This window comes from Haliotis asinina, chromosome 15 (assembly GCF_037392515.1).
Source record: "Haliotis asinina isolate JCU_RB_2024 chromosome 15, JCU_Hal_asi_v2, whole genome shotgun sequence".
NCBI classification, from domain to species: domain Eukaryota; kingdom Metazoa; phylum Mollusca; class Gastropoda; order Lepetellida; family Haliotidae; genus Haliotis; species Haliotis asinina.
The window spans coordinates 48,214,269-48,286,357 of record NC_090294.1 but is presented as its reverse complement, the minus strand read 5'-3'; the positions used below and the strand labels follow the sequence as shown (position 1 = coordinate 48,286,357).

General features: G+C 40.3%; 6 protein-coding genes across 6 annotated transcripts; 3 read left to right on the top strand and 3 right to left on the bottom strand.

Moving 5' to 3' along the window:
* The first annotated feature begins 7,489 nt into the window (after nt 1-7,489).
* Nucleotides 7,490-8,843, top strand: LOC137265066 (keratin-associated protein 19-9b-like). Its single transcript, XM_067800385.1, has 2 exons — nt 7,490-7,769; nt 8,836-8,843. The coding sequence occupies exons 1-2, from the start codon at nt 7,490-7,492 to the stop codon at nt 8,841-8,843; spliced, it is 288 nt and encodes a 95-aa protein (XP_067656486.1).
* Nucleotides 8,844-14,453: 5,610 nt separating this feature from the next.
* On the top strand, nt 14,454-15,813 carry LOC137265065 (keratin-associated protein 19-9b-like). Its single transcript, XM_067800384.1, has 2 exons — nt 14,454-14,733; nt 15,806-15,813. Exons 1-2 carry the CDS (start codon nt 14,454-14,456, stop codon nt 15,811-15,813), a joined length of 288 nt encoding a protein of 95 aa, XP_067656485.1.
* Nucleotides 15,814-18,151: 2,338 nt separating this feature from the next.
* On the bottom strand, nt 18,152-27,483 carry LOC137265367 (uncharacterized). Its single transcript, XM_067800756.1, has 8 exons — nt 27,351-27,483; nt 24,516-24,743; nt 23,236-23,403; nt 22,010-22,186; nt 20,891-21,336; nt 20,022-20,133; nt 18,600-18,682; nt 18,152-18,187 (listed from the first exon to the last, which is right to left on the bottom strand). The coding sequence occupies exons 1-8, from the start codon at nt 27,481-27,483 to the stop codon at nt 18,152-18,154; spliced, it is 1,383 nt and encodes a 460-aa protein (XP_067656857.1).
* Nucleotides 27,484-31,086: 3,603 nt separating this feature from the next.
* LOC137265394 (uncharacterized) lies at nt 31,087-39,631 on the bottom strand. The gene is made up of 8 exons (XM_067800794.1): nt 39,505-39,631; nt 37,292-37,525; nt 36,134-36,304; nt 34,433-34,612; nt 33,698-34,155; nt 33,263-33,371; nt 31,918-32,000; nt 31,087-31,122 (listed from the first exon to the last, which is right to left on the bottom strand). The coding sequence occupies exons 1-8, from the start codon at nt 39,629-39,631 to the stop codon at nt 31,087-31,089; spliced, it is 1,398 nt and encodes a 465-aa protein (XP_067656895.1).
* Nucleotides 39,632-41,665: 2,034 nt separating this feature from the next.
* Nucleotides 41,666-49,951, bottom strand: LOC137265238 (uncharacterized). Its single transcript, XM_067800592.1, has 8 exons — nt 49,780-49,951; nt 47,233-47,427; nt 45,931-46,101; nt 44,568-44,747; nt 43,657-44,084; nt 42,866-42,977; nt 42,050-42,132; nt 41,666-41,701 (listed from the first exon to the last, which is right to left on the bottom strand). The coding sequence occupies exons 1-8, from the start codon at nt 49,949-49,951 to the stop codon at nt 41,666-41,668; spliced, it is 1,377 nt and encodes a 458-aa protein (XP_067656693.1).
* Nucleotides 49,952-60,965: 11,014 nt separating this feature from the next.
* On the top strand, nt 60,966-70,386 carry LOC137265405 (protein PIF-like). Its single transcript, XM_067800804.1, has 8 exons — nt 60,966-61,053; nt 64,863-65,057; nt 65,923-66,126; nt 67,679-67,825; nt 68,360-68,754; nt 69,397-69,490; nt 69,835-69,923; nt 70,342-70,386. The coding sequence occupies exons 1-8, from the start codon at nt 60,966-60,968 to the stop codon at nt 70,384-70,386; spliced, it is 1,257 nt and encodes a 418-aa protein (XP_067656905.1).
* The last annotated feature ends 1,703 nt before the right edge of the window (nt 70,387-72,089 follow it).

The following is a 72,089-nucleotide window of genomic DNA, read 5'->3' as shown; positions in this document are numbered from 1 at the left end:
AAATGGGAAGGTAAAAGTAAGAAGGGGTGACTGATACGGGTTAAACAGTGTGTGAGGGCATTCCTGTGATATCTGTGATATCAGGGTGTTTCGACGTAGTGTGTCGGAAATCCCGAAGTAAATTAGGTCATCGACGTAAGTAAATCTATTAAACCTTCGATACAAATCATGACAAATCAGGAAACATTATCCGGACCACCCTGATTCGAACACATGGGTTCCTGCACAGCGATTTGAGGCTCCTGAAGCTTCTGAGCTCTCCATGGTACGGAAATGTGAGACACACCACGCAGCAGTGATGACGTCCTAGTCATTGTTCATGATAATATGAAACAACATGGAGATTCTTTTAACATCTGATTGACGTGATTGGCGTTTGTATTTGTATATTACAAAATGAATTAGTAAGTACTACTGTTCCTAGATGTGTACAGCTTGGTAACAGACTTTACAATTTTTTCAACGATGTTTTTCACAGTTGTTACTGAAATAACGTGTTGTATAACAATATCGTAAACTATTGAATGCCCCTTTCTTCTGAATGTACTGATTTTCATTGAAACCTCCGAAATACTGATAATCCATCAATGTGTCTGTGATTGATTGTTTGCTTTGTTTTCCGCTGCCGTGAACAGGTGTTCATGGACTTGGTGCTGACACAGCATGAAACATAGCCAGAGAATTGAGGATGTAAGAAATTTTGACGTTCTGGGCACTGGACTATCCATGAACGCTCTTGGCGATGGGTGGACACAATCACGGTCTTGATGTTGGACGGACACCACCACGCGTACGGTCTTGACGATGGGCGGAAAAGCTCACGGTGTTGATGATGGGTGGACACCATCACGGTCTTGATGATGGGCTGATACCATCATGGTCTCAAACGCGACAAGAAGATTCTCAGTGAATATATGACAATATATTACAGATTCATTTAAGATTAGAACGTCAGTCTGGATGGACTGAAATTTAGACTATTTCCATGTTATGGTCAATCTCTGCAGCTTGCTTAACGAGTACTTGAGATCGATCATCCTTCACTTCACCCATCCCATCAACACTTCTTCAGATTTGGTCCAAGAACATTATAACAATGTACTTTGTCGGCATTTGCCGTTTCGCAGACACATCCATTCCCCTACTCTGACACACAGCTGCACAAAGACAGTTAAACCCTTCAAAATATACACCTGGAAATTAATCAAGCAACACCCCAATTTTTTCTATTGGAGCAACTTTGAAGTGTTCTGACAATCAAAATATGCCGGGTTGATATAGTTTGACACTTTTTTATTCAACAGACGATCTCTGACAAACAACTTAAAGGGAAAAAGTATCAAGACTTTGCTTTATTGCAACGAAATCCAAATTCTTAAAACTGTCTTAAATTCATGAAAAAATGGACACAATTTACTATTCATCCACAGACGTTGTTGTCAGGTGTATTAACACAAATGTCACATGGAAAGAAAGAACAGTCATCTGAGAGTCTGCACACCGACTTTCATCAATATCTAGTGTGTCCTCCCTGCGCACGCACCACCGATTCCAGACGCCTCCTCATTCCTTGGATGAGTCTCCGGATCTGATTCTGGGGGATCCTGTTCCACTCCTCATGCAGGGCAGCCGTCAATTCGTTGAGATTATGGACTGGTGGGTCTCTCTGCCTCACACGACGGCCAATAAAGTCCCACAAATGTTCAATGGGGTTGAGGTCAGGGCTCATGGCAGGCCATGGAATTCTGTCAATTGCATTTTGCCGCAAAAAATCATTTACAGCATGCGCCCTGTGAGGTCTAGCATTGTCGTCCATAAATATGGGTCTCGTTGCCAGAGGATGGTTCTCAAAATGAGGTACCACAGCCCTGTCAAGAACCTCCTGTTGGTAACGAACACCGTTAAGGTTGCCACGGATGGTAATGATATCCAACTTGCAGTTCATGGAAATGCACCCCCATACCATAACGGAACCTCCCCCAAAGGCCACAGTCTCCTGGATGTTCCGTGGAGCCATTGCTGTGTTCCTCTGCCTCCAGACCCGAGTACGACCGTCCACCATGTGCAGCAAGAACCGGCTCTCATCTGAGAAATGGACCTTCCTCCAAGAGGCAATGTTCCAGTGCAAACGGTCATTACACCAGGCCAGTCGGGCTGCCTTATGGGCTGGAGACAGTCTGGGTCGCTTGATTGGCCTCCTTGCCCGGTATCCTGCAGCTTTCAGACGATTCCGAACAGTCCTGTTCGAGATGGGTCTCCCTGGAAGCCACTCCTGTCTCAACCGAGAGCTCGAGTCGAAGGACCTGCGCCGTACAAGTCTCAGTAAAGCTCTGTCCTCCCGGACTGTGGTCTTCCTGGGTCTTCCTGGTCTAGGCAGGTCTTTAACTTCATTAGTGGCCCGGTATTTTTTCAAAAGTTTTGAAATTATGGAATGATGTCGTCCGATTTGAGTCCCGATTTGTCTTAGAGACATACCAGCATTCCTCATGCCGATTATTTGCCAACGAGTGGCCTCTGATAATTTCCTACGTGCCATGACATTGAAATGAATGAAAAACCGAATGCAATCGACAACCTGTGCTTGTAAACACCCCAGGGAAAAAGTGCATTTTTCGAAAGTTGAGGTTAAAGCAATGCACGTGCGCTGTGCAAGCTTCACGCGCGTCATATCAACCCATGAAAAGCTCATGCTGTATGTCAATACATCAAAATTGAATAATCAATCATCAAAATTACTTCGTTAAACTTTGTTAAGTTTTTATGTGTCTTTGAATTTGGTGTTGCTTAATTAATTTCCATATGTATAGTTGAACATCGAAATAGCGTTATTGTTGTCAGAAACATAAATCACGCGGACATTCAGATAGCGCCGGATAATTTGAAAAATAATCGGTAAAATATACATGAGGGTGTGCTTTGGCGGATTGCTGCAATACATGAACATTATCACTGCACCAGAAAATCCATTAATTGATACAGTGCTCAACGACTGAGGTTTACATATACTGCCAGCGTCCCCGCAGGGCCAGAATGTTAGATCGTCATGGAGCCTGCCAATCATGATTGATTATTAGCACTATTCGGCCTCCATACACTTGCCGGCTGCGACACATGTACCTCGAAACCATATCTGACATCTTAAACGGTCATGATGTCATACATTATAAACAGTACAGCGCATGTAATGACACCGTTACACTGTTTACAACAGATATCCAGCAAGTCAATATAAGCATGTTTAGGTGTGCATGTCACACAAAAATATTTTCTTTAAACGTAGACATGTAATAGATTGTCGCTCAGAGCTATTTCGTCCCTCAACATCGAGATTTCGGTGTCACGAGTTAACCGATAATGCATGTACAGGGCAGTGAGTGGGTGTGAGTGAGGGAGTGAGAGTGGGTGAATGGGTGTGAGTGAGTGAGTGAGTGAATGAGTGAGTGAGTGGGTGTGAGTGAGGGAGGGAGAGAGAGAGAAGGAGCGAGCGGAGAGGATAGCTCTTCATGATGATAGTATATGGATTTAGAAAAAACAAATATTTACGTGTTATGAATTTTGTGCGCACACACCATTTGCAATCAAGCGTTTCCGTTACGTGCACGCGAACATGGTTGGGGTAAACTTACAGTGACACGTGTCAGGGCATTGTTGTACATTTCAGTGGTAAAAACACTCTCAGGTTGAGACGGATTCATCCGATGTTAACGTGTTTAACTTTTCATAAAAAATGACGTGGACAGTAAGGGTGAAAACAGCAATACTTCTGACACTTTGTTTTTGAATATTCTTTACTAATATGAGCAGACTCGCACAACTAGGCATGGCACAGACCAACAAAAAAAAAAAAAAACAAATAAAAAAAACCCAAAGACACAAAGACGGGGAATTTAGCTGAAATAATAATTTCGGAATAATCTATTTTTAATCAACTTTCAGTTCATCAAAATAACAACGATAGTTAGCGAGCTGTGCAACTACCCATGTTACACCCTCCAAAATGAATTGGGGCAAGGACAATTTTAATGCACTGTGAGTTCTGTAACTTTTTATGAGTGTTGACATCAATATGACCGAATCTGCCGTGAATGTAGCAGGATAAGTCAGTGCACTAAGGTTCCCACAAATCCGTCGCAAACTATTTACTTTTTTTCAGCTGTGAATAAAAATGTAAATACTATCAATAGCGAATTCCCAAAATAATGTTGAGGGTTCATAGGTAACCACCACGACAAAGATCAGCTCGATATGGATATTGATATGAAACAGCTGCGTCACAGAAAAGAATCATATGTTATATGCACTGCAGGTTGTTGGTTTTTTTGGGTTGGCTGGCCGTTTATACATGCATGTAAACAAAATCGACACAAGACTACGATTACCATTATCGGCTAATGCCGTAGAGAAAATGACTTTACTGAAAAAAGCAAGATACTCCTCGACACTGTTAGAAGTGTGTTTAGTTTAGTGCAGTTTAGTTTGTTAGCTTTTAGTAACATTCCGGCAATATCACGGTGGGGATCAGAAATGAGCTTCGAACATTGTACCCGTAACTTGAATCGGACCCGGGTCTTAAGTATGAGGAGCTAACGCTTTAATCACTACCCTGACTGAGTGTGGACCAGACAAACCCGTGATAAATAGCATAAGTATCGCACTATGCGTGTGGTGTATGTTGACATGTGTCAACCAAGTCAGCGCGTCTGATGAACAAAAGGTGCCCGGAGGCGCTGGAGGTTAGATGTCACATGACTTAGTTGTACCACCCGGTACCCAGTTTCTGCTAGGTGAACAATGGCCATTTTGAGCAAACTCACTAAAGATGAGACCACGTGTATGCTTCGTTGCGGGGTATGAAAAACGTAGGATTCAAGTTGCCTTGGTCACAGATTCTAGGACTCTTCCTCACCAACGTTGCTCAACTTCAACTAATTTGTGGCCTGGCCCCGATATATATATATATATATATATATATGTGTGTGTGTGTGTGTGTGTGTGTGTGTGTGTGTGTGTGTGTATGTATATATGTATGTATATATCTATATATCTATATATATCTCTCTATATATATATATCTATATCTCTCTCTCTCTCTCTCTCTCTATATATATATATATATATATATATCTATATCTATCTATCTATCTATCTATCTATCTATCTATCTATCTATCTATCTATCTATCTATATCTATCTATCTATCTATCTATCTCTCTATCTATCTATCTATCTATATATATATATATACACACACATATATATATATATATTTGTTTCGTTTCTTCATTTGCATTTTTACTCAAAATAACTTCTCCGATATTTATGATAACTGATCGATATATAGTGACCGATCTATATCATCTTTGTCGATAACAATATGTCACATCCAGGAAGAGACTTGTAAATTTCTGAAGGACATAAATGCCATGCAAGGTTTTGCTGCCCGGCGTTGTAATACAAGTTAAAATGATTGATTTCTTGTCGATATTACCTCTGTTGATCCTGTTACACAATACATCGAGAAGTGAAAAGTTTACAGGTCACATAGAAACACGTGACCGGAAGTATGACCAGGAAGCAGATGACCACTTGCATATATAGCTCAACAGTGACCATCACTGACCAATACCTGGCCTGTCTCAGTCACTCTACCAACTCGTTCTTTCAAGGTAAGCGGAAACATTTGTTTATACTATTTAGGATGTTTAATCCGTTTTGCAGATGTGTTTACTACTTTGGACGTGCACCTGGAAGAAACTGAAAATATGACAATAATCGGTGTAAAATATTATTAATAAAATGTTAATGACATAAAGATGTAATTAATTAATATGTTCTGGATGTATTACGATAATTGAGACCCTCAAATTATAACCCGCGAAGATATGGTTAGAACTGGTCTTTAGCAACCTAGGCTTGTCATCAGGGACGACGGGATCGGGTGGTATGGCTCGTCGACTTGGTTAACACCTATCCCGACTATGTAAGTCGGTGCTCATGGTGTTAATCACCAGATTGTTTAGTCCAGAATGGATTATTCATAAATCGCAGTCATATAGCTGTTCTGTTCCTGAGTAAACTTTCACCGCTCAGCGTTAGACCACCGAGGTCCTACTTTGTCGTAAAATTTCTATTTTTTGTAATTTATCACATGTAACATAAGGTTCCATACTTAAATGATCCATTGACGAAAATGGTGTCATGATGTAAACAACGTATCGCCAGATCTTCTTTTTTAAAATTAGTTCACAGAGACTAGGCTCAATATTTAGCGGTAATAAACGCATAACAATGCAGCCCTCGCTAGAATGATAAAGATTTTAATTCTAACAGTCATTAGTCTAGCTCACCTGTGCATGTGGGGGCGGATCTATTTAAATCATGTCGGGCAGAGCACGATGACCTCACCCGTGAAGAACTGGGTAGGAATTGGTAGTGATTAACTACTTGTAGTGATCCTGCTGGTTTGGTTGACACATGTCATCGTGGCTCAACTGCGTAGATCGTTGCTCATGCTGTTGATCACTGGGTTGTCTGGTCTAGAGTCAAGTATTGGCAGCCCACCGATGTACATCTGCAATATTGCTGAGGGTGGTGTTAATCAAGCAACCAAGGGTTACTCCCCTTTCGCTTTCAAAGAATCGCCCCTCGCCTAGAATATTTTATCGTCGCTTCTACCAGTTTCAACTGTTTAAGCTACATACAATGCAGTTATCCACATCAGTCTTTACCACGTTATCTTTTGTCACTGGAAATCAGTCAGATTGTATAAATCCATGCTCATGACTGGGCTCATAAATCCATGCTCATGAAGAATTTCATTATCTGCCAGAGTTAAAAGATACATAAAAACTGACAGGTTAACATTGACATTTCCACTGAATTCTATCGGGTACCCATGCAATAAAACTAGAACACTCTCATCAATTCTTATCAACATGAACATGATGGGACAGTTCTTTTGACGCACACATTTCAATTATCTCTTAGCACATCTACAGATATATATGCATCTATGTAATGATATAAACATCTGTCTTTCATTTCCACTTCGTCTCGCATTAGGTGGCAGGTGTAAGAGCAAAATGCAGAATTGCATACCCTTGTTTATATTAGGGTCTGCTAATTGCGTTTATTGGAAGCAACTTTACTCAAGTCAGGATACTTTACCAGCAGGGTTCTCTTGAATTCAGGCAGCATACAAGTTAGCATGCAAAGACTTTGGGTGTCAGGAGTTGTCGGTTGGACGGAGCATTCTGACATCTGGTGTCATCTTTCATGACTATTTTGCCTACTTCGAATAATAATCCTATGTCAGCAGATTATCGAGAGTAGTTGATCCTTGGCGTTTATGCATTGTGTTACTTTCAGTTTGTGTCGAGGGGTGCGTTGGTGAGTTCTTCCTTCTAAGTTTCATTTAGTTAGTCAGCAACATAGTTTAACCAACGTTTTTTGAGCACATGACTTGGCTTAAGTTCCAGTAAAATCAACATGATGAAGATGCTTCTCGTCGTCATTTGCTGCATCGTCTCTGCTGCCGCTGTGCCCATGTATGGACATTACGGCATGTACGGTCATGGAGGCTTGGGCTATGGAATGATGGGATACCCAGGGTATGGACTCGGGGGTCACATGGGGCTGGGATACGGAGGATGGGGCCTCGCAGGACTTGGTTATGGAGGACTTGGCTTTGGAGGACATGGTTATGGAGGACTTGGTTTCGCTGGAATGCCGGGAATTTTGGGTGGATACCCAGGAATCACTGGAATCGGTAAGGCGTTGTACACCCCTGAATACATTTTATCTGCATGTATCTGTATTCCTATCGCACTTCATAGCGACTTTAATAATAGTAGCAAGTTTATAGAGATTATTATTCATGCATGCCATATTGATTTTACGAAAGGAGTGTCAAAATTTTGTCAAGATGGTTGGAGTTCCCAAGCGAGAGCTAGTGTACTAAATTAATTCTTACACAAATATTGTGGTATCACTATGATTGTGTTATAACGTTTTTATTCCCCATTATTTATTTAGAATTGTTTTGAGCTCACCTTTCGAAACATATAAATTTACATATCTGGGCCCCGTTTCACAAAGCTCTCGTAAGCCTAAGATCTCGTAACTTTTCTCGTAACATTCGTATCTCCTATACTGTAACATAGGAAGTAGCAATGCTACGAGAAAAGTTACGAGACCTTAGGCTTACGAGAACTTTGTGAAAGGGGCCCCAGGACCGTTCTCGAAAACAATTGTGAGATGACGTCATAGTATGTCCAGTGTGACGTTATTTCGACATTACGTCACAGCAGTATTTGATTGACGTCATCAATGTGCGCGACGTGACATGTGCACTGGTCAGGAGGGGGACACGGGTTGGCGTACGTTTATGTACATCAACAAGCATTGAGCGTACATCAACTCATGGGCTCCGACGCACTAGAGAACAACGTATTTATCTTACACAACACAACACAACACAACACCTCAATGTTGATTTTGAACTGTTTGAAGCACTGATATTTGATTGTAATATGGAGTTAGGCAGGAGTACAAACAATATTAACACGAAGTACCGGGCGAATTCCCACATTTCGGCACTACTAAAGATAATTTGACCTTAGTATATTACATCATTTTACACGCAGAAATTCATTCACAATTACGTTGGTTCTTGGGGTACGGTCCTGCTATCTACATGATGAATGTGTGAGTGAGCTGTGGTTACGCATTTCCAACAGTAGAAGCACGGTGCAGACAAACAAGACTTATGTAAGAATCTAGATGTGTTGTCTTTTTCAAGTCATGCATCCTATTATCTTTGTATCTCTCTCCAGGATATTGATGACCATCAGATACACTTCAATGACGGACTCACAACGTGTGGACTTAGATATCATCAAAGAAGAACAATTTCATCTAGATACTGTGAACATATACTGAAAATAAACCTTCAGATCTCATATCAGTGGTTTTGTAGTTTTACTCTCTGAATGTATGTTACACATGTGAGTGAGTGAGTGAGTGAAACTTTCCAGACCAAGTCTGTACTAAACCCAGACTATCACTATCAAAAGATGGCGGTACAAGGTGATACACTAGTATTGTCAGTCACAAACACATGCAAAGGCAAGTCAATTGCGCTCACCATGCATATCACGTGACATATTGGGAAAGCAGGCTGTCAGAGGGCCGAAATGAGGCATGGTCATAGATGTGAACACGGTATAGTATACAGAAAATAACCAGTCTCGATTTCACGGAGAATGGTGCAGTGTCAGTTATGCTACTTAATCTCTCCAAACAGATGTTCATGAAAATAGCGTTGTTCCTTCCCCCAAAGCAATCCTTACACGCACAGTTTACGTAAAACGATATTTGTCTGTTGCCTTACACGTTATTACAAACCTTTAAATACGCTTGGCCAACAATTCAGCGAGGCAAATCAAAATTTAAAAAATAAAATAAAAAATAAAATAAAAAAGTACTCCAAGCTGCAAGGAAGGGCCCTGTTACCGCAATCCGAAAGTGTATAATAGTCATGCAAAGAATATACAAACAAAACAATGACCTTGCATATTCCCGTCCGGTCCAGCTTGAATATTATTTCATTACTGCGCGTTCAGGATTAGCTGGCAAACCGTTTGGCGACAGATGGGCTGGACAAACTCAGAGGTGGAGTGTGTTATGTCACGTTGTGACTGAGGTCACGTCTAGTCTCGTCTGACATACACGTACAATGTAGAAAATGTTTAAATCTAATTGAATCTTGGGCTTAAAGTGGATGCATGCACTGGATTTAACAGCGCAAGCTGGCAAACAAGCAACACCCTCGACATAGCGATGCTACGCAATCCCATCTGCGTCGCGCCTTTGTATTCTACAATACCCCTGACAAAACTTTTCTTGATTTTGCAGCGGTGTTCCCATTGGTGTGCGGGAAACTTTCGATCCTAGGTTCGAATGTTATTGATTTTGTCGTCAACATCACATGCGGCCTATTCGTTTCAACAAACTGATAAACTTCTTAACATCGAGATTTCGGTGTCATGAGAACCGATAATGCATTTACAGAGCAGTGAGTGAGGGAGTGAGGGAGTGAGTGGGTGAGTGAGTGAGTGAATGAGTGAGTGAGTGGGTGTGAGTGAGGGAGGGAGAGAGAGAAGGAGCGAGCGGAGAGGATAGCTCTTCATGATGATAGCATATGGATTTAGAAAAAACAAATATTTATGTGTTATGAATTTTGTGCGCACACACCATTTGCAATCAAGTGTTTTCCGTGACGTGCACGCGAACATGGTTGGGGTAAACTTACAGTGACACGTGTCAGGGCATTGTTGTACATTTCAGTGGTAAAAACACTCTCAAGTTGAGACGGATTCATCCGATGTTAACGTGTTTAACTTTTCATAAAAAATGACGTGGACAGTAAGGGTGAAAACAGCAATACTTTTGACACTTTGTTTTTGAATATTCTTTACTAATATGAGCAGACTCGCACAACTAGGCATGGCACAGACCAACACAAAAAACCAAAACAAATAAAAAAAACCCAAAGACACAAAGACGGGGAATTTAGCTGAAATAATAATTTCGGAATAATCTATTTTTAATCAACTCTCAGTTCATCAAAATAACAACGATAGTTAGCGAGCTGTGCAACTACCCATGTTACACCCTCCAAAATGAATTGGGGCAAGGACAATTTTAATGCACTGTGAGTTCTGTAACTTTTTATGTGTGTTGACATCAATATGACCGAATCTGCCGTGAATGTAGCAGGATAAGTCAGTGCACTAAGGTTCCCACAAATCCGTCGCAAACTATTTACTTTTTTTCAGCTGTGAATAAAAATGTAAATACTATCAATAGCGAATTCCCAAAATAATGTTGAGGGTTCATAGGTAACCACCACGACAAAGATCAGCTCGATATGGATATTGATATGAAACAGCTGCGTCACAGAAAAGAATCATATGTTATATGCACTGCAGGTTGTTGGGTTTTTTTTGGGGTTGGCTGGCCGTTTATACATGCATGTAAACAAAATCGACACAAGACTACGATTACCATTATCGGCTAATGCCGTAGAGAAAATGACTTTACTGAAAAAAGCAAGATACTCCTCGACACTGTTAGAAGTGTGTTTAGTTTAGTGCAGTTTAGTTTGTTAGCTTTTAGTAACATTCCGGCAATATCACGGTGGGGATCAGAAATGAGCTTCGAACATTGTACCCGTAACTTGAATCGGACCCGGGTCTTAAGCATGAGGAGCTAACGCTTTAATCACTACCCTGACTGAGTGTGGACCAGACAAACCCGTGATAAATAGCATAAGTATCGCACTATGCGTGTGGTGTATGTTGACATGTGTCAACCAAGTCAGCGCGTCTGATGAACAAAAGGTGCCCGGAGGCGCTGGAGGTTAGATGTCACATGACTTAGTTGTACCACCCGGTACCCAGTTTCTGCTAGGTGAACAATGGCCATTTTGAGCAAACTCACTAAAGATGAGACCACGTGTATGCTTCGTTGCGGGGTATGAAAAACGTAGGATTCAAGTTGCCTTGGTCACAGATTCTAGGACTCTTCCTCACCAACGTTGCTCAACTTCAACTGATTTGTGGCCTGGCCCCGAGGTTATCAAATATTCTTGGGTCCATGCCCAACGCCATAGTGACAATGGTTGGAATCCCCGATTTTCTCGACAAACGGAACATGGTTGGTGGTCAGTCCTTGCCATATTCCAGCGTGTTTCGTTCAGCAACAAACAAGCAAACTGACGATATTTCATGGGGACATTATTCACAAGCAGCTCTTAAATTATGTTCAGGGTACTGTTTCGTTTATATATATATATATATATATACATACACACACACACACACATATATATATATATATATGTGTGTGTGTATATTTATATAGATATATGTATGTATGTATGTATGTATGTATGTATGTATGTATGTATGTATGTATGTATGTATGTATGTATGTATGTATGTATGTATGTATGTATGTATGTATGTATGTATGTATATATGTGTGTGTGTGTATATATATATATATATATATATATATATATATATATATATGTGTGTGTGTGTGTGTGTGTGTGTGTGTGTGTGTGTGTGTGTATGTATGTATGTATGTATGTATGTATGTATGTATGTATGTATGTATGTATGTATGTATGTATGTATGTATGTATGTATGTATGTATGTATATATATATATATATATTTTCTTTCGTTTCTTCATTTGCATTTTTACTCAAAATAACTTCTCCGATATTTATGATAACTGATCGATATATAGTCGATATCTATATGGTCTTTGTCGATAGCAATATGTCACATCCAGGAAGAGACTAGTAAATTTCTGAAGGACGTAAATGCCATGCAAGGTTTTGCTGCCCGGCGTTGTAATACAAGTTAAAATGATTGATTTCTTGTCGATATTACCTCTGTTGATCCTGTTACACAATACATCGAGAAGTGAAAAGTTTACAGGTCACATAGAAACACGTGACCGGAAGTATGACCAGGAAGCGGATGACCACTTGCATATATAGCTCAACAGTGACCATCACTGACCAATACCTGGCCCGTCTCAGTCACTCTACCAACTCGTTCTTTCAAGGTAAGTGGAAACATTTGTTTATACTATTTAGGATGTTTAATCCGTTTTGCAGATGTGTTTACTACTTTGGACGTGCACCTGGAAGAAACTGAAAATATGACAATAATCGGTGTAAAATATTATTAATAAAATGTTAATGACATAAAGATGTAATTAATTAATATGTTCTGGATGTATTACGATAACTGAGACCATCAAATTATAACCCGCGAAGATATGGTTAGAACTGGTCTTTAGCAACCTAGGCTTGTCATCAGGGACGACGGGATCGGGTGGTATGGCTCGTCGACTTGGTTAACACTTTGGTCCTACTTTGTCGTAAAATTTCTATTTTTTGTAATTTATCACATGTAACATAAGGTTCCATACTTAAATGATCCATTGACGAAAATGGTGTCATGATGTAAACAACGTATCGCCAGATCTTCTCTCTTAAAATTAGTTCACAGAGACTAGGCTCAATATTTAGCGGTAATAAACGCATAACAATGCAGCCCTCGCTAGAATGATAAAGATTTTAATGCTAACAGTCATTAGTCTAGTTCACCTGTGCATGTGGGGGCGGATCTATTTAAATCATGTCGGGCAGAGCACGATGAACTCACCCGTGAAGAACTGGGTAGGAATTTGGTAGTGATTAACTACTTGTAGTGATCCTGCTGGTTTGGTTGACACATGTCATCGTGGCTCAACTGCGTAGATCGATGCTCATGCTGTTGATCACTGGGTTGTCTGGTCTAGAGTCAAGTATTGGCAGCCCACCGATGTACATCTGCAATATTGCTGAGGGTGGTGTTAATCAAGCAACCAAGGGTTACTCCCCTTTCGCTTTCAAAGAATCGCCCCTCGCCTAGAATATTTTATCGTCGCTTCTACCAGTTTCAACTGTTTAAGCTACATACAATGCAGTTATCCACATCAGTCTTTACCACGTTATCTTTTGTCACTGGAAATCAGTCAGATTGTATAAATCCATGCTCATGACTTTGATTGTTTTGTCCAGACCCGATTGTTTATAGATGGAATTATTAGCGATGAAATATTGTTGAGTTCATCGGTAAACAACAAACAGAATTCATGTTCAAAACTATACAATATTTTCCTGGTCTGTGAACAAAGGTGCAGTAAGAAGTATTTCATTATCTGCCAGAGTTAAAAGATACAAAAAAACTGACAGGTTAACATTGACATTTCCACTGAATTCTATCGGGTACCCATGCAATAAAACTAGAACACTCTCATCAATTCTTATCAACATGAACATGATGGGACAGTTCTTTTGACGCACACATTTCAATTATCTCTTAGCACATCTACATACATATTATGCATCTATGTAATGATATAAACATCTGTCTTTCATTTCCACTTCGTCTCGCATTAGGTGGCAGGTGTAAGAGCAAAATGCAGAATTGCATACCCTTGTTTATATTAGGGTCTGCTAATTGCGTTTACTAGAAGCAACTTTACTCAAGTCAGGAGACTTTACCAGCAGGGTTCTCTTGAATTCAGGCAGCATACAAGTTAGCATGCAAAGACTTTGGGTGTCAGGAGTTGTCGGTTGGTCGGAGCATTCTGACACCTGGTGTCATCTTTTATGACTATTTTGCCTACATCGAATAATAATCCTATGTCAGCAGATTATCGAGAGTAGTTGATCCTTGGCGTTTATGCATTGTGTTACATTCAGTTTGTGTCGAGGGGTGCGTTGGTGAGTTCTTCCTTCTAAGTTTCATTTAGTTAGTCAGCAACATAGTTTAACCAACGTTTTTTGAGCACATGACTTGGCTTAAGTTCCAGTAAAACCAACATGATGAAGATGCTTCTCGTCGTCATTTGCTGCATCGTCTCTGCTGCCGCTGTGCCCATGTATGGACATTACGGCATGTACGGTCATGGAGGCTTGGGTTATGGAATGATGGGATACCCAGGGTATGGACTCGGGAGTCACATGGGGCTGGGATACGGAGGATGGGGCCTCGCAGGACTTGGTTATGGAGGACTTGGCTTTGGAGGACATGGTTATGGAGGACTTGGGTTCGCTGGAATGCCGGGAATTTTGGGTGGATACCCAGGAATCACTGGAATCGGTAAGGCGTTGTACACCCCTGAATACATTTTATCTGCATGTATCTGTATTCCTATCGCACTTCATAGCCACTTTAATAATAGTAGCAAGTGGATAGAGATTATTATTCATGCATGCCATATTGATTTTACGAAAGGAGTGTCAAAATTTTGTCAAGATGGTTGGAGTTCCCAAGCGAGAGCTAGTGTACTAAATTAATTCTTACACAAATATTGTGGTATCACTATGATTGTGTTATAACGTTTTTATTCCCCATTATTTATTTAGAATTGTTTTGAGCTCACCTTTCGAAACATATAAATTTACATATCTGGGCCCCGTTTCACAAAGCTCTCGTAAGCCTAAGATCTCGTAACTTTTCTCGTAACATTCGTATCTCCTATACTGTAACATAGGAAGTAGCAATGCTACGAGAAAAGTTACGAGACCTTAGGCTTACGGGAGCTTTGTGAAAGGGGCCCCAGGACCGTTCTCGAAAAACAATTGTGAGATGACGTCATAGTATGTCCAGTGTGACGTTATTTCGACATTACGTCACAGCAGTATTTGATTGACGTCATCAATGTGCGCGACGTGACATGTGCACTGGTCAGGAGGGGAACACGGGTTGACGTACGTTTATGTACATCAACAAGCATTGAGCGTACATCAACTCATGGGCTCCGACGCACTAGAGAACAACGTATTTATCTTACACAACACAACACAACACAACACAACACCTCAATGTTGATTTTGAACTGTTTGAAGCACTGATATTTGATTGTAATATGGAGTTAGACAGGAGTACAAACAATATTAACACGAAGTACCGGGCGAATTCCCACATTTCGGCACTACTAAAGATAATTTGACCTTAGTGTATTACATCATTTTACACGCAAAAATTCATTCACAATTACGTTGGTTCTTGGAGTACGGTCCTGCTATCTACATGATGAATGTGTGAGTGAGCTGTGGTTACGCATTTCCAACAGTAGAAGCACGGTGCAGACAAACAAGACTTATGTAAGAATCTAGATGTGTTGTCTTTTTCAAGTCATGCATCCTATTATCTTTGTATCTCTCTCCAGGATATTGATGACCATCAGATACACTTCAATGACGGACTCACAACGTGTGGACTTAGATATCATCAAAGAAGAACAATTTCATCTAGATACTGTGAACATATACTGAAAATAAACCTTCAGATCTCATATCAGTGGTTTTGTAGTTTTACTCTCTGAATGTATGTTACACATGTGAGTGAGTGAGTGAGTGAGTGAAACTTTCCAGACCAAATCTGTACTAAAACCAGACTATCACTATCAAAAGTTGGCGGTACAAGGTGATACACTAGCATTGTCTGTCACAAACACATACAAAGGCAAGTCAATTGCGCTCACCATGCATATCGCGTGACATATTGGGAAAGCAGGCTGTCAGAGGGCCGAATTGAGGCATGGTCATAGATGTGAACACGGTATAGTATACAGAAAATAACCAGTCTCGATTTCACGGAGAATGGTGCAGTGTCAGTTATACGACTTAATCTCTCCAAACAGATGTTCATGAAAATAGCGTTGTTCCTTCCCCCAAAGCAATCCTTACACGCACAGTTTACGTAAAACGATATTTGTCTGTTGCCTTACACGTTATTACAAACCTTTAAATACACTTGGCCAACAATTCAGCGAGGCAAATTAAATTTTTTTTAAAAATATTAAAAAAAATAAAAAAAGTACTCCAAGCTACAAGGAAGGGCCCTGTTACCGCAATCCGAAAGTTTATAATAGTCATGTAAAGAATGTACAAACAAAACAATGACCTTGCGTATCCCCGTCCGGTCCAGCTTGAATATTATTTCATTACTGCGCGTTCAGGATTAGCTGGCAAACCGTTTGGCGACAGATGGGCTGGACAAACTCAGAGGCGGAGTGTGTTATGTCACGTTGTGACTGAGGTCACGTCTAGTCTCGTCTGACATACACGTACAATGTAGAAAATGTTTAAATCTAATTGAATCTTGGGCTTAAAGTGGATGCATGCACTGGATTTAACAGCGCAAGCTGGCAAACAGGCAACAACCTTGACATAGCGATGCTACGCAATCCCATCTGCGTCGCGCCTTTGTATTCTACAATACCCCTGACAAAACTTTTCTTGATTTTGCAGCAGTGTTCTCATTGGTGTGCGGGAAACTTTCGATCCTAGGTTCGAATGTTATTGATTTTGTCGTCAACATCACATGGGGCCTATTCGTTTCAACAAACTGATAAACTTCTTAGACCTGCATCAATGACTGGTTTGTGCTCTCTATCAAGCTGTGAAGCCCCTGTGACATTTAAATTCTTATCTTTCTTTATTAGCATGTTTTGTTGTTTTTACGCTGCTCTCAGCAATATTCAAGCTGCATGGCGCCGGTCTGTTAATAACCCAATCCAGACAATCCAGTGATCAACATCAGCAGCATCGCTCAAAGCACTAAGGAAACGATGTCAACCATGTTAGCGAGCCTGTCCACCTGATCCCGTTAGTCTCCTCTCACGTCAAGCCTGAGGTGCTTAAGACAGTAGCTTAGTACCTTGTGTACTCTCTCGGAGTGCGGTATCCACGTTACTCTATGACATGACAATATATATGCATGCACTTAACTGTCTCTTTAACCAAGAAAAACACCTGTTCTTTCATGGCATCGGCCGTGTGTACGAGTCAAATCATTAGTTCGTGATTGGTTACACCATGGTGATGACCTCAGGTCAGTTGATGACGGACTTCTTTCCCGATGGTAATGTACTGAGATGTCATGCCTGTGCCGACCTCACGTCAGTATCCAAATCTATGGTTTTTGAATGAAAGATGAATATTTTCAGGTTTCAGTAGGATTTCATTGTCGTCTCCACATTTAAATACTCAGGTGTGCCAAGAGATCATATAATAGACGGTCTGTCATATGGTGTCTGATGTTACGGAATAGTTTGTGTGGAGGGAGCCTAGGTTAGAGTAGTAAACATTGGGATGATTACGTGTTATGTATTTCTACTTCAGTTCTTTGACCAAGGGAAAAGGCAAAACGGAGTGATATTTTGGGACATAAGAAACAGAGTATTGTCATCTCTATATACTTGCTATAATTGTGAACCCGACGGTAACAGCTTTCACTTCACCACCTTCATGCAATGGTAAGGTGAAATAAGAAAATGGACAGAATGGAAATAACACGTTTTATGAGTCTGAAACTCTCAATAATGAATAGTCAAGATGGAAACTCTGGACACAAATAGAATCCATCGACAGATCTGGAATCCCTGCTACATCATGACATGACATGACATGACATGACATGACATGACATGACATGACATGACATGCAGCGTTCAATCCTGTCCAGGTGGTTATTATGCTAAGTTCGTGGGGACAACTTCTGCGGTGCAGATTCACATGAACGTGGTGCAGTACTTCTTCAGGTCCACCTGAAAGTAACATCGTTGAATATTTTTACTCTTTCACATTCCATTATCTGTAGGATTATGAGACGTAAATACATAAATGGATTTGTAATTTCATGGCTTATACAGATACGTATTATTTCCTTATATCAATGATTACATACACGACTGGAGATTTACTGGACCGACTGGATATTTACTAGCCACTGGCTACCGGGCCACTGGCCCGCTCGCAAACTGCCTATTGTTATTATGATCGTACTCGATATTTTGCCATTTGAGAAAAGTTGTCGCAGGGCTAGGATCGCTTTGTGGAACGTACACCAGGGGTTCTGACTGATTACAGGTCAAATGCGTGGATTGATGATCATGATATCAATCACTAGGAATGCAGTTGTGTGCGCCACTAAACAACAAACGAACAAAAAACAATTACTTTGTCCATGTAACCGGTGAAGGCCGTCTTGCCTCTTCCCGAAGCTATCGACATAGGAGAACTGTTCCCAAACGCCCGGACACCTGAAGAACAAGGTAACGTGAAGATGAAATATCCAGAACCTACCATAGTGTTTTGTTTATACGGTTTTGATTGTACGGCTCACTAACACAACGCGTATTGGATGCTGTTTTAATGTCAAGTGCATCTTGAATTTGGCATCTGTGAAGATGGGAGATAAAAAATTGATTTTCAGCACCCCACGTTTGTCGTAAGCGGCGACTAACAGGATCGGGTGGTCAGACATGCTTTGGTTGGCTTGGTTTACGAATGTCATTGTATCTCGATTGCGGAGATGGATGATCTTGAAATTGGTCGTTTTATTGTCCAGACACGATTATTTACACACCGCAGCCATATAGCTTGAATACTGCTGAGAATGGCGCCAAACTAAACAAAACTAAACACCTTTTTCAAAGTGTTCAAGCAAAGCTATTTTCTCACAACCGTATCATTTGACAATTCGGCATTAACCTATCCCATTAAACCGGTATCCCCTTGAACAGCATAAATGTACACAAGTAAAGCCGAAAAAGGGACCCTGAAAAATATAAGGCCGGGCGGGACAACTTCGGAATGGCCAGCGAGTCCTAACTTGACACACAGAAGGGAGCAAGCTACAAAGACAAGCTACATTGGAAAGGTCTCGAGGAGAAGAACACGAAAAGTTCATTTGCCAGTGTGTTCACGTGTTAATGAGCTCACAAATTGGCTCCGAAAATGCATTTTTGCAGAAATTTCTGGGAGAATTTTTTTTTCTGCAGGATAAAAATTCGAGAGGAATTTCTGCGGAAAAAAACTTTTGGCAGAATTTTTTTTTATTTCACTACCACAATTATCTTAATTTAACAAAATTAGAGAGTATAAGTAATGATACTGCTGCGTGAGTGGTAGTTTCATGTTTATTCCAAGTAATAGGCACTTTGCGTGTTCAAATGATCTGCTATTTTTGTTTTGCTACCAGAATGATCTTAGTTGAATAAGATTAAACACAATCGTTATATAGTTTAATATAGACTTTCTTTAAATGATGTCGTTTTCCCCTGTTTAAAACCTATTAGTACCAGGCAACCGAGTATTTTTACAGTGTGAATTTGGCCTTATTGCAGAAAAAAATTCTCCCAGAAATTTCTGCAAAAATGCATTTTCAGGGCCAATTTGTGAGCTTATTAACACGTGAACACACTGGCAAATGAACTTTTCGTGTTCATCTCCTCGAGATCTTTCCAATGATATATAAATATGTCTTTGTAGCTTGCTCCCTTCTGTGTGTCAAGTTAGGACTCGCTGGCTATTCCTAAGTTATCCCGCCCGGCCTTATATATTGCCTGTTTTATGCAGTGTTGTAACAGTGCATCATACCTGGTAAGAATGAAAGGACAGTTGTCTTTCCTTCGGAACCTTCAGCTGTGACAGTCAGCTTGCCTTTAGTGTTTTCTTTCTCAAACAGAACAGTCACTCTGCCGCGGAGATCCTGAAGTCAGTAAGAACTGGTCACTGTGCATGTGTATTGATAAGAATATCAAGAACTTGAAGACGAAAGCTTTAACATAAACAGTGTGATGAAAACCAATCGCATTTGAGCGCACGGATAATGACGTACAATGATATTAGAATAAATAAATAAATAAATAAATAAATAAATAAATAAATAAATAAATAGAAAACAAACAGGAAGCATCGTGCGCTCTTATTTTTAAACTCAACAACTCGCAAAAGGCGATTGAATTGAACTGAAGACCCCGGCTAAGATCGATGGTCAGGAACGAAGACTTGTCCAAATGGAATCGGATGGTCAGACCCTATGACTGGGATATCGTGTGATCGTTTTACAATATAGGACTTAAGGTTAGGACTTAAATAACCGCATAACCTTCCTTTAATTCCAACACTTTTGCATAAATATGACTGAACTGGTACAGCCGACTGACGCCTTTCATCAGAGTCCTAAAGATAGGACAGTCAAGACTAATGACCTTAGCAAAGCTAAAAGCAGAGGATTTGGATGCTTATATAATTCAGAGTTGAATTGAAAAAGAAACTGCGGTCGGAATTCGTGGTCGGAAATTAACGCTGGTCAATGCTTCATTGACGCCTTGTCAACGTTCAGAATGCTAGAATTCTTGCATTCTTAAGGTAAACTCTAAAACCATTACCTTGATTAATGGACCATAATTTTGAGCAACATATTAAGTACTCGAGAAAGTTTTAATGTTTAGAAATAGACTCACTACTTCTGGACTTGCTTCTATTTTATCGTTGTTCTCGTCCAGATCAGAAGCTTTACTGGGCGTAACATAGCATTCCACTTGGCCGAAATTTGTTCGTGTAACTCTTAGTCTGCAGCCATATGTGGCCTCCTGGTTATTGGCACTGTTGTCAATCAGGGCGATCAATAGTGGTCCGTTTGATCCGCTAGGGACAGGAACACCCGGTGTTGAGTTGTCTGATTGTACTGCTTGGAAGGTGAACTCTAGCCCAAAATAGAGACCAAGGTCATTTCCGTTTAAACCCGGTGCTAAAAAACTCTGCCCTCCTGAGAAGAAAGCAGACTGGTTGGGTCTGACGATGGCGTCACCATCGATGGTGCTGCTGCCCATCGCAGGGGTGTCGTTCCTGGCAAGCTCCCATGAATTGTCCTTTGAATCCAGATGAAGTGCAGTTATTGTCTCACAGCCTGTAAAATCAAATATGCCCGATCAGTTTTTCCCCACACAGGACGAGTAAGGTTGGGTTTTTTTATTGTTGTTGAGCGTTTGTTTGCTTGTCTTTATGGAGGCGGTAAATAACCGAGACCCAGTCAGAGAATCTAGTGATCAACCGCATGAGCATCTATCTAAGCAGTTGGGATACGACGACATGTGACAACCAAGTCAGCGAGCCTGACCATGATCCCGTTAGTCGCCTCTTTTGACAAGCATTTGTCACTAAAGCCCAGTTTGACTCATGGACCCAAGAAACCAACAGACATTGGACCCTTGTCTTGTCCTTTAAAAAATGACAAATAGTAGTTCATTCATGTGGATAATTAACCACATGTTTGCGACAAACGCAGAGAAATTGTTTTGAGAGACCATACTTAAAACAGTTGAGAAATATCTTAGTTATTGAGAACCTCGCCCTGAAATTAATACATTCGACTGACGTAGGACCTGACCTTAGTCGTGGAATTCGTCAGTCGAATGTATCGAAATTGTGTCGAAAGTAACTACTAATTACTTAGATTAAGAATAAATAGGGATTTTACTTCAAGATAAACGAAGAGACGCCTAAGAAAGATAAAAGGATGTTTGACTGATTTATTAAGAACGGTTATTTAAAACAGCTGTATTTAAGGATTACGGGTTTACCTTTAGCTGTCTCGTTGCTGTGATCACAGCCACATTTGCCATCGACCTGATATGACGTAGCCGCTGGACATGTTGTATCGACTCGCTCTATGGTCGGAATACCATCGCCATAGGTGACCGTTTCGTTAATCTGGAAGAAGCTCCTGCCTTGGACAGATGGGCCACACTTCCGGAGCACTAACAGAAGCATACAGATACACATTACAACGCTGTGTAATATATTTGGAGGTTATATCGCATACTCATTGTCGTCTTCACCTTTGCAGTTTATGAAAAGGACCGCTGGGACCTCGTCGACCCGAGGTCGACAATCTACATGGGTACAATGTGAGAAGCTCATTTCCAGTGTTCCGCGCCGTGATACTGCTGGAATAATGCTAAAAGCGGCGTGCAAGTCTACTCACTCATCTATATTAATGTATGATCACATCGTACTGTTCAACAGATATACGTGTATACATAAGAGCATTTATAAAAAGCAATATGAATCCAAGGGATATTTTGAAATGTTGGGATAAAACAGGTAGTCACACCCTCTTTAACCCATGGGGAAAAATTGTGTCCATTGTTCTTGGAATATAAATTAGTATAACATGATTAAATGTACTGGGGCAATTATTTCCCTTAAAATATAGTTATACTTATTTTGATAATCTTCAATATGCCTACTACATTACACGCGTATTAAATAAGAATGTCCTTGTGTCGTAAGCTGTTTAATCACCCTAATTACGGTAGTTATTTAAGATAAGTACCTTGCGAGGGTGATTAACCTATACTTAACTATATTGAAAAGCACACTGTAGGACATTAACAAATGTCTCAAAAGGTATGAGTAGCAAATTAAATTAGCAAACAGTAGCGGTTTCACATTTCAGATTCAATATCTTTTTTAAAAAGAGTAAAATATTTAACATTTTAATGCTCAAAATTTGGTTTTCAAACCACAGACTGCTATGTAAAAGAACTGACTGATCAATGCTGTAGACAAATCGCATAGTGTGTCAAATTGATATTAAGCGCGTAATGCAAACATTTTGTGTATAATTTCTGTTCTATAAAGTGTGCAACGTAACTACAGTCAACAGGCATGTGGAAAGCTGAAAGACCTGTGGCAAATGTTTCGTGTTTTTCCAGATTTAACGCAATAAAGACCAAATAAGGGATATATGCTAAACCATGCTTTGTCCAATACAGCTAGAATGTTTCACTGTATATATACTTACACACTTTCCTCCTGGTCTTGTCGCACAAAAGGTCGCAGTCCCCCGTCCAGGCGCTGAAGCCACGCCCCTCCCCACACGGGGTGGAAATCATGGTGTTGTTCACGCATTCCATGTAACCCCCACACTGGGAGGCGTCGATGGGAACACGACGGCGAGTTTCGCATGGATCTGTAAAATACAGTTGCATGAACAAAGTGAAGTACCTCACAAGTATTCTCGGAAGTCCAGAGCATTACAGTCCTTTGGCAAAAGCGCGATTATGCAATGTAGAAAGCTGTAAAATAATCACTTAGTGATACATGATACTACTACTTCTTTCCCTATGAAAGAGTTTCTCTGAATTACTCGCATAGCGAGTTGTCAGCATCTGCTACAAATTCATACTTTCACTACAGCTAATAACGCCAAATATCGTTGAGGGAACATGCATAAATACTTCGAGTTGTCGTGACTAGACACTACGACAAAATGACGAATAAGAAAAGAGCCAAGTTTTTACTTCGAGACACGGGTACTTTCGGCATAGCGGTGTTTGACTGTAATCAGTTGACTGTAGTCGGTTGAGGAGCAGTTTGTTTAAACAGTGGGCGTATATGCATCACTGCTAAAACAATTGCAGTGGGTTGAAATGGATGAAAAACGAGCTCGTTTATGTTGTTTCCAACGTAAATATTGGGTAGCCTAGTGGTCACTCCAAACACCCGGGTTCGATTCCCTACATTGTATAATGTGTGAACCCCATATATCCTGTCTCCTGCCGTGATATTGCTAGAATATTGCTAAAAGCGATTCAATCAATCACTTCACCCAAGAGAAGAGCTTGTTAGATTTATGTCCAAAGCAAGAATCACCACTGACTTGTAACATACAGGGTCAGACACGGACGCTTTGGTATTAGGTTTTGTTCATCGTCCTCAGATATCATATCGACATGTGCATATACTCCTTCCAAAGACTCTTTGCGCCCAACGTTGCTTAACTTCAACTGATTTGTGACATGAACTCAAATACTACCGCACTCTACATGTAGCAGGGCGTGGAGTCATCCCACAGATGACTTCCTTACCTTGTCAGCTTGCTGACGGGGTTAACCTCATTGGTCATGTGGACAAAGCGTCCGACATCGGATCAGAAGGTCCGTCGTTCGAATCCCAGCACGGGACTCGGACATTTTGCGGCCGCTACATCCATAATCTATAATTACACCTGCTGTGGTTTAACAATGTTAAAAGTTTGAAAAGATGTCCCTATGAAAAGTTAAGTGATATTTCAAGACTCACGGCCAACCCGGAGGCAGAAGGATGAATCTGCTATTCCACTGGGAAGGATGTCTTTGAGGCGTTGATCCCGCTCGTCGTATACGTTCCCATTCGGAGCTATTCGCCCATACACGACCCAGAGACCGCCGAAACGCAGGCACTCAACGTACAGGTTGCAGGCGTAGGGGTGGTTGTACACACATCTTACAATGAAGTTTCTGTTCCCTTGACAGGCGTTCGCACAGCTTCCTGGAATTGAAAGCAATGATGTCCTCGTGTCTATGATTCTGTGAACTAACAACACAATCTGTGAGATTCTTTAACGCTACTCCGCTGACACGGTGACACGCACGTCTTCTCTAATCTAACGACATAGTGTCTAAAACTCATCTCTAAATTAACGACACAGTGTCTAAAACTCTTCATCTCTTATCTAACGACACAGTGTCTAAAACTCTTCATCTCTAATCTAACGACACAGTGTCTAAAACTCTTCATCTCTAATCTAACGACACAGTGTCTAAAACTCTTCATCTCTAATATAACGACATAGTGTCTAAAACTCGTTATCTCTAATCTGACGACACATTGTCTAAAACACTTCATTGCATATCTAAAGACACAGTGCCTAAAACTCTTCATCTCTAATTTAACGACACAGTGTCGAAATCTCGTCATCTTTAATCTAATGACAAAGTAGTCTATAAGTCTTCATTTCTAATCTAACGACACAGCGTCTAAAACTCTTCATCTCTAATCTAACGACACAGCGTCTAAAACTCTTCATCTCTAATCTAGCGACACAGTGTCTAAAACTCTACATCTCTAATCTAACGACATAGTGTCGAAAACCCTTCATCTCTAACCAAATGACAAAGTAGTCTATAAGTCTTCATTTCTAATCTAACCACACAGTGTCTAAAACTCTTCATCTCTAATCTAACGACAGTGCTTACAACTCTTCATCTCTAATCTAAGGACTCATTGTCTAAAACTCCTCATCTCTAAAGATCTTCATCTTCATCTTCATTTCTAAAGATACAGTGTTCAATGCTCTTCATTGTTCATCTGACGACCCGGTGTTTAAATCCTTCATCTCTTATCTGACGACGTAGCGTCTACAACTCTTCATCTTTATTCTAAAGACATAGTGTCTAAAATCCTTCATCTCTTACAACACCGAGTCCCACCCCCTCTTCCCTTATTGGACGATAGAGTGTCTGAGATACTTCATTGCAAATGTCGAACTACTGATTACCAGGTATATCCAGTATAGGGAAATCCTCAGTTTTCTTTTCCTCACTAGCATTGAGAAATTATCCTGTACCTCGAAACTCTTTTACCTCGAACATACTTGACATCGGTGTCAAAGGACAATGGGGTTTTGACTCGAACCACACAGAAAGAGCACTTATCTGAAGCTGACATACATGATGCAGCCTATCTTCCTGTCGGTATGATAAACATTATATTTAACTGTTGGAGTTAGTTTACCATATATTTATGTTTTTATAATACTGATCTTCTTTGTGAGTTTTTGAATATCGACACAGTGAGTAACTTTAGTTTTGCGCCTCTTATTCTAGCAATATGACGGGGAGAAACACCAGATATGGGCTCCACATGTTGTACCCAGGTGGAGAATCAAGCCCGAGTCTTGGGCGTGACGAGCGAACACTTTGACCACGAGGTTACCAAACCGCCCCGAATGTCAATATAAAACACTGACCCCATTTTGACCAATGATAATACTGATATCTGCGTTTCTTCAGCACCACAGCATCTTGTAACACTATTGACAGAGTAGTCCGCAATACGAAAGGAGTGCCACGTGACATCATTCAGTGCAATAATCCAATCCAAACTACGCCACACTACCATAAGCCAATCAGCTAAAAGTAGTGAGTGTGGCCTATCGTTTGCTCGTTGACGGGAAACCAGTCAAGTGCCGCGAACGAAAAGACTGACGTCCCAAGCAGGATTACTGCTCTGTGGTGTCGGGTTGCATGATAGCGGGATATGTAGACCCTTTTTACGAACACCTGGTGTCATGAGTGATTTTCAGTTTTCCATTTATGTACGTGTAAGTGCCGCAGCTGTTTGTTCTTTACATCTTCACAATGAACAGAATATGTTTCTGAGAATAACCAATATTGGGTATATTTTGCACTGACGACATGTACTTTCCATTTATACCTATCAGTTTCATAACACCAGGTGTTTGCGGAAAGAGTGCCTAGCACAGTACAGCAGTATGTCTGCCATACGATGACACAAGTTCGGCGGAGCGGGATAGCCTTGTTGGTTAACGCGTTCGACCGGAGATCCGGATTCGATTCTCACATGGGTTCAATTTGTGAACTCCATTGGGGGCGGGCGCACCACTGGTGTGATTCACGCTAGTGTCTATTGGGTATAACGTTTCCACAAACGAGTTTCTTTCCACAAATCATGATATCCACAAATAACCTTCACATAGAGATAAAAATCATATCCAAAAGAAAACTGTATGATATGCAAAGTACACAATAAATGTATGTTTATTTTGAAATGAAACACAAACCAAACCTATATATATTACACACACTTAATGTGAATAACCATCTCGGGGCCTCTCTTTGCCCTTATCTCGGGTGACAGATGTACACTTTGAAATGGATAATAACTTCTGTCCAAACAAAGCATCCAAGTTTCTTATGTCAACTTTTAAATTCCAACCTAGCCTATTTCATTACAACGTTTAGGTCTCTATATGGTCTACCTATTTATATATTCAAATAAATTAGATTGATCTCCATAAAAATGCAAGGCTCTGGGAAATGACATAATGTGATACAAGGGGTGTCGTCCACTTACCTAGAAACTGCTCTCTGACGAGTGGATCATTTCTGTCACCAAATCCAGGAGGGAACACGGGAAAAACAGCCAACTGTGCTTGAACACACACAGTCCATGACACCACCAGAACTATTCCGAAAACATTCCTCATCCTTGAAACGACGGCGGTCTCAGAACCGTGTTGCGTAACCTTGTATAACCCCTATCTTATAAGAACTGGTAGCTGAGGTCCGCCAGTGGCTCTGGTATAACTCCACTAAAACCTGGGGAAGAAAGAGAGTATCACCTGTATGCGGTGCTTTTATAATAGAAACGAGCGTGGAGTCTCTTCGAGACTGTTGAAGGACGTTCCTTTACGTGGTTATCAAGGTAAATTGTCAATAGCCACGTGGGTAGAGGACATCATCAAACAGGTGTCATCCCCATCCCTTACTGTTTTAGCTAAGCATGACCTTAATCGGTAAATATTGACTGAAGGTGGTGATGAGATGCTCCCTTCTCAGACACCCATCTCGCAAGACAACTTCCTTCTAACATTGAACATCTTAAGTCAGTGCTACATGGAAGCAACTGTACGGGAAGGTGGGTCTAGGCGATGTACGGGTTTAGGTTACATGAGACGAAAGTTTGCGCTAAAACCACTAGCTCCATCCACAAATATGACGATGATTGGTGCTGGTTGGGTTTGGGCGCCCAGTTTTGTCTTGACGCGCTTTGCTCATTATACCGGCAACACGCGCTCAAGAAGAATCATTAGACCAGTAGATAATGGGTATTGTTTGAGAAGGTGCTCGGTGTGTGTGGGCTGTACAAATGTAGCCATTATTTCTTGACGTTTCCCTACTAGAAACCACGTCATACAGATCAACTGACACCTCTTGTGTAAAGTTATCACAGCGTTGAGTCGATCTTCCGCCAATGTTTGAACATGGGATTTATGATGATAGCAAAGCTAAGATCGCTCTGTGGGCCTGACACGGTCAGGTAAAGATGATGAGGACGACGGAAATATACAGCTTTAGATGCTTAGATTTTTACACAGTTAGGTTTAATATGTACACTGATTTTTGTGCTGTGTAGTATGATTAGTAAAGATAGCAAATATATCTATCTCCTATATCCTAAGCGTCTGAAGTTCGTTCAATCCTGATGATGTTGATGATCATGATGATGATGATAAAATAATGATTGTCGTACTGTTTTATCTGATAATAAGGAAATAATTGACTTACAACCTGAAAACCTTAAAGTAGGTAGACATCAAAGTCATTAACAAGTCATTCCAAACAGAGCAGCACTTCAATAATGCCACCCCTGTCCGCTTCCCCACCCTCGCCCGCATTTTGTAAGGGAGGCAGCAACCGCATGACTGCAATGGATGGTGGTACCCCTGAGATTGAAGCGTTCGCTGGGACGTGGGTACACATTGTCCTTTCCACTCTGTGCAAGCCTTTTCATGGTGTCCGTGGTTCTAGTGGCATAATGACAATTCTGAAACCGGGGTAACGCACAGCCACGCCGTGCATGCAGGTCAGAAGATGCGCCATTGCAAAACGGATATCTAACAGAAACCAACGCTGATATAAAACTAGGCTTATTTTTACACATCCTTTCTGTGTTTTTCTCAAAGGTCACAGATGTGTAATAAGGCTTTCGCGGCAAACTTTGATTTTAGTATCATGTTCTTGATCTGTTCGGTCGTTAACATTTGTCGTGAACACACCAGACAGGCCGCAGATACACATGTTTGGCCTCGTAATGAAACTGACTAAGCTGATTGGGTTAAGGCAATATATTCTACTTGTTATTCATTTGCATCTGTCATATTTGAACAACAGTATGAAAAGCATAAAGTAATAACAGCTATTAATACATCTATGATACCCTGATACCTATAAAGAGAAAGAGGGGACACTATTATGTAAAACTAAAACGCAACAATTTTAATAAGTGCTTTCTAAGAGAATCGTACTCAGTGATTATTTCTATGAGGATTAATGCACGCATGACTAGGGGGTGTATACTGGTTCGGGTAGACTTATGGGGGACAGGTTTAAATGTTCCTCTATTGCTCCAGGTGAACCGTTGACCTGTATTTTGTATGCACGCGGGATGGGTGTCACCGACTGGGCAAGACAGGGCTAAATTCTGGTAGCATCCTTTGACATCCCTCTTTGATAGAGATTAATAAAGAAACATGCATATGATAAAATAGGTACTGTAAAATTTCCTTAGGCAGTTTCTTACGGAAATGGTTTTTGTTGCACATTAGACAAAAACAAACAATGATTAAGAGTTTGAAATGTTTTTCGATGAATAATTATGTTTGTCTTCAGTGTCATGTTCCCTACTGATTTACCTGTCTGTAGTTGACATTTACGGTGAACAAACCGCTGAGACCCCATTCTTCTATGTGTCTGTGTTAACACACACGATCCATGGTTACAGTTTCCAGCTCACCTCATTAGGTGTTTGCAAGTGTGTCATTTTGTCTCACCTCTTGATGTGTGACTTGATCAGATGTTATCCTTCTGACAAAGGTAGCTTATGAAGTGCCGGAGTACTTACAGTCGGGGACTTTGAGACTACGAGTCTTTAATAATACAGTATCTTCCTGCTCATGGGTGGAACTGAAAAAGTAAAATCCTGTATTCGTCTCATGTTCGATCTCAAAGATTTCAAGAGACTAATTGACAGGCCTTTGCAAGTGTTTGGGACCGTTGTCCTATTCATGAACATGTGGTGTCAGTAATCGTGATCTGGTATACAGTCGCGCAAAATTACACATGCATCTTGTTACTGAGTGCTGGAATGCGTGCCCTGGATACGAAAATGGGATTTCTGTTTTTGTCAAATTCATCTCAAATAGTGAATTTTGGGGGCAACAGAGGCACCGTGACCTACTCACGTCCTCAATTTCATGCTTTTGAGATAAGGGATGTGCACAGAAAATGAGTGCCTTGTCAGACATGTTTAATTCAGGTGTATGAAGACATATTTGTCTTTTGTTTGTTTCTAATTTAATGCAGCAATCAGCATTTCTCAAATTATATGTCGCAGCCCAGTAAAGCGTAGAAACTGGACCAGACAATCCAATGACTGGCATCATGAGCATCGATCTACACAACGGTGGCACGATTTCATATATCATGTATCCCGTTAGTCGCCACTTACGACAAGGATGGTCGCCAGAGGCTAACGCGGGACCTTCTCCCTATGTTGAGCATAATGTTGGGTGATATTCCCCAAATGGCAACCAGCGTCCTAGCGAGGTGTGGGTTGTTTCGACTCGCAGGGAATATTTCAGTCAGAGGTTTTCGAGGACTGTCGAGGACGACATCCACTCCAATCAAGAACAAAACACAAGACGCTGTTATGAGTGTTTTATATGAAATTGATATGAAATTACATCAACTCCAGAATGTATGCATAATATCCGTATAGTGATATGATATCGTCGCCGTGCTTGAACCCATCCTCTTTACTCAAGGGTAGTTGAGGCGCTACACACGCTTCGAAACCTCCTTGAACGTCGTATATATGTTCAACTATAGCAGTGCGAGACACTTTCAGCCACGGCCCTGTTTCACAAAGCTCTCGTAGAGCTACGGCCTTCGTAAGTCTTTGTTACGGTGTAGGAGCTACGATGGGTGCGAGAAAAGTTACGAGATCATAAGTTTATGAGAGCTTTGTGAAACAGGTGCCCTGGTCTCAAGTTCTCTTTGTCCCTGAATCCGTATTTCCAGATACTGTCTCACATGAAAGGACCACAATACTTGGTAATCTCCAACTGCAAGAGAAGAAATGAACCATTGAGTTATATCCTGATATTGTGTTGCTGTTGTCGAATACAACTAACAGTTACCTTGATTACCTACCCAGGGTAATACTACAAGGTGCATCAAATAATACTCATCATTCAGGAGAAGTTTTGAATATTCCTTCTCCGAAATATATTTTGAAAGGTTACTTTCTCCTCCTACCTTGAGACATTAAACAACCATTCGCATTGTAAGAATGAACTTGGATCCTATACGACAACTTTAACGGGTTCCTTGCTATTATTGTGAACTGTGCTGGGTCAAAAATGTTTAAGATTCAGCTCGTGTTCAAACAGAGGTGCTGTAGGTCTCTACCGTGGTGATGTGACGCTCGTCAAAATGTTCTGGTCTCCACCGGATTGGCCTATTTGAGCATTCTTTTAAGTATGCATGGTACTTGAATGTTATATGAAATCCAATTTCAATTTTTATGCCGTATCGATATGCGTGTGGATGAGTGAGTGAGTTTAGTTTTACGCCGCCTTTAGCAATACTCCAGCAATATCATGGCTGGGACACACGAAATGATGTTCCCACATTATATCCTTATTTGATTTTAATACCCCTTCATATGCCCTTCATGGAATTTAATTCTTCACTGTCTTGTCCAATCCAGACAGAAATTAATGTGTAGAAGACAAACGCCTTCACTTAAAATGTATGCAGGTGCGTGTGTGTCATCCCACCACATATGTATATTCAGACAGTTTGGTTTACAAATAATTGTATATTGTCATATAAGGTTACGATTGTTAGAAACTTACGTCATCCATAAACCCAGTGAAATATCTCTTCCGAGTTCCAGCCCCGATACTCAGTGGGCACGAGTTCCCGACTGCATGCACACCTGAAATAATCAGTTAGACTCTGGAGCAAATCTACCGCTTTAAATATGCATATTTTTGCAAACAACTTTCCAGTTTAAATGTCTGAATCGCCTTTCGTTTTTGTTTAAATCACAAAAATGGTTAGCAAGAAGGGTCAAGGTCAAAAAGGAAAATTAAAATATGGAAACACGTCATGATAACGGAGTGGCTACAAAACAGTAATGAAAGAAATAAGTTTCTTAAACAGCTCCTAGTTTGTGTGCAAGTGAATGGAGAATAAAGACCAGATTGCGGTGTGTTATATATGTGGCTTTGTGAGATTACGTAATTGTGGTCTGCTTGCAGGGGAAACGTACCGATGAATTTCACTTTAAGCCAGAAAGTAAATCAAACAATGTCAAATTAAGACTGCCAATCCTCAAGATTTTACCTTGCCATTTGAATATTTAAACATGATAAGTAAATTTGTCCAAGGATAAAAGTTGTTTAACAAGCGACCATGGATTCAAATCGCTATTACTGGTTTGTATTACAAGGGGGTTACCACAGTAGTTGGAACGGCGAAACAAATGCTCGTGCGGTACGTGAGGATCGTTAACTTAGACCAACACCACCTGTTCTCGAATTTTCATTTAATGTGTATATACCCTCTTGTAATCTAAACCAATAATATCGATGTATAATAAACAATAATGAACAACCTTTATAAACAATAATGAAATTTTGAGATTTAAATGTTCAACTGGCCAGGTGAAATTGTGAGGATTCACAATCGTAATTTCACTATATTCTACAAAAAGAATTCTGTTTAAAGTGAAATTCATCGGTACGTTTTACTATAATCCAGGTCATCGTCTCCAAACTTTATGTTGATAAACTATGATCTCCAAATCTAGCTCCAATTTACATGAAATGTTTTTGTCTTTACTTACTTTCGTAGCATATAATTTGCGAAAAAATTCGGAATTAGATCAAACGATTGACATATTTCCCGAATACTATATAGGTATAGCGTGCAGAATTTGGTGTTTATGACTTTGTGTTAAAGAGTGATTCAATAGTTACAGAATTTCCTCAGAGTAGCACTCCTTTGTTATGTACGGATCCGACAGTGGTAGGTTCGAATCCCAGATTCATCCGGGTTATCATCCTAGTTTGCCAGCTCCATAACCAAACCCCCGTAAAACATGTGTACTAAAGTATATTTTACAATGGTGGTAACGAAATAGAGCTTACGCAGTGGCAAGTCAACCTTTCTGTTTCTGTTGTTGGGTTTGCTTACCTTTTGGGAATGTGAAATCTGTGGTTCTCTCGTAGGTATCTTGCGTAATTCTCATAATACCTCTTTCGTCCTCTTTAGCGAAGTACACTCGGATCCTTTTCGTAAGGTTCTACAAATAGAGAACCCAAAGGTGAATTTTCCCTGGCACAACCAGAGCTATATAGTTAACTATATACAAAGAGATGAAATACACTAAGGTGATCTTCGCATTTTTCTTCAAATCACTCAGTCATATCATTCGTTCATCCGCCATTACAATCTACTATTTGCTTCGCTCGAGAACAGCAAATTAAACAGCCGGTAATACCTATTTCTGATATCCACCGCCGTGATATTTCTGGAATATTGCTAAAAAGCGACTTAAAATCACATTCGCTGACTACAAAACACACTCTTATCTGTCAGTACAGTCTCCGTAGACAATTTGAGACACACCATCGGCTCGCTGGTCACTTCAATGTTGTTGATACTAGTAGAGTCATCCCCCGGCTTGACGTAGCACACGACCTGACCGAAGTTGGCGTTTTCTCCCTGCAGCTTACAGCCATACGTCGCGGAGATGTCACAAGCGCTGTTGTCGACGAGGGCGTAGTCATGGTGGACTACACCGTCACGTGGTGGGAAGGTCAACCCAGGCGTTGTCCTATCAGACTGCAAAGATTGGAAGACAAACGTCAGGTCAAAGTAAAGGCCAAGGTCGTTGCCCATGACCTTGTGAGCAGAAAATGTCTGCCTGCCTGAAAAGAAGGCTGAGTGTTCATATGGTTGACTGGCGTTGACGATGGTGCCGTTGCCTGTGATGGTGCTAGCGTCCTTGAGGGGGGTGTTGTTTCTTGCCAGTCTCCAAGAATCGTCTTTTGACGTCAGGTGGACAACGGTCAGCTTCTCGCATGCTGTAAAACCATACACGGATGGACAGTGAGAAGGTCAGATCTTTCCAGGGTGGACAGCAGAAAGGACACAGGGTTGTGAAGCTTGATATTGTTTGTATTACTTTCGTGATATGCGTGAACTACTGCTATGATATAAACGTCGGCGCTAGAATAACCAGTCTCGATTTTCCGACGGTGTTAGAATAGCGGTTAAAAGTCCATTACTGGTCATAGATAATCATTAACACCGGGTGGTCGAGAGAAAGGCAACTGATCTTAGGGGAACTGGTATATTTACGTTTTTCTGTTGTATTGTATGGCTGACAACCACACGTCGAGAAGTCCTGGTACTTGTAGCCAAGTAGACACTGGAAGTTGAAGAACTCAACTCTGGGCCTGACTTCATCCGTGTATTGCACTGTTTGGTAGCTGAAGTAGTGGTCGTCGCTGGACGGGTTAGGCCTGCACCGCTCCCTAACTGAAAATCAAAAGGGGTCTGTCATTACATGACAACTGAAATGGTTCCCTCTCTTCCTACAAGTTACAACGGTCTCTGACGGAGCTACAAATAACATTGGTCCCCTATTTACTGCCAAAGACATTCTTCTTTCGCTTCCTGCAATACAAGAAACACCGGCCTCTTACAGACGTACATGAGACATTGGAGTCTCACTGACAAAGATACCATGGTACTTTCGCATAGTGCAATACAACTAACGATGGTCTGTTACAACACCGGGGCGGTAGATTAGCCTAGTAGTTAAAAAGTTCGCTCGTCACGCTTGTCACGAGTTCGACTTACCACACTGGTACAATGTGGCCGTGATATTGCTGGAATATTGTTACAAGCGGCGTAAAACTAAGCTCACTCACTGTTACAGCACTACGCGAGACATTGGTGCTTTTTGGAAACGGTAACATGGTTCTCTCTCTTACTGCAAATAACACTGGCCTCTTACGACCATACACAAAACATTGATATTCCCATTGATTGAAAGTAACATTAATCCTTCGCTTGCTGCAAAACACTTAACACTGGTCTGTTACAGCTGTACACGTAACATTAGTGTCTCGTTTACTCCGAGTAACATGGATCTCTCGCTTCCAGCAATCGTCTCTTTCAGCGGTACACGTAACATTAGTGTCTCGTTTACTCCGAGTAACATGGATCTCTCGCTTCCAGCAATCGTCACTTTCAGCGGTACACGTAACATTATTGTCTCGTTTACTCCAAGCATCATGGGTCTCTCACGCTTACTGCAATGACCTGTTACTGCACTACACATAACATTGGTGTATCGTTTACTGGTTCTCTTGCTTGCTACAATACAAGTAACACATACGAGTAACGCATAACATTGATTTCTAATTCACAACAAGTGCCATATCTTTCTTGCTGACAGCAACACCGGCACCGTTTGTCTCTTATTGACTGCAAGAAGAATGGCTCTCTCGTTGCAGAATGAAGGTAACACTAGTGTGTCATATGCAAGACAGCCTGCTGACAACAATACACGACATCGTATCTCACAATTATGCATGAGTACTTCAGCATTTGCAGCAATTTGGAATTCTTCAAATGATCATTGGTAATCGATGTTTGAAACTGTTGGAATTCTGAAAGGAAGACTAAGATAAAATCTACACGTACGTTTCACAAAAGATGAACAGTTTCATACATGAATGTCACTAAATGTTACACCATTGTATTTGAACCGAGGAAAAAGTTATTCGTAGTTCAGACATACAATTCCCATAATACATATAAGTTCTGATTATGAGTCATGCTTATGAAATCCTGAGATTACACAATATAATCACAGTTTATACATTTAGACTACGTTTTCATATTTGAAAAGTGGAGAAACATTTGTCTATAGAAGGCATATGTATGTATTTGTCCCAAATAATATTTTCAGAAATAAGATTTACAATAGTCTGTTGGTTTGCCCCAAACAACGAATGGTGTCATAACATGTTTCCGATATAGCTAACTTACTAATGTATCTCGTTCTTGTTGAACATGGCAGATCACACTGCTGGGTCATGGCATTGAAGCCAAAGTTGCGACTGTTGCACCTGGCCTTGACCATTACGTTGTTGTGACAGGTCTGGTACCCAGTGCACGGATCCTGGTTGATCGGCATCCTCATCCCAGTGTCACAGGGATCTGGAAGAGAAGGACGTGTACCAGTGAAAGCTCGTGGACTACATTGCATGGGGCAATGTAATCCACGGGGTCAGGAACTGTTCCACAGATAAATATTAGTGCTACGACTGTCGTAAAATGTGATGATGATGATTTGGCTGTACAATTAAACAATGTATCATGAAGTTCTCAGATATCAACTACTACCTCTACTATTACTACTATTGTTATTACAACAACTACTACAACCACATCATCCTCAACTACTACTACTACTACTACTACTACTACTACTACTACTACTACCACTTCGTGTTTGCGTGTTGGCTGTTTCATGCCGCACTCATCAATATTTTAGCTATATGAGAGCGCTCTGGCAAAAATCGAGTCTGAACCAGACAATCAAGTGACCAACGGCATACACAACGATGTACGCAAATGGGCTAAGGCCATTCTATCCCGTTAGACAGCTCTGACGACAACCACGATGTCTGATAATCAATACTACTCTGGATCTTACTCCTCCTCCTCCTCCTACTCCTCCTCCTCCTCCTACTCCTCCTACTCCTCCTCCTCCTACTACTACTATTTGAGAAACCATTGTACATCCCCCAAACCAAAGGAAAAGACAGTGACGGCGATTAAATGGTTGCCAAGGTAGGAAGAAGTAGAAGTAGACAAAACGTATAATATTAGGTGTGTGTGCCCACTGTGAATATACTCCTCCATGTTTCAAAATACGACCTGTGTATAATATAAAGGGATTGATTTAATTACCTTGATTATTTGGAATTGTAAGATTGTTCAATAAGCATATTATGTTTTAAATTCCGAAAATTACGTTATGGTGGCATAAAAAGCGTAAACTTTATCGACATTGAAAATACAAAAAAGGACTAGCAATATGTTTTCGCCAGTATTATCATTCTGTGTGAACGCAGACGTACGTTCCTATTAGACTAACCGTCCATTTCTGTTTACTTATGTATATGGAAATAACATACTCACGTCCAACCCTCGGTGGACATCCATGGCGGTTTGGTATACGCCTATTGCCGTCGTGTAGAAACAGTCTTTCCATATATGGACCTTGGTCGTTGAAAAGTGCGCCACCTGGCGTCACATGGCCAAACATCAGCCAGTTGGAAGGTCCAAACTGGATGCATTGAATGTACATGTTGCATGCGTTGCCATGGGTATAGAATCGGCCTGTGTCGCTCAGACTGCAGTTTCGGCAAGCAGCTGAAACCAAACGCAAATTTAACAGAAATACCGTGGAAACATTTAAACGCGCACTCGGTAAGTTGAATCTAGACCAAACAATCTAGTGAATAAGCGTATAATCATAGAACAGCGCCATCAGAACACAACGTTATGCAAACATCGAAGTGCGAAATCCGTGTAAAAAGTCATTTTCTAGTCGCAGTTAAGTTGAAACCTTGAAATGTTTCAAAATTAACCATTGTGTGACATCGCGACAGTTCCACCAGCTGTAAATAAAAGACAATCCAGTGACCAACATGATGAGCATCAGTCTGCACAACTGGGACACAATGACATCACATGTGTCAACCAAGTCAACTTGTTGGACCACCCGCTCTTGTTAATCGCCTCTTACGACAAGAATGGGTAACTGATGACCCATTTCAGACTGAAAATCATGGTCTTCATGAGCGAAGACACAACACTTGATCTTTTGAACCAAACATCAAACATTTCACACAAATGTATACTAAAGACATCTACATATCGACAGAGATTAAGTTAAACTATTTTATATGTAACGACGTTTTGCAATAAACTACTGAAAAAGGACTCCACTTCGTATTTCACGCACCGTTTCTTGTAATGTAAATTTATAAACAAAAATCTGTATTACGCATCAAGTGATAATGCAAATATCACTTAATGCCGACATTCTTGAGCTGACGTTATTGTTTCCCTGTAACCAAGAAGAAACCTTATGATTGTTGATAACTGCAATGTAATATTCCGATCTTGACAATAATTTAAACTTCTACAACCTTTATGAGACAAAACTTTGTCAGAATATTACGTTGTACCCGTATTCATGATTTCCTTTGAAAAACATGAAAATGACATTTCAACTTTTTAAATATAATAATCACGACTCATAATAATCACAACAAACTCATTCCGACTGTATTGCTTGTCAATAGCGACAGTGAGGTGTGTGATAAACAAAAGTGAATGACTGGCCTCACAACACAAATGAGAATAGCGTCTCACGTTTTTCTTAGTCAAAGTATACATTCTAACATACACAAAATGAAACAGATGTTAATACAGTTGAGCAACGTTGTCTCGATATTCATGGGAAAGAAGAAAAACATCGAGTTATCCGAACTTCGAGACATCCGCCAGGTTATATCACTGATCATCATGAAAGAAAACAACAAAATCATGTATATTTATCTGCATATACATTTGTACTCTCTGAGATATCGAGTTATCAGAGTTCGACACAATGATGTTCGACTGTATATGCAGTAACGAGAACGGGCTGTGTCAGATGTGACGAATAGTCAGATGGTGACTGCATGGAATTCTGGGTAGGAGTTGAAATTTCCAAAAGGGTGACTGGTCAATCAAATTTCAGTGCCTTCGTGTATTTCAGAAGCATAAATTACGTCCGTCACGAATGAAAAAAATACGTTTGAATAAATTTTGATAACGTGTTGACATGCTTTGTGACCATAGTGTATCTTGCGGAAACTGATAATTACGGGTGGATTCTTATTGTGCCAGTCACTGGATTGTGCCGCACTAAACAACAAAGAAATTAAAACAAGACTAAAAATATGGATTTCTGAAAACTAACAAGAACATACCAATAATATATACCTTTACAAGATAACCCAGTGATTATTTTTGTTTCGTTATTAACAAAACTCTGAGCAGCTACATGACGGCGATCTGGACAAAAACGAATCGGCTTTCGGTAAATATTCCGGAGTCACAACTGGTAATCATGGGGAACAAATAAAGACTTCATTCGATTCGAATTCGCACCAAAAGACGTAGTCCCATAGGATTTTATTACCTAAGGATAATGTAACGACAGCACAATTGTATATTCGTCTTGTGTTAAACTCGAGGGCCAAAACATTCGGGTGAATTATGTTTACAGCATCCGTAAACATCAGGATAGTTTACACTATTTAATGCAAGTCATTACTATTCTGTGTACATGTACCAACCTTCATAATATTCTTGAACTTGGGGGTCGTTTTGGTTTCCAAACACTCTTGGAACATGCAGAAAGACAACCTTGGCCTCAGCTGTCCTCAGCCATGCGGCGATGAGGATGACCAACATGACCTTCATTGTGTCAGTCTATATCCTGCTCTGTCCATCCACCCGGTGTGCATCTTATATAGCCAGGAGCTAATAATCCGATGTTGATGGGGTTGCCATGGTTCAATATGTTCGCAGTGCAAGGTTCACCGTGGCCAGTCTTGGACGTCCTTGAACCTGTAGCCGGCGCTGACAGAAGCCCCCAACCAGACTATGTTAACCAGTCCACTCAGGGTGAGGAAGTGGTCAGCATGTGTACAACAGTTTGTCCACAAATATTCGTTTATCACAACAATCGCCAGAGGCAATTAATGACTAGCTCTCTAAATATCGCTACATTCTTTTATATTCTCTGAAGCTGATCTGTTTAATTTGGTAGAGAAATATGAGAAATCTATGTGCTATCTGGGTGAATCAACATCTCACAGTGGCAGAGGTCCAAGTTGAATTTAAATTTAATCACATCCTGACGATTTGTCATGGGGCAGAAGCATGAGAGACTAAGTTGGGTTACAGCAATATCATGGCTTGGGACACCTGCAATGGGCGTCACTTGTACCATGTGGGGGATCGAACCCCGGTTTTGGGGGTGATGAGCGATCGGTTACCCCACTGTCCCTCTTCTCCACATAAATTTGTCATCCACAGGGGAATAATATAAAAGTTTCCTTTGTCCGCAAAATTCCTTTGTCTTTCACAAAAAAAACAAACGTGTCTAGGTGACGCATGGCACGGCATGATTTCACATCGATGCAGGAACTGTGAATTACCCATATGCATGGAACGCCGTTCTCCTGGTCGATCCGCTACGTTACGTAGTCTGCAGGAAACGAAGATAGCAGTCATGTCTCAAAATGCACTCTCTACTGGCTGTGTGAATGTATCTCTAAATTCTATGTCCTAAATCCCTATGTTCAATCTCTTATTCTGTTAGTCGTGATGTTGTTTAATGCAGTGATCAACATCATGAGTATCTATACACGCAATCGGAATACGATGACGTGTGTCCACCAAGTTGGCATGTGTTCCTGAAGACCAGTTGTAAGACGGATTGTTACGATTCGGACCTTTCGTGTTCCTAAATCTTTGTTGGGGCAAGAAACAAGGATCCAGATGAGTGTTCATAACGTGGGATCATGCTGATGGGTTTCATGTAATTTGATCTCGACGGGGTGCATGGCAGCTCATACTATCAACCACTCGCACGCACCAGAATCTATTCAACACTAGTTCATATGGAATACTGATGTCAAACTGCATATATTCTTAAGATGACAGGAGATGACGCAGGCATGTTTAAATTGTATATTCTGGTTAATTAGAATTGCGCATAGTTTTACTGATGTAGCATGATTCGAATACTATTTACCTTTAACATATATTTTATATTCATGGATCCGATGGTGTATCGTTAGTGTGAAAATATGTGTTAGACTAATTGACACTGGTAACATTGTGCTGTTTTAAACGTGTGTGTTATGGCTGTACATTGTGTCGTAGTTTGAATATAAGCAGACACATCTGTCCAATGAGAACACATTTCCTAAGGAAACAAGCGGACACCCTGGATTCGATTCCCCACATCGGTGCAATGTGTGAAGCCATTCAGTGGTTTCCCATCAGGGGTGATAATGTTGAAATACTGCTAAGGCGCGACGTAAAACTATATGCATTCACTCACTTTTCTCTTTGTCTCATTCATATCTGGGCAAGTCAAAACTAACTCCTCCATATGTTTCCGTGGTTCTTGTTCGTCCGACGGATGAGATGCCCCTAACCGTCATCTGTATCCAATGTAGGGTGAGTGAGTGAGTGAGAAAGACAACGATTCCACATAAACACGTGCAGATGTTTATTAATTCAGGTTTGAAGTATGTCTACAGTGATCAGTAACATGAAGAACGATAACACAGCTGTGTAACACGATTGCCTGAAGATACATTAGCGACTGTTACCCAGTAAAAACAGATTGCTGTCTGACAACAATGAATCGCCATTTTCTGCCGTGTGTCGACGGATCAGCTGGTTGCATCAGGCGATGATAGTTGTACACTGATTACACTTTTACAAGAAAGGGCTACAGAGTTTAATCAGGTACATCTGGAAGAGAGAAAATATATAATATATAATCTGCAAAATAGAGGTCGGAGTACTTTGTTAACAGATTTTTCTATCCATAAACGGTCGACCAAGTTAAACGTAATGGCCAACGTGACATCTGGTCATCGCGCCCTGTTTATCGGCCCGTCATACCGTACGGTCCTAGTGCGACATTGCAAACGTTTTTAATCTCTAACTTTAGGGGGAAAAAAACTGGAGACTTTCTGGCTTTCCTTGAATGATATTGTATTTTAATTCCCAAATAGTATATTTGTATACATTCTTTTGGTCATCATACTTCAAGATTTTGACGACACGTGAATATGCTGCCGCCGGCATTTTACTCACATCATCAATGTAGCCGGAGAAGTAATTCTTATTTGTGCCAGCAGCGATGCTCAAAGGACACGAATTCCCAGAAGCCCGCACACCTGGAACAGAAAGCCAGCGTTGCAATTATTCAGATGTGTCATCCCAGCGTTCCCAGTAATATAAAAAATCAGCGTCTCGCAATAGGTTTGTCTCTTTTTAATATAATACCATTTAAGGCATGTCTCTAAATGTGCCAATACCAATGCATGTTTGAAGTGTCACATTTTCCCTTAATTTCTCTTCATCATCTGGTTCCTGATCGGCTTCATCTTTTGCATTTTATCAACCTGGTACGTCCAATATCCCCTACTTTTTTGAGTGGTACATTTCTCAACAACGTATCGTAATACATAGTCGACATCGCCTTGTATAACCCTTCATTGTGAGTGTCTGTATTTTACGTAGAGTACAAGTCCTGATAATTACCGTGAATCTTACTGTAACGATTTCCAATAATGTTTGTACCATTTAATGCCGGGCCTGAACCGAAGTTTCTAACGTCTCATTTACAGTAAAAAGAAACCTCCAACGGAATTTTAGGAACCACGTGTGATTGCAATGCTTTCGAAGTTCAAGGCCTGAATAGGCGTCGTGAATGATATTGTTAATATTTTGTGACTTATATGTAGGGCAAAAGTTTAGCATTGGTGGAGCGTATGACAATAAGATTGTGCTTGACGATCATGCCAAGAAAACTGAGTTGGATTTGTCGATAACTCAAAACAGCCTGCCTATAGAGCAAACCCAAGGGCTCATTTATGCACACAAGATCTTTCTCCGCCCATAGCTTACCTGCGGGGAAATCAAAGGCCACAACCTGCTCAGGTCTTGTATTGTCGTTTACAATCAGAAGACCCTTGTCATCGTCTTTGGCGAAGTATACGCTGACCCTTCCGCTCAGATCCTGTTGACAGAAGATAAAGCTTCTATAATAAAACACGTTTAAGGCAAGGCGTCGACATTGATTGTATAAAGTCATGACAAATTGGCATATTGGCATAGTACGGTTAAATTGACATGTTCTCTATTTGTATGGTCTTGTAGATAGAGAAATCAGCTGATCAGAGTTAGAATATTCTTTTAGAATTTTGCTCAAGAACCGGTGCATCAAATATACCGTTGACATATGTTGAAAAGTGGACATGATAACCATACGTTGGCAGTAAATACATGAGTAAATGAACAAGGAATTGTCACAAGCGTTAAGACGTATCAGTCAGTTTCTCAATGACTCATATCTTACGTATTTAACATATCATTTCCAACTTACGCACATGCAAAATGAGCTGTAATTTAGAGTATCATTCTGTCAAATATCCAAAAATGAAATGAACGTTCTTTTTCCTTTTCTTGCTCTAAATGGAGGAATTAGTTAAAATGGATTCAATCATCCATAACCTTCTGCCGGTGGAGTGTTAACGCGCAGAATGCGCCTCAGTTTTCCTGAGCCTCCTTTCACAAAGCACTATGGTGATCGTAAGTCACTAAAGTAACCTCAGTGCAATGTTAAAGAATGGCAGTTAAGGTTAACCTTAGTAAAATGTGCTTCATGAAAGGAGCTTAGGGGAGTTATCGTTACTTACCACGTCATCTACGTATTCCTCGACGTGGAGTTCGGTCTCGTTCTTCGGTTTGACGTAGCAGACGACGCTACCTCTGACCGGAGAGGTCAGGTTCAGCTTACACCCGTAGGTTGGATCGATGTCACAAATGCTGTTATCGGCCAGGGCGTAAGACTGGGAGCTGATTTGGTCGTTGTTTGGATCCGGGATATACAGGAAGTTAAAACTGAAGGTGAATCTGAGACCAAGGTCATTTCCGATGATACCAGGGGCAGCAAAGGTACGACGACCCATAAAGTAGGCTGACGCGGGAAATTCGCTGCTGCTGCTGTTGGTGATAGTGCCATTTCCATTGATGGAACTGGAGCCGTCGATGGGGGCGTTGCTGAAAGCAAGGTTCCAGGAGTTGTCCGATGAAGACAAGTGCACTGATGTTATGTTTTGACATCCTGAAACAGCATCATCACATGCAGAGGTCGTTGGCAACGTGGTACATTCACATCTACTTGCAATTTTCCAACAATGCCAGACACAATGACATACTGCTAAAACAAGTGGCTCCGACGTGAAGTTCAATCATATTTCAGTGTAATGGGTTGGATAGGTCTCGTAAGACGTATGATGATGTATACAACGAAACAGGCAGGCAGAGTTCAATGACACCCGAATCAGAAGTTGTGACGACTCAGTGCAATTTGGTCGGATCAGGTGAAAAGCGTTGGATAATGTACACGTTGTTCCCTTGTTCGATTTCCAACTTTGTTGAGAAGAATGAAACCTTAACCGTTCGCCCAAACTACCACCCCAGTGAAAAAAACATGTGAAGAAAGCTGTTCTTTTGGATTCTGAACTGTGTTAAAGCATTTGGTATAAATGTAACTATATGTGCTAACTTTGCCCTGTTTTGCTACTGTCCAGTGAAAGCTACTTACCATTGGTTACATTGTAGAAATCACAGCCACACTTTGTAGGGTCCAGATGACGCAGAGAAGCGGCGCAGGGGATGGTTGTGTTCTGGGGTTGGATGACATCAACTCCATTTGTCGTTATTCTCACCCACTTAAAAGACTGATAGTACCTGTTATCTGCCACAGCAGAGCATGTCTCGTTCACTGTGGAAATTAAATTCGTGAAATGGAGTTAGATGGTTAGTGAAGCAGTTGGTACTTATCAGACGTTAGGGTTGTGTTTTTATAGGCTTCAGAAAAGATATTTTTGGTCCACATGTGGAGAACATTTCCACAGGAGAACCATCAAAGACAAACACTATGTCCGATGTTATTTTGTATTCTGTCTATATTATTGCATTTGTTTAAGACGGGTTCCGCCATCGGGGCAGGATTCGCTCTCCTTTTGGCGGAAATATAATACAGTCACAATTTGATAGTGATTCGCGAATAGATGTTTATGATAGTCGAAATTCGTACATTCAAGATTTCCTGCGAAACTGGTTTGGCTCTTTTAGTTTTAAGGATTTGTCATTGCATTAATCTATCAATGTTCATTTCATCTGAGCGACTCTGCTTTTATGAGAAATTTCATACCAAACTGGAACGGGTTTCTTTTCGTAATCATTGAAATAACGCGTTTCTTGCACAACCACAATAATGTCCAGTGATGTGATATCTAACAACACATATAGCACCATATACTGTACAACCGACTGCTATTTCTTGTGGAAACGTAAGGTTGTTATCTCGTGGCAGTGGTGTGGACGTCTGGTGATAACATAGAATGGACTAGTAATGGTGACTTTTAACCTCAGATGGAAGTCATATTTGGTTTAGTGAATGAACGAAATTGCATTTTAATTCCAGATATTTCTGACCTTTCAAAGAAACCTGGTTTTAGGAATGGTAATAGCCCACTTATATGGGGCTCATGTCCGGACACATTGTCTGCTTACGGTGCCTGCTTCGTTACTATCCTAAAGCATAAGGCACTTTCGTACATTTTCGATACGTTTTCAACTCCCTGGGGAGCATACAGCCGTGGTACCTGTTAGGCGCAGTGAACTAAACACTCACATTACCAGCACACCTTCACTGGTAAACATTGTGCAGCTGGGTGAGATGAAACAATGTGGATCTAAGTATTCTGCACTAGGATACAACGCGAATGTGCCCACCTCATGGCCCGAATCTAGGTCCCTCCACCGAGGATCGAATCCGGGCCTTCCGCTTGATAAGCAGACGTCTTACCACTGCACTAACGCTCTCCAATACAAGTAATAAACATTGATTTATGAATACGTAGTGTCACGCCTTTTCAAAGTAAAATGGAACTCGGTCTTACACACTTCTTGGTTTTGTACAGGAGGGCACTGGATGTCGCACTGTCCAGTCAGGACGTTGAATCCGAAGCCCGAGGTACAGTACCTCGTATCGTACACATCGTTCTCACAGACCTGGAAAGGGCCGCAACTCGTGGTATCAGTTGGTATCATCTGTTCAAGGTCACATGGATCTAGAATTGGCACAAAACATACACATTAATGCTATCTAAATAGACCGATACTCATTTTGTCAGTCAGTAATTCAGACTACAATATCTAAAAAGCTTGGCATTTGCTTTGTTTGGCGACAAACAACACCCCCAACCTGAAACAATACCTCGTACCCCCCTTCCCCAAAGAAAAACAAACCACAAAAACCCACAATATGGTCCCGAAGCAAACCCAAAAATGTTTACTTCAGACAAAGTTCAGCCACATTTCTGTAAGCATTCGGAGGAGACAAACCAGTGATTGATATTATGAACGCCGTCTGGACTGGATTACACCAAATGAACCAAGACTTCGAGTCCGACCATTAGGCCTAAGCTAGTTTCCTCTAATTGGAATAGGTGACCGGGTCAACTTACAGTCTGGAATACAAAGGGCTGACTTGACTGGCATTGTCAACAGATCGGAGAAATGCTAAAACGTCGTAAAAAGGAAACGATTTGTCACTTTCTGGAGAAACAGCAACACTGCCCCGTGTAAACACTTATTGTTGACGGAACCATATTCATTTTTCACTTTTATGCAACATGTGTTGTGTTCGGTTCAAAAGACACAACATGCACCGATGAAACGAAGATCGTGATACGTGATATCTTGGCCAGTTCTTTGACAAGGATATCTACGTCATTAATGTGCTGTTCCATAAAATTGAGTGAGTTTTGTTTTACACCGCTTTAAGCAATATTCCAGCAATACCACGGTAGCGGAAATGCGGATATTTTTTAAACTGACAAATCACGTTTTCATCACGCACCAAGTCTCGCACAGAATATCTGTATTTCCGTGTTGTTCGAGTATCTCTACATCGAAGATGAAGTCCACATACTATTTTCCTGTCCAAAATATTCTACTTTCCGAACAAAAGCATGGTTAGCCTCTTTTGTGCCAAACAAATGTAACTTAATCAAACTTATCTGTTCACAAAATCCACAAACAATCAAATTGCTATCATTATTTTTAAAGCATGTATTTGGAGCACGCCGTTCTTAATTATTAGTTTTCTTTCTTCATATCAAATCCACGTGGCAAAATAATATGTTGTGGTGTAACTGTACCCTAGGTCACATGGCCTGATTAGGCTCAGACATACGTACGTCCCACTCTGCTGCATACGTCCGAGTACTGATCCACACAGATGCCCAGTGACTCGTCATAAATCCGGCCAAGTCCACATGTTTTGCCGTAGATGAAGACCTGGGAGCCAAAGCGGACACATTCCATGTACATGTTGCAGGCGTTGGGGTGGGCGTATGTCGAGGAGTGGCGGCCGACACATTCCACGCAGCCAGCTGAAATTAACGTCAGTGAGTGAGTGAGTGGCAACGTAGTTTCGTGAGTGCGTGTGTTACGGCTGAATGAATGAGTTGGTGTGTTTTGCAAGTGAATGGGTGTCTGCGTAAACAAAAGTTTAGTTAAGCACATGCAGGTACATTGTGGAAACAAATCTGAAGCGACATATGCTTACCATGACTATCATTTTGAGACTCAAACCTGCGTTCAACTAAAACTACTCCTTACAGCAAACTAAAGTTTCTCTGTTTACTTCGATCAGCTAGAAGAGTATCAGATAGACGAACTCGAAATAGATTTCAAACGTATAATATTCTGGGGATCGAACCTGAGGTGCCGTCTCGACGAGTCAACGGTTCGTTTGTCATTAGTAAACGATTTGCATACAGAATACTTAGACTTTAGTAAAAGGTTGACATGTAGCATTGTGTTATATTAGACTTTAGTAAAAGGTTGACATGTAGCATTGTGTTATATTAGACTTTAGTAAAAGGTTGACATGTAGCATTGTGTTATATTAGACTTTAGTAAAAGGTTGACATGTAGCATTGTGTTATATTAGACTTTAGTAAAAGGTTGACATGTAGCATTGTGTTATATTAGACTTTAGTAAAAGGTTGACATGTAGCATTGTGTTATATTAGACTTTAGTAAAAGGTTGACATGTAGCATTGTGCTATATTAGACTTTAGCAAAAGGTTGACATGTAGCATTGTGTTATATTAGACTTTAGTAAAAGGTTGACATGTAGCATTGTGTTATATTAGACTTTAGTAAAAGGTTGACATGTAGCATTGTGTTATATTAGACATTAATAAAAGGTTGACATGTAGCATTGTGTTATATTAGACATTAATAAAAGGTTGACATGTAGCATTGTGTTATATTAGACTTTAATAAAAGGTTGACATGTAGCATTGTGTTATATTAGACATTAATAAAAGTTTGGCATGTAGCATTGTGTTATATTAGACTTTAATAAAAGGTTGACGTATTGTACCCAGTTGTATTAATCATTAATGAGAGGTTGTTATGTAGTACTGTGTGGTATTAATCATTAATGAAAGGTTGACATGTAGTACTGTTATGTATTAGTCATCAGTGAAAGGTTAACATATAGTAGTGTGTTGTATTGGTCATTAATGGAAGGTTGAAATATAGTTCTGTGTTGTATTTGTCATTAATGAAAGGTTGACAAATAACATACTCTGGTGCATAGTTGTAAAGAAGGATTGCCTTTATCACACAGCATGACATCATATTAGTTCAGCTTTCTTGAAGATATGTTTTCAGTGTCAAACTGATTTCTTCTGACTAAGGCAAGTTTAATAATACAGAATTTTATTTGACATTTTAATTTCGTTCTTTGTCATTAGTATAAATACAAAGTCGCTTATCGGTTTAATAATCTTCTGGCTGAAGTAAAGTCATTGCTATTTTTGGAAGAACTTGTTTATTTTTTGAGAAATCGGATTTACAAATCCAACTAACTGACACAGCCATATAATCAGTAGTGAAAATACTAACACGGTAGAGATTTTTATGAGCAATGTCCATTTGTTCTTCCCATGTTTACTGAATGTAAACATATGTTAACAGCAAATTTAGGGTGACGTTGTTCGTGCATATAAAGTATACATGTTTAAACGTCCAAAGAGAAATGTGTTTCATGCTTACATTTACTGACGTGCTTATGGAAAAGAATTGTTTCACTTACCTGCTTTGTTATCAGTAGCTTATTAAATGCACCGTTATCTTTCAGTATCTGATGTCCACAACAATCATATAGCCTACACAGATTTAGACTAGGTGAAATGTTACACCAATTTGGATATATCCCAGCAACATCACCAGGACACAACAAAAACTTCCACATTTTGACCTCGATCAGAATTTCAATCACGGTCTTCGGTTCAAAGAGCGAACACGTTTACCACGCGACGCGAAAGAAGCGAACACTTTAACAATGAGACCAGAGAGATGCAAACACTTTAACCAGGAGACTACAAAGAAGCGAACTCTTAACCATGAGATTAGAAAGAAGTGAACACTTTAACCACGAGACTAGGAAACATTGAACAATTTAACCACGAAAGAAGAAAGAAGCACACATTTTAGCCATAAGACTAGACAGAAGCGAACACGTTAACCAAACTAACCATAAGACTAGTAAGAGTTGTTATAGCCTAACGAAACGTTCGACGATTGATGTTACTTTGATGTTATCCGACGTTATTCTGACGGTATGCGACGTTATTATGACGTTAACCGACGTTATTATGACGTTAACCGACAGAGAGATCTCCGCATTGCGAAGCGTCAATTTAACAACTTAAATTATTTTATCTCACCTTTGTAGAACTCAAGCGTTGCATTATATGCTGCCTCAGTTGAAATATCCCCAAACACCTTTGGCAGAGCCATTAAGCGAAAGGTGCTTTCTTTGTATGCCGTTATATTCACATCTTGACCATTGACACAGCTCAGGGCCCCTAAAAGGGCAAGCAATACCGTGACCATCATCCTGTCCTGAACGTAGTGTGTTGTGACTTAATGAAAGAGGTAACCCTGTTTCTCACTATATATAGACAGTGTGACCGATGATAATGAGATGCGTATTGGAGTGGCTTCCGGTGGTTTAAACATTCCTATGCTAGATGAGTTTACGCAATATGTCATTTACACTACCCAGTAGCAGGATAGCCTGATGTCAGAGGTCATATTACACGTGCTTGCGTGATTAAGTCTCGGAGTCCCAAACAATAGCTTCATCATTGGACAGTGTCATAGGATGCTGGCGACCAGCAGTAAACGTGGGCTTGGAGACAGGGAATGTTTTGTAGGTCATCTCAGAAGGTTGAACAATCTTATGCTTGCAATACCTGTGAACTTGTCGTAGGCGGTCTTCATACGAACTAGAAGCGGCAAAAACCCTTCTGAAATCATAAGAAATGACGTTCAAAAGTAGCCGATAGTACGAATCTAACTATCTCCCGAACATGTGTCTATGACTCACTGAGGTGTTAGCGAAAAGGTGTTTCACAAATGTGTTACGTTTACATTAACCTGAATTAGAAACCATGAGGGAAAGTATCATGCCCGAAACTAAAAATCGCTGGATGGCTCTTAGCACTAAGGAACGTCACCCTGTCATGTGACAAACAATATGTGTAAACTACGGGAACTTGCTTGTGTTGTGGTAGTGCAACAGCCGAAAATAGTCTTTTACAAGGAAGCAATTTCATGTCAGCTGATCAATACACGTTGATGTAGTTTCATATCATGTTATTGGAGTAAAATAGTTGAGGACTCCGTGTAGTATGAGAGAGAGAGAGAGAGAGAGAGAGAGAGAGAGAGAGAGAGTACATTAAACAACTACATGACACAAGAACACTGAAGCTGATTAACAGTTAGTCATTAACGATAGCAAATATAACGAGAAAATGAACTAAACGTGACACCTTCAAAACAAATTTCAAACATCCTTGATTTATGTAACATGAAAAACAGCCAAAAGGGTATTTGACAGTTAAAGGACTGGACATTTTGATAAATTCAATTCTGTTTAACTTCCAGTTATTAGTTTGGATTGAAAGCAGTCTGTCCAGCATGTCCACTGCTTGTTATTGGGCAGCAGGCGTCACAGATAGTATCGAAACGTGATGCCTTTGTATGAGAACACGAATATGTGTTCACAATGAAACACTTACAGTATTTCATGACTAAAGCATGCTATTCAACATGTTTGTAACAAGAAACACCATGTAAACAGGATACATGCGTTTGTTCTGCGCGGCAAATGACGTTAAAGTAACAAGACCTTCACATACAAACAAGTGCCTGTTTCAAACACATTTAGACACTACACGTAATTTCCATATACGTACATGTTATTTCAGTGTAGCATAAGTAATTTTCGAAAACTGCTTTCAGGATGGATATTTATAAAATCTGACAACCAATTGTGAAATTATCTCTGCTCTGCGCACATAACTTCAGTTCTATTTTCAGACCACTATTTATTAATAATTCAGTCGCATGTATCAACTTGCGTATGGTTCCACAATGCACAATCCCATAGGCCGCCACGGTAAAGGACTTCACGGCAAAATACATATAGTGATTAAATGGTTGCCATTCAATAAATATGCAAATGAAACTTAAACAGGAATTATTAGATTGTTGGTAAAATGATTCATCACAAATGTACAAATTTTACTTGAATTTTCGGACAGTAAATTCAAATATCCGAATATAACTGGCACGGGTCTGCATTTCAACACCGATATGCAAAACGGATACTAATACTATTCAAATGAGCCTACACGTCAGCAAAGTGTCATATGGATGTACATTAACAAGATGACATCTGACATGTGTCGCCATTGATTTTGGAGACGTCAGTTACCTTGGCGTCTCAAGCTACCTGGATTGTTCGTGCACTGCCATGCATGGGAACGAAGTCCTACTAGTGGTACTATGTACATTTGACAAAGGTGCGCTATGGGTCACTCGAGTCCATGGGGGTCAGGGTAAATATCACCTTTGATCTGCTTAATGTCAACTCAACAACTGCTACCGAACGCTTTGACACCTTACTGAAACGTAATTGCAATCAATTTGGAAGCGAGCGATATCGTTGTCATAGTCCATACGTTAGCATTTTCTATTCAAAGTCCAATTCCTTTCAACGTGAACAATACCCTCCAGAGGAATAGATTCGGAGAAATAGGAAAGGTGACGTGACACTGCAAGGCTGTGACACAAAGAAAGACAGAGAGAGAGAAAGACAATTTGAGAGAGGGGGGAGAGAGGGGGAGAGAGGGGAGAGGAAGGGAGTTAGGATAAATCAGAAACGAGAAGAATTATTTTCTTGTGACCTTATTATGTGACAAGATATTCTGATACAGAGGCTAGTCCCGTGATTGGGACGGATTGCAATCCTTCAAATACCATCACAGTGGCACTTCAGTAACCATACAGTAGTCACGTCCGTCCGTGTCAAATTTGATACACCTTTCGACAGTGAAGCTGCACTCTTCTCAAACACAATTCTCGCATGTATTGTTTTCGTATTATAGGCGTGACTAGTTTGTGTGCACGTATGATGTTTGTGCAACTTCAGGACTGCTGTGGAGGCCCGTAAAGACAGGTTCACTGATAATATTAAAAACGCTAAACAATTTGTGTTGGTTTGAGAAACTGACATTATGAGATGTGATAAACCATCCTATGCTCAACTGAACCCATTCTAGACTTGTGGCGATTTGCGACACCTGTATTTTTTCCTTTATACAAAAACAAACGATTTTAATGTGTCTGGTGACTCTTGGGTACGAAAGATTTGAGTATCATTATCAAACTTTAAATGGTATATGCTGCGAAAGGACACGATGAACTGATGTTCTTTCTGTATGTGCTTAAGGGCAAATGATGACCGATATAAAAGACACAATGCTATTTAGAAAGTGGTCAAATGTAACATATGCTGTGTTTGGGATTACACTTTGTTAGTCAAATACAGATTCTCGTACTTTTGTTAGGTTGAGTCTTATCTGGGATTTGAACCCACACCCTTTCACCATTAAATAAAAAGCCCCTATCTAAACCCTTTAGATCATATCTGGGACATGTTATTTTGTCTTCCTGTACAGAAGCCGACTCAGTTGGAAGCTGAATTATGCGAAGAATGGCGTGGACTGTCAGAGGATCAGGAGGCTGACAGGGGTATGAGGAGGAGGGTGCTGGCTGTCACACAGTCACATGGAGGTTACACTCGGTATTCACGTTGAATCGTGTAAGAAACGCAAAATAACATTTTGAATGTTCCTATTCACCCATACATTCAACATTAAACATTCCACTTGGTTTGTTAGATTTTTCTAAATGAGCATTTATGATAATAAGATCAACATGGATTCTTATCAGTTTGTCGTATTTTGTGAGTCAAACCATCATACGGGTCAGGAAAACCATGTGTATCCATCATGGTCACCATGAGATGTGCTATGTTCGTGTTGAAGACCAATCATCGCAAATATATGTGTACATTATGATTTAGAGTAGACTGCCCTTGCCATGGGAACCTCTAATGCCACCTCCGTTGATATTTACTCTTCATTTTTTTCACCTCGAGCCTGCGCTACACAAAGAGGAATTTAAGCCTTAAATTCAAACTTTCTCGTGTGTTAGAGAAGGAGTGCGTGTCCTTTATCCCGCGTCAAAGACGCCTACTCTGTTTGTCTAGAAAATTATCACTTACCAGCAACATGCAACGGGAAACATTCTGACACTGGTATAGCTGGATTAAATCCCTTCGAATCATTCCAGAATAACCTGATCCAAAAACTGCCTCCTGTAGGTGGAATTACCCCAGTATTCTGAGATTAAACCGTTCCCCTCCTCAGGATAAAATCGGAATGAAGAAGAGTTTCTTTTATTGTAGTGAGTGTAAACATGGTGTGGGCGAAAATTGGACGAATCGTGTTTTCATTCATATTCGTTTAATGTTCAAACTGCACTTAAACTAGTTACCTAGCCATGAGGTAATATCCAGGTGAATTTAATGATATAGATCTAACCGAATCGAAAAGGTATCAGACGTTTCGTACTCCATGCACATGAAAGGTTTTTTGCTAAGTGTACCATCAGATTAACGACTCACTGCTTATTTATCGTGGACTTATGTGTTTACATACATTTTTCAAGCAAAGACACTTTGCTCAGTTTGACTTTGACATATAAGTTAAGATATTAAAAGAGTGTATAGTTTTAAGGTTTGGACTAGTACTTATATTAAGGAAGGGCTATACAGTATGCGAACGCTATATGAGGAGTGTTTTCATCCTTGGGAGTGTTTTCACTCTTCAAGTAGGAGAGTGCCGATAGTGATTGCTTTGACTCAAGGATATAACCACTTCGGAGTGGTTTCATTGAGGAGATGATCCACCCGCATCTACATGGTCCCTCATACCTTTAGGATTGCTGGATCTATCGCTTTAGTGCATGTTTTCAGAGGGCGTTTTTGTTTCATTGAACCGAACTCACGCCTCCGTGCCTGACATCCACATTGTAACGTATGTGTAACGTATGTGTAACACAAGATAATGGCGTGTATGTACACATCTCTTCTTGTCCAGAGCGTACATTTTTGTTTTTGAGGAGCTTAAGGAGGTCGGTTCCCTTTAAGCGAAACTACATCCTAACCCAGTAGACACAGAATGTCATGTTTGTTTTGTTTGCGTCGCATTCATCTATATGACGACTGTCTGTACATAATCGATTCTGGATCAGAATGTCACGTGATCAACAGCATGAACATCGATGCACGCAGTTGTGTCAACCAACCCAGCAAGCATGACAACCAGATCCCTTAGTGGCCCCATATTACAAGCATTGAATCGACAGTTCTAATCCAGGATCCCTCTTCACAAAGCTCTCGTAAACCTAAGATCTCAAAGAAGGTTCGAAAGGTACGAAAGTTACGAGCAAAGATACGAGATCCTAGGCTTACGGGAGCTTTGTGAAACGGATCTTCACTGGTACACAACGCCATGTACATGCAACGGAAGGTACCACTGCATCGAAACAAGTCACCCGTTGATGTATGCATGCATCGTTAATATACAACCCTAGGGTCATTCTAATGGCTCATGTAATTATCTACATAGAATGGGATGTGTGATCATCTCCCCGAATAGTATGAGGTATCACAGATACTACACTGTTGTCGTGTATGGCTAACTGTAAAATGAGACTGTCACTGCATCGATATCAATCTAACAGTGCAGGAGAATGTTACTATCGAAGGGACAAACAGCGTATGGAGTCAGATTAATTCTTTGTTCCCAATGTTCGAGAAAACTCACAAATGGTTGGTAGAAAACATTTTGGAGACATTTCAATGGGTAATTTAAGTATGTTTCGATGCATTTTGTAACATATATAATTCTTGTGGTAATATTTTCAACTTTATAGATTCATTTTAAGGTCACGTCTGAAAGGTAATGGCGAATTGTGTTAACAGCACAGAGTTGAGAAAAAATCCTTCGAAAACGACATGAAATACACGCTCCGCGTACGGGCTGTCTCGACGTCGAGTAACGAGTAATAGCTACAAACAGACTGGGGACTTCACGAAATGAATGCAATTGTTTCCATACGCGTTTTGTGGATATTGCCAACATTGGTGTAAACAACAGCGCAATGTAAACATGGCAATTTGTTTGACGGTAACGTCAGTGCAGAATATGGGTGATTCCCAAATGTTATTTCAAAGAATTTTAATTCACTGCAAGTATGTCACTTGCAAAAAACATCATGTTGGTGCGGTACGTCTTGCTGTGGAAACTGTCAACTATGAAATCCGCACGACTGCATTAAACGTGTTGTATGTCACGTTGGTAAATGCCGTGTTTATTTGGCGACCTATACAATAAGTGGGTAAAGAAACAAATGTACAGGAAAATAGTTTCAACTTGAATTTTAAACATGGAAGTAAGTATTCCTAAAAGACGTGACGCCTTGTCACTCGATAAACCGTGCACATGACCGTCATAATCAATTATTTTCAAAGAATCATAATCACGTAACATAACCATTAGACATCGATGCATGGATTGTGTGATAAACACGTGGTAAAAATAATTGTATGAACTTGGAATAGAAATGGTATAGACGTGGTATAAATAATGTTACAAACAAAGTCTATGGGTCTGCTTTAGACCTGATTCAGAAACCGCCGTATAGGTATAGGGTTTCCAAGCGCCACAAATTCTGTACAAAGAAAAGATAAACATAGCTGAGTATGACTTTGCCACCAAATTTCTGATTATCCATAACTGTTATACTTCCATTGGCATTCACAGGAACAATTTCAGACAAGTGAAATGAGTACCATGTAGACTTTTCAGGACAATAAAAAGTACAATAATCTACAAAACCAAACTCAGAAACAAATATAAGGCAACATACTACGTGTGGGTAAAGATTTGAACCCAATTTGTCTAGCGACACAGCTCTTTTCAGTGGACAAATGAGTTGCCTTGAAAAAGTTTGTAACCCATGCTTGCCCTAAAAGGCGACTGTGCTTGTCGTAAGAGGCGGCTAACGGGATAGGGTGGTCAGGCTCGCTGACTTAGTTGACACATGTCCTCGGTTCCAAATTGCGCAGATCGATGCTCATGTTGTTGATCACTGTCTTGTCTGGTCCAGGCTCGCTTATTTACAGACTGCCGCCATATTGCTGGAATATTGCTGAGTGCAGCGTAAAACTCACTCACTCACTATAACGCTTGGTATTCTTTTCCAAGAATATATACTCTGTCGCAAGTAATTCTGATGTTCACAATGTTTACATATTGTTGGTCTTACTATTTTATAATATACAATATCAATGAAAAAACGATCAGTTGATTATCGCCAAAACAGACACCACCGGATGTAATACGAAAATTAGTGTAGAATGTTATACGACTGGATCACTAAAACGAGAAACTAAGAAACAGATACCACTGGATGTAACACAAAGATTAGTGTAGAATGTTATATGACTGGATTATGTATACGAGAAACTAAGAAACAGACACCACCGGATGTAATACGAAGATTAGAGTAGAATGTTATACGACTGGATCACTAAAAACAAGAAACTAGGAAACAGATACCACTGGATGTAATACGAAAATTAGTGTAGAATGTTATACGACTAAATCACTAATAAGAAGAAACTAAGAAACAGACACCACTGGATGTGATAAGAAAATTAGTGTGGAATGTTATACGACTGGATCACTAAAAAGTAGAAACTACGAAACAGTGTAAGTGTTGATTCTCCCGAAAGGACCTCTGGGACTGATGGCAACGTACAGTGAAAACTACCCACACCTTCCTTCTTGTGTTCCATTTATGAATGAAGAGAGCAAATATTCGGAATGACTCGACTGTGCCTGTAGTCCTTCCTATGCATCTTATGATCAGACTGCACGGATGTGTTGGTCATTTCAACAGAAACGAGGGATAATTGGTTTGCACAGCTCTAAGGGAAAACTTTACGACGATCCCAGGTTATTTGTCTCATCATCCTAGGTATTTCGCTGAGGGTTTGTAGCAAGAAAAACATAGCCCTTGTAGGCTTTAGGATGACTTACGCCCCGTGAACTTAAAGCTTAGTCAAACAGGTTGTGCTCATGGCATTTCGCGGATGCAACCTATTTTGTGCCTTTAACCAACGTTTTGACTTCGTATGACAAAGAGGACGTTAAAGTTGTCGTTTTTTGTCAAACGTTTTTTCTCCATACTGTCATTGTTGGTATTTTGGCAGAAGAGACAGACATACCTGTTGGCAATTTTTGCAGCTGCTGTTCAGTTTATTTTTACTCACTTGAAAACGAGGTCATCGTATTCATAACACAACTCCAGATTCATTGTAAACTGAATGATGTTTTAAGGCGACCTTCATATGATACTTATTACAACTATTTCTTTTGTGATAAAGAAACCTTTGTATTCGGATCAGAGTATCATAACGATAGCCTCATGGACATTGTTTCGTTTATTATCATGCTCAGTATATCTCAATATATAAGTTACGAAGGATTGTTGAATGACGAGTTAGCAAATGAAGGCCACATGAAAATATAAAAGACAAAACCATTTTAAAATTCATACTTGCAGATGCCCGATTCCGACTATAAATCACTGGCATATGTTTATGATCACTGTCAAATAGCGATCATACCAAGGGCAAAATTCGTGTAATTCATAGACATGGCGTAAGGGATCTTTTAAATGTCACCTATCATTTAATTATTGATTTTTTAAAAGAAACATAATTATTGCATACATTCTGTTTGGTATGTTTTGTATATAGATACATATTTTATAACAGGTAGTTCAAATTAATAACTAAGATTGTTAGTGGCTGAATTCTCACCAGGGGTTGAAATATTGTAAAATTATTGTCCTCCTCTGGGAATACAAAAGTGCCAACACTTTCACAGCTAAGTTTAAACTTACCAGATTTTTAAAACGCAGTATTGTTGTTTTTTCATCGTGTGGCTAAATAGTTCATACAATCGACATTGGCTGAAGAGATGATGTAGCTCCAACTAGGATTCATGCAGGTGGCAAAGGTACAGTAAATGCCAATGGTTCCTAGTATGTTGATCTACCATCTGTTGAAGGCGATCCGTAGCCCGTATTTTATACTTGACTGCTTTTGTTGAAATGTTTTAGTTTTCCATGCTAGTTGTATTTACGTAGCCTGTGATACCCTAGTATTTCCACAGTCCGTCGTCGACAGGTTTTACTGTTCATAATGTTTTCAGTTTTTATTGTATCAATAGTTTTCGTCACGAAATGGCTGAAATATCGTCACGACACATGGCTGATATGAGATATAGCCGAATATTAACTTACTCACTCATGAGCATGGCAAACTAGAGACCGAAAGCATGATCAACAACACATTTTCAAAGCCAACGTTTTGACTGCTAGATAGTTGCTAGGTATTTAGTTAGATATTCAACCGGGTAGTGAATTTGAAGTCATTTTTCGCAAAACGTTCGCTGAAACAGAAACCTGTAGTCAGCAAATGTTCACAATCCACAAAACTAAACCATGTTGTGCATGCAGAGTTCGTGATCTCTGCTCTTCTTTGATGTACATAAGAAGGACAGTTTTCCGCATTGTGTGCGAGCATAACCTATGAGAAGACATTAGGTAAAGGTAAAAGTAGCTCTCACCTTTTCGTAGCCTTCACTGCTCGCACTTTGTAGGTCGACCTACGACATATGTAACAACGTTTTCCTAATGAATTATACCAAATGTCAAACCTTTTGTTATGTTCCTTCGGAAAGCTTATTCAGGATATACAATGCATGTTTTATATTGCCTTTCATTCGGAACCCTATTGGTATTTTCAACTCATCTTGTTTGAATATTTTTTTATTCAAACACCCCTTACTGTATTCTTTAAAAAATGAAAATTGGCATGATTCGCTTGTTACTAAAAGCGTTTATTTGAACAGTTGTGAATTGTTTTATACAGATGTCATCCATTAACACAGATCATGTATAGGATTATCCCAGACGCTGATGTTTCGTATTTACTATTGTTTACTAATACGCCTTGACTGACGGGCGTTACAATAGAGTCCAGTTTGCTGATTAGTGTAAGCATAGTGAAAGATGCCTAATAGAAAGAAGAGAGGAAAGGAAGAAAAAGGCGAGACAACAAAACTCCTCGCAGAGCAAATACAGACACTACTTGGCCTCACGATACGCAAACAGCAAGGCATGTCAGCTGGGGAGTAACTTGACATCAATCTTGTTACCAGTTTCAGGAGGATGTCACATGTCTGTGTGGTCGGATGATCATGGCCGTCCCCGGAAACTATCTTTCTTTAGCATTAGCTGTAAGATATAAGGGTATTTATACTAGTGTCTAAAGTGGGTGTATTTTTGTCTATCGAGTTTAGATAATGTTTAGTGTTCTTTAAAATAATTGAAACTACAGTCTGATGTATTTTTTGTAGAAAAAATGGCATGTTGAAAAACCATGATGTGAATCACTGTGCGAACAGGGATGGTTTTTTGGTGACGACAGCACCGGATGCTCATCTAAAATGGCATGGTGTATCATATTGTCATGCTCTCTCCTCTTTGCCTTAACCACACACAAGCACTACACATTAAATTAGCATACTGAATTAGAAGAACCTGTATGCGAAAAAACTTCTTGTTAATTGCCCAGAGGAACGTTTCGGTATGGATTCTTTCACCATTATCAAGCTATAGGTCATCAAGAATTTACATGCAGTAAACCAAAAGTTGTTATCCATAAAGCTATATGCTTCATTTTTGAAAATGGGACATTTCCTGCTCTTAACAAAACAAATCACCTAGCCTGAACTTACAAAATTAGACATGTATAATCTTTCTGCATCATATGAAGTGATTGAAGACGCATGGTTTTGGTTGTAGAAACTGCAAGCCATTAGGTTGTAGAAGCAGTTGTATAAGTGAAACGTTTAACTGTTCAGCATCTTTATTTCAAAGAGAACATGTTTATTATTTGCAGGTAGTCAATAAATTATTGTCATTGTAAAGTAGAGATAGTAAACATGAAAATAGCTTACCATGGTATCGTGTTCCTGTGTAAAAACTAAATATTACGATTATGGTTATTGAAATAATGACTTTGTCAACATGAAACTAACAAAAAAGGTGCAAAGTTTGTTCACGTATCTCTCGCACATGCGCAAAGCTCGTGGATCCCGCGAGCGACGAGATATGGCCTTGCCCTTGCACTCCTATTCAGCCGTTAATACCTAGTTCCTTTGTTTTAATCCACGACTGAAACCATATTTGCTTTATGCCGCCCTTGTATAAAATGAAGATCTGGTCAGAAAAATATATTCCAAGAAACAGACGTTTGGAGCTGTGATGTCCCATTGAAGGCTGTGGCAATTATCGATAGCATAACTTATATTTCTCGACGTGTGATATTTTGGTTGTAACCAATTTGGAATATATAATGTTTACTCTCATCCTGTGTTTGTTTCTTCACGTTGGACTCGGGCAATCACAACATGCATCACATGCATTCGCGATTGATCTTCAAGGTACGTACCGTTTTACAGAACTCTCGTGTTATAAGGTAAAGTACACATAATGCATGCACTCTCGAAGTATACAACTGTTCAAAAGGAGTTAAGTAGAAATGGATTTGAAAATACGTGTTAAATCAATGCCCCGGTGAGCCTTAAGTTCTGGTGAGTAGTATAAGATGATCCATGTAGACATATGTTTTCCTATTAATAGCTCTAAGCCGAATGGTATACAAAGCCGAACGGGAATTGAAGCAGTATGTTTAAATACAATTTTCCATTGCCACTTTGTAACGTATACTTGACATGTAGTTGAAACCTGGATATCATACGGCGTGGTTTATGTGTGCCTCTATATGGCGCCACGTCATTGTCCATGTGTTAGTTCTTGACCTTCACAATGATCCAGCTATATAATGGTAAATAATGCAGTCTGGAACGCATAGTCAAGTGGCAGATATCCCCAGCACGCATACATGCCATCGGGTACATGCGAAGCGTTGGTGTTCACCAAAGAGATTTAACAGTTACAGGTATCAAAGCTGGAGCTGTCAAGTATTGTCGGCAACGTTTTTCAGTTTCGTGAAAATTCAAGCTCTTTAACCAAAAGTTTAGACTGAATCTTGTTTAATGTTTGCTGTTCACAGAAAAATATGGGTGTTGCTGAATATACTTAAACCAATCTTGTATACTGACATGAACAACACACCGTAATGTTGTTATTCCAAAGTGAAAGGTAAACGCAGATGAATAATCATTAATCGATTATCTGTCGAACTGGATTCCATTGGGTTTGAAGTCAAAATATGTTCTTGTAATTAAAGTTTAGTGTATATGGATATGGATAGTGTATATGACCGATGGCTAAGAAATCCTCGAAATGGGTAACAAGCACACCTGGAAATTCAATATTATCTTTTGAATGAACAAAATATATTTAAAACTCAAAATCAAAAAGCAAAACAACATAAACGAGTAACGTTTGTGTTAGTCTTGTGAAACTCATCAACGTTGAATCTTAACTACTCTGCTACCGATTGGCTTACAAATATATTCCATTTTGTGCTCCTGTCAGGGAGAATTAAACACATGTTATGTAACTTCACGGTTACGTCATCTAAATAACATTAAGGTATTCACTGTATGAGCTCATATTGGTACAGCCACTCATGAGATACATACGTTACATTTTTAAATGTCTTTTACGTTCAGCAGATGTGGTTTCGTCGAGTGCCACGACCTTCTGTTCTTTAGCATTTTATTTACATCTACAACATAGCGAACATTAATTTATACACGCATAATATATTTTTTTATATGTTTGTCTCTTTAATTTACCAATGCAATGGCGCCAATTCAAAAGTTGTCACGTCGAGAAAACCATTCAAAATCCGTGTTAGAATTAGTCTTCTTGCTTGTCGTAAGGGAGGACTAGCGATGTCAGGCGGCCAGGTTCACTGACTTGGTTGATTCATGTCGTGATTCAAATGTGTAGGTTGATGCTCATGCTGTTAATCACTGGATTTCTAATAGACTGCAATAATATGTCTGGAACAGTGCAGCGTTAATCAATAAATATACCATTCAACCTGTGTGATGTCAAACATCCAGTCTGAACCAGACTTCACATTCAGACACTGTGACACAGGCACTGTCAGCATCTTCCACTGGTGAAAATTTGATCAACTAGACGTGTGCAGGCATATGTTCAAGTTTTGATACTGTACAAACAAAGGTGACCATTCAGTTATTACAATGACTCTAGAATACTAACCAATAGAAATCGTTGTACGTTTTCTTACCCATTGTCCACAGGAAATTGAGGATTACGACCTATTAATGTTATGTTGTCAAAACAAGGATTGTCTCTCACAATGATTGAAACTACAATGTTAGACATAGAAGGGTTTCGGGGCTAAATTCTACTGCCCAAACATACTCCAATCATTTCACATGGACCTTACAATTCGTCCGTGCATGTTTTAGGGCGGTGGAGAGGGATCTTTCTTGATTTTGACACTTCGGTGAAATGTCGTAAAATAGTTCTGAGCTATTTGTAAAGTGAGTTTCATTATCCACGTAAGATCAATACATTTTCTGTCTTGCTGTGTATTTCTGATTAGAGTGCGTTGTGTACAACCTGTTGTACGCTTTGGCTAGCGACACCCTCCTAAATTGCAGAACATAGGTAGAGCACACCAATATGTAAAATATAAACTAACTGGCGAAAGAAAGCATATGTTTGCAAATGTTGGTTTCCTGAAAAAAATAAGATTCCCAATGAACAGTATGTCTTCTGACAGTTGTTTCCTAAGCACATGAATGGAAGAATAATATGGCCGAAACAAGGCACAACTTACGATGCCACATGGGCATGAGGAATTGGTAAAACAGGTTTTTAGCCTGTAGAACGAATTGCACGTGCCTGGGCTGTGTGTAAATGTGATCACACAGCTGATGAAAGCACAGAGGAGACTTGCCGAGACAGATACGTGAGGAAAGAGACTGAGCCATTAGCATTTGCTAGAAGATTCGGGTGTACACCACTGACGGTATCCAGACTTACTGCAGCGTTACCAACAGGTAGGACTGAGGATAAGCCGAGAACAGGAAGACCATCAGTTACAACTCCACAGGAGGTTCCTGAGGGATGAGATCCAGAGGATTCCCAAGAGTCATCAGAAGTCTGACGTCATCGATGAGGCGACAAGTTTGCGGCAAGCATTGAGACACGAGGAGGTTGTACGTGGTACTGAGACTGTAATTGTTCTTACATGAACTTATGGTGTTTGACTGTTCATATGTCGCAGGAAACAACAGTTTCGAACCCACCAATGTCCAACTACTGCTCACAAGTCACGAGTTGTCAGTACTTTGTTCAAAATGTCATTGGATGGTCATCTGTAATAATTCTCCACCCTGTATTATGCTTGTACCCAACGTCTTGTTTTGTGTTTTTTTATGGATCATCAAAGTGGACTGATACTTCCTTTTGCCGCCGAGTTTATCTCGGTGTATGATTTACAGACAAAGCGACAGGTTTGTTCAGAAACAAAATGATAACGGCCGCCCCAAGCAGGGCTTCTTAGCACACCAGTCCAGGCCTTGTTTAAGCTGTATATAATGAGGAGGGATCACTATGGCTTCAATGGAAGGGTTCCTGTACAGGAGTACAGAGATAACACACTAGAGCCACTAGGTATAACGTAGCGATACAATTTGTGACAGGGGTAACCAGAAATATGAATTATATTGAAAGTACATAAACTAACAGGGAAAATAAACGATACCAGGGCGATATTAACTAGCTACAAACCATTACCTTGAAAAAGGAAAGTAAATTTTATTAACTGGTGTTAATGATTTCGACTTTGTATCGTTTCTTTCGCCCGTTAGTATATTGTGCTGAGTCTTACGACGGAAATCAGATGTGAACGTTTGGGAGATAAGCCAACGTTACTTGGATTCAAACTGAGAAAACAGCAACACGGCTTTTATTATCAGATTCAAAATTACCGCATTAAAATGCCTTACTTGGGGAAGTCTACTAGGGCCTTAATGCTATCACATTTACCTTGCACAAAATATTTCTTTCTTATTCATTTGTAATTTCTCCGACTGAGAGAACGAGTGTGTGTGTGTGAATTTACATTTACTATCCCTTTAACAATAATTCAGCGTCCATGTGGGGAATCGAACCCTGCGTACTGTTTAACCACAAGGCTGCCCCAGCGCACACCCTTGGAGACAAGAACCGGAGGTATATTTTAATACAGAGGTCATTACATTGACCAGCACTTTAAAGTTTCTTCCCTGAATTACAGAGATGTGCGAGGAGTGTGACACGTCAACAGGATCCGGGTACGTCAACCACCCCAAATACTGCCATCTGTTCATCCACTGCTCCCGAGGGGCCAACGACAAGCTCAGAGGGGAAGTAAAGGAATGCACAAGAGGGCTGCTTTGGTCTCAGACAGTCAAACAGTGCGTTTGGCCGAGCGAGTCAGACTGTCCATCAAGTAAGTGCTTCACAACATGTAAATACGCTTATGTGTTAACTATAAAATGCCTTGACGTATTTATTTGAAATTCCCACCAGTTTTTGCCCTAGCAAATCTATGCTAACATCAAGGATTAGCTTTGAAATCGTCTGTCTGTTAGGCAAGGCCACTGCGTTAAGAATTCATACATTTTTATCCATATGTTCCTTATAAACTTTCTGTTGGCTTTGTTACTATATTCATATCTTAAGAATTAGTCCTTAAGTTGATTCCTGTTTCTTTTACATAAGGTAACAGGTTTGAAGAGGTTTTACTATTTACCTTTATGGTATACTTACATCTTTCTAAAAAGTGGTGCTGTTGTCTTTGAATACTAGTTCGTATGTTGACACATTTCATGTCAACACGTAATTGTGTCTTTTCCTGGGTAATATAATGACGAACTACAGATCTTTCGTAAATGTAAACCAAATTTCAGAATCAGGTAAAGCACTTGCATTTATTTTTATCTAAACGTTTCGTTTCTTAAGAACAGCGAACTGCCTAACAAAGAGACGTTAATTTGTTTGCTGTGAGATAATGGTGTTTTTAGAATGTAACAGGATGGACGCCTTGTCCACTCGTATCCTGTAAAACGATACTCGTATCCTGTTAGTTTAAAGAGATCGACATCATTACAACGATTTCTAACATCCCATGCATACATTAAAGAGTAGCACGCTAGTTCCTGACACCTTTTAAAAGATCCGAACTATCCTTGCAGGAACATCTACATACATACAGGGGAGAATATGCCATCAAAAAGTCTCGGATAATCCCGTTAGTTTCTGCAGACAAGTATTTCCAGGTTCCACTTTAATTCCGTATACATTTCATCCTTCAGATCCTTGTTACAACCAATCCCTGTCATTTCGTGATTTGCGGAATTGCAACGGATATTTCACCTGCCCCAGTGCCGCTCGTTTGTTGTACAACTGCTGCCCAAGAGATGAACGATTTGACGAATCTCAAGGAATGTGTGTACCAAGCCCTGGTTGTAACGACCCGTGTCTACCAGGATCTTCAAATACTTCCGCCGAGGCACCAGGTAAGTCCACAACGTGAGTCTCAGTAATTACATTCTTCTTTGGGTTGTCCCATTTGTTCCAAGCATTGTCGTTAACACAGAAATACCTGTTTGAAGAATGTTGTGGAGGCACGTGTCTCTGGTATGGCACTGTTTCCCATTATAGAAATACCTCTTTGAAGAATGTTGTGGAGGCACGTGTCTCTGGTATGGCACTGTTTTCCATTATCAAACCCCCGTATACCAAGGGCGCGTGTTGCACTCTTATATTATTTGCAGTACAAAAAAGTTGTTCAATTATAGTGGCTTGACGTCAATAGCGCACCTTTGTGTGAAGTATTTCAAGACCAGGAGTAATGTTCAGTTCCATCTGAAATACAGGCATGTATGTTACAATACAATGGTTGTGTGCTGCAAATGCCAATGTTTCAGTACCTTAAAATTAAGATACATGCATATAGTTTAATACAACGCTGGTGTACTGCCAATTCAAACGTTCCCCTTTCGTGATAGCTGAGAAACACATTGTTAATATGCCCTTACCGTATGGTTAAGATGCGTACATATGTTTCGTAATACAACGAGTGGATACAGCAGAGTGTAAACCTTCCCTCACCTTCATATCTGGTGTTGTTTACTGGACACAGCGTCGGCCATGGGTTGATGACCCTCGAGTTTTGTGTATTTACCCTTTGTCCTTCGGGCTTAGGGAACATACACAGCCATCGAGGGTTCATCAACGCATGAGCCCCGAGGGGCCAAGAAACAACGTATTTATCTTACCGAACATCCCAATATTAATTTGGAACTGTTTGAAGCATCGGTATCGGATCTTACACTTCAGCCAGCCTGTGTGAATCAAACGTTTCAAATCTTGCATCTTACTGTTTTTGTCGTAGGTATTGTCTTATTAAAATCACCGTGGTGTAATTCACCTTCTTAACATTCACAGGACTACATTTGAACGTTTTATCAAAATTTATTTATTCGAATGCGAGGTAAATTCTTTCGTAGCCATCGCTGGATTTTGCAGACGACACAGCAACAACAAATTTAGAGATATCTCCCTTCCATCAATGTGCATTCGTAAAACATCGGTAATTTCCGTGCAGCATGCATGATTAAACGGTATTCGAGAAAAAGAAGTACTGCTACGTAGTACCGAATGAGTTGCCATTGACAGCGGGGTACATTGCTGTGTACCTCGCTTGTAAGATAGGGCCTAGATTTTCGAGGCTCTTTTAGCGCTAGGATAGTCGTAAGCGCTATACATTAACGTTACCTTAAGACTCTCGCAGCTCCAAGACAGCTTTGACACTCTAGGTCCAGGTACACTGAAAATGATAGAAGAGTGCTTAGCGAATCAGAAAACGACATTTATATGTGAGATAAGATAATGTATATGTTGTAATACAACATCGGTGTACTAAAAGATGTAAACGTTCACTTACAATGCAAATAAGATGCACAGATGATTTGTAATACAACAGCTGAATACAAATGTTCCCTAATCCTGTAGATGAGATGCATAAAAAGTATGAATTTATTGCTTCACAACGACTGTGTACTGCAGAATGCAAAAGGTACCCTCACCCCGAAGACAAACACAAGTACATCTGGCAGACTGGGGGTACTAACGCCACCTTCAGCTGCGCCCAGGGTACCGCCTTCTCCGTCGACTCCTGTAGCTGCACCGACCCTGTAGATCTGACGAATATTGGTAATGTTCACATTTGTATTGCTTCATGTACTGCTGCCTTGTCTTCTGGTAGGTTCCCTATTCCCGTATGATGCTCATTGAGGCATAAACAGTTGTTGTAAAAAGCGTTCAGTGAAACACCTCGTTTCGTCAACTCCATTTAAACATGTCAATATTTAGGAACTCCTCCGCAGTCGAGTGTGAACCTATGATGTATAGGTGGTTGTCTTACAGTACAATATTGCTACCTTAATTCGTATTCTTTCTTGAGGCGAAACTAGAGGTATTTATGTAGGTCCATTCGACTTCGACACACAAGTGTGTTTTATTGTATCTGAATGCGATTTTAATGCTCACTTGTCTAGGTAATTGATCAGGACCAGTCTCTGATTCGATTTTCAGCTAGAGAGCCTCAGGGCTATGATATACTTTGCGTTACATTTGGTTAATGTTGCACAAGCTCAACGCATAGCTTACAGATATGGTATTTCAGGAAACATTTCCGTAAAACAGTGAGACCGAAAACATCTGTCACGTATGTTTTACCTTTTACAGGCAAGTGCGAACCTTACATTTACTTCCCATTTGATCACAATGTCAAGGACAAGCTTGGACGTACTGCTTCCGGTGGCATTGACTCATGGATTCAACGGTCTGAACCAGCATCTGTAGGTGGCGGATCTGTATATTTCAATGGCCATCGACAGGTGATCGCTTGGGCTCTCAACAACATGGAGTTCAAATCCAACTTCACGTTATACTTTCGCTTCAAGGCTGACTTCAAACAAAGCCAGAAAGGGGAACGCTTTGCCCTAGTTGATAATAGTGACTGCGAGAAGGAGGCAACATTTGGGATCGCTTTGTTGCGTTCTGGGCCTAAGGCAGGGTCTGTCCACGGCGGATTCAGATTAAAGAATGGACAAGCCGTCACAACCAGTTCAAGGGAAATTGTAAGTTGTTCAATCAGGTAGATACTACTGACTGAGTGAATATTGTTTTGCGCCGATTTTTACATTAGTTCAGCAATGTCATGGCGGTGCCTCTAGGAATAGATCATGGCACGCTGTGCCAGTGTGGGGAATCGAACACGAGTCTTTGTTCAGACGCAATATTCTGTAAGTACTTCACCACTCCCCGATAGCGATTTGAACAGTAGAACGCTTAGATTTGAACACTTAGAACAGTGTACCTGCTATATCTGCGTATGAGAGAGCGCGCTATAGTGTGTAGTCTAGCTGAAAAAGCGTTCGCGCGGCACGTGCAAGACTTCTATTCAAGGGTTCGATTCTTCACATGAGCACAATAAGTGAAACATACTTCTGGAGTTCAGTCACCGTTATATTGCTGGTATTGTTAAAAGATCTGCCCAAACCTCACGCTATATCACGGCTCGTGTGCTGACAAAGTACGAGCCAGAGACTCGTAAACGGAATGACATCAACTTAGCTGGAAAGAAATCAAGATAGCATTTACTAAATGCCATCCTGTTATACAGCCGTAGACGCAGACTTTCACGTTTGGCAGCCAATCTGGGTCTTCCTGAAAACGCCTGAACCCTAACATGGTTCTCACTTCGACATTTGTTTGTCTAGCCCCTGAACATCTGGCACGAGGTGATCCTCCTGAAGAAGGGACCTGTGGCAGAACTGAGGGTGGATGACGAGGTGTACCCCATTGAGGGAATAGGTATTCATTCATTCATTCTTGTTCTATGTGACAGTACAACTGTTTCCCACCTACACTACCATTATTTGGGGTCAAGAAAAAAAATCAATGAATCAAAATGCTCCTTTGAAAGAAGAGTGCATTGTCGGCAGCGTGACTTAAAGCACATGAAAAGTGTCATATATGTGCGTTTCGAAAGTTTAGTTAATGTTTTCAAAGTCAAATACGGTGCTGTCTGTCATTAACTGTTACAATGTATGCCGAATGTCGAAACAGCTAACATAGGGATGTTTTAGTATTCTTCGTCGGAACAAATGACACCCAAATATGAAACAAAATATATATTTTGTCCTGACATTTACTAGGTCTGGAGGCTGACATTTCCCGTGTGGACTGTTCCATGACGATCGGGAAGGGTACAGGCCTTGTCAACTTCGTTGGCTACATTGACGAGGTACGGACATGGACACAGTACAGTGCAGCGTTGACGGCTGGGCTATTTGATTGAAAGACTTAATCTTCTATAAAATCTTTCAAATATATAACATCAAAAGTTTTCATGGCGAGTCAGACTTAAACAGAACCACTATCGCCATTAGCTTCGTTTACATATATTTGTTCAGAGGATAAAATCAAGCTGTCATGCATATATATTTAGACACGTTTTCAGATTTTTTTATCACATCACATTTTTATTAGCAGCATGCTTTATAGCTCTATTTCAGGGTGACTCGTTATGATATTTAATCGATCAGGTTGACCTTTTGGGCGCTTGACCTAAGTATACTGTTTACTGTTTCTGGTATTGTTGTTTTATGTGTTGCTGTGTGCCTGCTCTGCTTGCATAACGCTTTCACGTTTACAATTTGCAGCTGAAGTTCTACAAGTGTGTTCCCCCCGAGTATGTCAGCAAGTAACATCAGAAGGAAGAACAAAGCAGAGAAGAGCAGAGCAGACGAGCAGCCTCATTACAGATCGTTTTTTGTTTTATTGAGAGGCAGCTGGATATATTGTATAGTTTGGCGAAGAAAATTTAAATCGTCATGTATGTAATCAGATGTATGTGTTCGAAACATTGTATCCTGACTTTTACATGTGTGTATTTTCGTAAAGACAATGTTACCAGAGGTGTTGCATATGAATACTTACACGTTGAAATAAATGCTTAAACAGTTCAGCTCTTAATTTTACTTGCGTTTGACTTAAACGAGATGAAATAGTTTCCGGACACAAATGCGGTGGCCACCCTGTAAGTCAAACTGTACAAGCAGATGATTAAGTTTTCAGTTTAATGAGGAACTGTACAAGTTCATGATGTCATCTGTTGGCGTCAAGGTGATCACATCCTGCCTCGTGGCGGTCGGGTAGTCTAGTACTTAAAGCGTTCACTCGTCACACCTAGGATCCAGATTCGATTTCCCATATCAGCACAATGTGTGAAGATCGCTTCAGGTGTTCCCTGCCGTATATTGCGGGAATATTGGTCAAACGGCGTACAACTAAACTCACTCAGCCACATCCCGTCTCGCCGGTGGCATACGAGCCATGAAGTTAAACACTTAGGCAGAGAAACAAATGTTAGAAGTCAAGAGAAGGAATTGCATCCTGTACAAATCTGGTCACCAATACATCATATTTGGAAACACATATAAACCTTGAATTTTGTAACGGATGTATGCCGTTAACTGTAATCGTCTTAATTTAAGAATGGCTGAACAAACTGTTTGATCTTTTCAATCAATTGTGTTTTATCCATTAGGAACTCCTACATGTGGTGCTTCGGGTATTGACCCTGTATGTACTGAGGGTCATATAGTAAGCAATCGCTACCCCTCATGACCGTGCCTACCTCCCTTTCCACGTTGGCTACTGAAACTGGCCACCTCAAGTGTCAACATTCAGCTCTTTTGAAGCGTAGACTCCTGGCTTATCAAAGGCTCATCGCTGCTTGTACACATCGCCATTTTGTTTGGTTTCAGATTGTACAAATCAGATGCTGTTTGTGAAGGAATTGTTAGATGCTTGTTTAAACAATTACGTTGTTTGGAAAAGAACTCTTTAAAAAGAAATTCTCAGCTTAAGAAACAATTAACCGACATGACACTCTCCGGGTAGTCGAAGTGTAAATGTTTACTTCGGGAAACCTCCTCGCTATTCACACCCATGGCAGGTACCCTTCAATGCGTGGAACATGAGACAAAAGACCGCTGACTTGTTTGATCGGCATTCTAGAAGATCGTAAGAAACATACATGGCAATTGCTTGATAACGGAGGAAGAATCTACATCGAAACTTTGTTCTTTGCAATAAACAAGAAGTTTTCATTTTTAAGTTGTAGGCTTCATTTTAATTTGTTGGCAGTGACTGAAACAAGAACACTGTCTTCTACACAAATGAGCGTGACAATCGTTGAAATGCTCATTTCATTTATATTTTTGAGCGAGTGTGTTAGTTTTACGCCACACTCAGCAATATTCCACCTATATGGCGGAAGTCGAATCTGGACGAGACAATCCAGTGATAAACATCATGAGCATCGATCTTCACAAATTGAATACGATTACGTGTCAACCAAGTCAGCCCGCTTGACCACCCGATCCCGTTAGTCGCCTTTCACGAC

Bases quoted from the DNA above. Each gene is read 5' to 3' on its own strand.
- LOC137265405 (XM_067800804.1), top strand. From the start codon at position 60,966: ATGTTTACTCTCATCCTGTGTTTGTTTCTTCACGTTGGACTCGGGCAA. The intron at 65,058-65,922 runs GTAAGTGCTTCA...TTCATCCTTCAG, and splicing joins CGAGTCAGACTGTCCATCAA to ATCCTTGTTACAACCAATCC. The intron at 69,491-69,834 runs GTATTCATTCAT...GACATTTACTAG, and splicing joins GTACCCCATTGAGGGAATAG to GTCTGGAGGCTGACATTTCC.
- LOC137265367 (XM_067800756.1), bottom strand. From the start codon at position 27,483: ATGAGGAATGTTTTCGGAATAGTTCTGGTGGTGTCATGGACTGTGTGT. The intron at 23,404-24,515 runs GTGAGTCTTGAA...TGTATTTTACAG, and splicing joins CTTCTGCCTCCGGGTTGGCC to ATCCATGCGAAACTCGCCGT. The intron at 18,683-20,021 runs GTATGATGCACT...CTTGTTCTTCAG, and splicing joins TGTCCTTTCATTCTTACCAG to GTGTCCGGGCGTTTGGGAAC.
- LOC137265394 (XM_067800794.1), bottom strand. From the start codon at position 39,631: ATGAAGGTCATGTTGGTCATCCTCATCGCCGCATGGCTGAGGACAGCT. The intron at 33,372-33,697 runs GTGTGTCTCAAA...CTCTATTTGTAG, and splicing joins AAGTGACCAGCGAGCCGATG to AACCTTACGAAAAGGATCCG. The intron at 32,001-33,262 runs GTAAGCAAACCC...TGATTATTTCAG, and splicing joins AGATTTCACATTCCCAAAAG to GTGTGCATGCAGTCGGGAAC.
- LOC137265238 (XM_067800592.1), bottom strand. From the start codon at position 49,951: ATGATGGTCACGGTATTGCTTGCCCTTTTAGGGGCCCTGAGCTGTGTC. The intron at 44,748-45,930 runs GTAAGACCGAGT...TAATTTCCACAG, and splicing joins TGTACAAAACCAAGAAGTGT to TGAACGAGACATGCTCTGCT. The intron at 44,085-44,567 runs GTAAGTAGCTTT...ATGCTGTTTCAG, and splicing joins TTTCTACAATGTAACCAATG to GATGTCAAAACATAACATCA.
- LOC137265065 (XM_067800384.1), top strand. From the start codon at position 14,454: ATGATGAAGATGCTTCTCGTCGTCATTTGCTGCATCGTCTCTGCTGCC.
- LOC137265066 (XM_067800385.1), top strand. From the start codon at position 7,490: ATGATGAAGATGCTTCTCGTCGTCATTTGCTGCATCGTCTCTGCTGCC.